Source organism: Wyeomyia smithii, chromosome 3 (genome assembly GCF_029784165.1).
Source record: "Wyeomyia smithii strain HCP4-BCI-WySm-NY-G18 chromosome 3, ASM2978416v1, whole genome shotgun sequence".
NCBI lineage: Eukaryota > Metazoa > Arthropoda > Insecta > Diptera > Culicidae > Wyeomyia > Wyeomyia smithii.
Genome location: NC_073696.1, coordinates 120,872,562 through 120,933,509, shown reverse-complemented (window position 1 = coordinate 120,933,509; position 60,948 = coordinate 120,872,562). Strand labels below are relative to the sequence as shown.

At 40.0% G+C, this 60,948-nt stretch overlaps 3 protein-coding genes across 3 annotated transcripts; all 3 read left to right on the top strand.

Moving 5' to 3' along the window:
• The first annotated feature begins 453 nt into the window (after window positions 1-453).
• LOC129728522 (uncharacterized) lies at window positions 454-16,745 on the top strand. The gene is made up of 2 exons (XM_055686966.1): window positions 454-638; window positions 14,648-16,745. The coding sequence occupies exons 1-2, from the start codon at window positions 454-456 to the stop codon at window positions 16,743-16,745; spliced, it is 2,283 nt and encodes a 760-aa protein (XP_055542941.1).
• Window positions 16,746-16,913: 168 nt separating this feature from the next.
• Window positions 16,914-20,039, top strand: LOC129728521 (uncharacterized). Its single transcript, XM_055686965.1, has 3 exons — window positions 16,914-17,078; window positions 17,615-18,199; window positions 18,294-20,039. Exons 1-3 carry the CDS (start codon window positions 16,914-16,916, stop codon window positions 20,037-20,039), a joined length of 2,496 nt encoding a protein of 831 aa, XP_055542940.1.
• Window positions 20,040-22,617: 2,578 nt separating this feature from the next.
• LOC129732155 (cardiomyopathy-associated protein 5-like) lies at window positions 22,618-25,090 on the top strand. Its single transcript, XM_055692715.1, has 3 exons — window positions 22,618-22,728; window positions 22,798-24,250; window positions 24,311-25,090. Exons 1-2 carry the CDS (start codon window positions 22,723-22,725, stop codon window positions 24,031-24,033), a joined length of 1,242 nt encoding a protein of 413 aa, XP_055548690.1. The 5' UTR covers window positions 22,618-22,722; the 3' UTR covers window positions 24,034-24,250; window positions 24,311-25,090.
• Window positions 25,091-60,948: the final 35,858 nt, after the last annotated feature.

Below are 60,948 nucleotides of genomic sequence, written 5' to 3'. Positions count from 1 at the left end.
AGTATCTGCTAGCAGGAGGAAACGAGCGCGATAGGGCTCGCATAGGCAGTATCGTAGTGATTGACGGAGTCGAGTTCGAGGTGGTTGACGAATTTGTTTGCGTCGGATCTTTGGTAACGTCAGACAATAACTGCAGCAAAGAAATCCGTAGACGTATTGTAGCTGGAAGTCGTGCCTACTACGGACTCCACAAGACGTTGAGGTCTGATAAACTCCGCCCCCGTACCAAGTGCACCATGTACAAGACGCTTGTAAGACCAGTAGTCCTCTACGGGCACGAGACATGGGCAATGCTCGAGGAGGACTTGCAAGCACTGGCCGTTTTCGAACGACGTGTGCTTAGGACTATCTTTGACGGAGTATGTGAGGATGGCGTATGGAGGCGAAGGATGAACCACGAGCTGGCGCAACTTTACGGTGAACCCAGTACGATGGGCGGGTCATGTTGTAAGAATGCCGGACAACAATTCCGCAAAAATGCTGTCCGTCTCGAATCCGGCCGGCAGAAGACGTAGAGGTGCACAACGAGCTAGGTGGTTAAACCAAGTGAAGCAAGATCTTGGAAGTGTGAAACTCTCAAGAAACTGGAGGCAAGCTTGTGACGCAGGTGGAATACTGAACGATGTTTTACCAGGAAGGTAAGTAAGTATGGTTCAAAAGTAATGTAAAGAAAAGTTATCCAGAAGTTGTTAAAACTCACTCATTTTTCTCAGAAATGGCTGAACCGATTTCCACAAAATTGGTGTCAAAGAAAGGTCTAGTTGCCCCATAGGTTGCTATTGAATTTCATTGTAATCGGACTATAATTTTTACCGTTATGCATAAACATGTGAAATGTCGTTATACAAAGAAACATATTCCAAAGACTGCTTGAATTCACTTACTTTTCTCAGAGATGGCTAAGCCGATTATCACGAGATCAATTGCATGTAAAAAGTTTAGTGGCCATATGGGATGCTTTTGAATTTAATTTTCATCGTGCTTTTATTTTGGGCACTGTGTGTTTTGCCCGGTGATGGCAGGATCGGTTTCGGCATTGTCAGTGTCAAAACCTAAATTAATCCACCTAGCGGTCAGACTCAGCCTTTCTCATTCAAACTTATTATATGTAAAAATAGATTTACATGAATGCTTAAATCCAATAAAAGTATATTCACTCTTTGGGTTCCAAAATATTGATGTTGTAATTGAAGTATAAAATATGAAATTTGACGTAATGTAAGTGCGTAAGAAATAGCGAAATGAAAGAAATGATTCTTAATTTCGAACAATTTAGTCACGCGTGCTACTGGGAACGTTCAAAAAGTACGATACCACATTTAAATCATGTTGAGGCCATATATATTGATCAAAGCAGGTATAGTGTTGAATAGTCTTTGAATTTCTTTTCTTTCCAAAACTTTTGAACAGCATATTGAAATGTTATGAAGTTTGTTGTTTTTTAAGTTTGAGAGATGACTCGTTTGTATGACACTAGTTATGTTTAAATAAGTCGTGTAATACTTGAGATAATACACTTTCGTTGTTTTAACAATTCAATTCATAACGATTGCTTAGGTTTGATTACAATCAAATGAAAAAGGAACGTATAGGGCAGCCAAACTTTGAAACCACGTGTTCGTAATTCATAATTCATCATACATAGTTCATAATTCATCAGGTAACCCTTAACTAGCTCGTTCATCTGATATCAATATTGTTCAAATCGGTTGTATAGTTTCTAAGATAATGAAATAAAATTCAATTGGGTGTAATGAGGCAGCTAAACCTTTCATTTGACACTAATTTTGTGGGAATCGGTTCAACCATCTCTGAGAAAAGTGAGTGAGTCCAAGTAGTCTTCGGAATATGTTTGTTTTCATAGCTGGATTTCACATTTTCAAACTTAACAGGCAAAGTAATAATCCGTTTGCAAAAAAATCAATAGTGTCTTATGAGGCAACAAGACCTGCCATATGACACTGATTTTATGAAAATCGGTCCAGCCATCTCTGAGAAACATAAGTGAGATTAAATAGTCTCCAGAACACGTTTCTTTCCATAACTTTTGAACCACATGTTCAATCTTCATAGAATTTGAAAGTTAAGGGTTTTTTAGATAGCCCGTAATTTGAAACAAATTTTGTTCAAATCGGTTGTGTTGTTTCTGAGATATTGATGTTTCGTGATTTTTACATTTTGATACATAACCTCTAAACTAGAAATCAGATTGGAATAAAATTCATTAGGGTCTGAAAGGGCAACTAAACCTTTCATTTACAATTAATTTCATTGAAATCGGTTCAGCCATCTCTGAGAAAATCGAGTGAGATTGGGAGAGCATTACACACACACATACACACACATATACAGAAAATGCTCAGCCCGTCGAACTGAGTCGAGTAATATACGACGTTCGGCCCTTTTGAGCACTTTTATACCTTTAGTTTTTGCAGTGATTGCAAAAAGTGTAATGATAGAAATGACTTTTTATTTCAACTTCAATTCTGAGCAAGGCCACAAACATTGAAATAGTACAATATCAAAGTTGAGACCCCTAATTTCATCGTAGCTATAGTTTTAAACAGTCTGCGGGTTACGTTTCTTTCTATAACTTTCAAACCACATATTTAAACATTATAAAATCCATTGTTTAAGGATTTAAAAGCCCATTAATTTGAATTCAACTATGTTCATAGCTTCTGAGATGTAAGAGCGATTTTCAAATTCTGACGCAGCGCCAAAACTAAAAGTTTGATTACAATGAAATTATATAGCAACCTATGCGGCAAATAGACCCTTCATTTGACATCAAGATAGGAAGAATCGGTCAGACCATTTCTGAGAAAAGTGAGTGCGAGAAAAAAGGTGCACATACACACGTACACACCCACACGCAAACATATACACCTATACATGCATACATGCAGAAAATGCTCGATTCGTCGAGTAGTATATGGCATTCATCCATTTGGATCACTTTTCTAGCTTTTAATTAGCCAGTGATCGTTAGGAGAAAGTCAATATGTTTACTTTCATTATGTGATATACATTTTTATAAACAACGGACAAAGTTACAATCCGATTACAATGAAATTCAATAGCAACCTATGGGGCAACTAGACTTTTCATTTGACACTAATTCTGTGAAAATCGCTTCAGCCATCTCTGAGGGAAATGAGTGAGTTTAAACAACCTCAGAAAAACTTTTCTTTACATAACTTTTGAACCATATGTTCAATCATAACGAAATTTAAAAATTAAGGGTTTCAAAGACAGCCCAATCATTTGAAACCAGTTTTATTGGAATTGGTTATGTGGTTTCTGAGATATTGATATTTCGTGATTTTTACATTTTAAAACATAACCTCCAAACTAAAAATCCGATTACAATGTAATTCAATAGTAACCTATGGCGCAACTAGACCTTTCATTCGCAATTAATTTTATGAAAATCGGTCCAGCCATCTCTGAGAAAAGTGAGTGAGAAAAAAAAGTTGCACATACACACACACACATACACACATACACAAATACATACATACATACAGAAAATGCTCAGTTCGTCGAAAGAAGTCGAGTGGTATATGACATTCGGCCATTGGGACCACTTTTATACCTTTGGTTTTTTCAGTGATTGCTATACCTTTCTAGGAGAAAGGCAAAAAAGGTCTAGTCGTCCCAAGATTCCAAAATATTTTTTTACAATCAAACTTTTACTTTAACCATTATGTATCAAATTGCAAAAATAACGGAAGTCCCTTATCTCATACATAACATAACTTATTTGAACAAAATAGGTGTCATACGAACGGGTTGTCTCTAACAAGTAATTTATTTTATATTAACTTATTAGGAAATATGTGAAAAATAAGTTAGTTATTTATGTGAAAAACTGTTCAAAACCAGCTGCTCAGATAAAAATATGTGGCCTCAGCACCACTTTTATTAAAATTGATTGTTCTCGGCGTTGCTAGGAATTAAATTATTCAAAATTAGAAATCTTTTTGCCTTTCTCCTAGAAAGGTATAGCAATCACTGGAAAACCCAAAGGTATAAAAGTGGTCCCAATGGCCGAATGTCATATACCACTCGACTTCTTTCGACGAACTGAGCATTTTCTGTATGTATGTATGTAAGTGTGTGTGTGTGTGTGTGTGTGTGTGTGTGTGTATGTGTGTGTGTGTATGTATGTGCAACTTTTTTTTCTCACTCACTTTTCTTAGAGATGGCTGGACCGATTTTCATAAAATTAATTGCAAATGAAAGGTCTAGTTGCGCCATAGGTTGCTATTGAATTTCATTGTAATCGGATTTTTAGTTTAGAGGTTATGTATCAAAATGTAAAAATCACGAAACATCAATATCTCAGAAACCACATAACCGATTTTAATAAAATTGGTTTCAAATGATCGGGCTGTCTCCAGAACCCTTAACTTTTAAATTTCGTAATGATTGAACATATGGTTCAAAAGTTATGTAAAGAAAAGTTATCCTGAGGTTGTTTAAACTCACTCATTTTTCTCAGAGATGGCTGAACCGATTTTCACAAAATTAGTGTCAAATGAAAGGTCTAGTTGCCCCATAGGTTGCTATTGAATTTCATTGCAATCGGATTGTAACTTTGTCCGTTGCTCATGAAAATGTGAAATCACATAATGAAAGTTAACATATTGACTTCCTCCTAACGATCACTGGCTAATTAAAAGGTAGAAAAGTGATCCAAATGGCCGAATGTCATATACTACTCGACTCAGTTAGACGAATCGAGTATTTTCTGCATATAAGCATGTATAGGTGTATATGTTTGTGTGTGGGTGTGTACGTGTGTATGTGCACCTTTTTTCGCACTCACTATTCTCAGAGATGGTCTGAACGAACAGATTTCAATGAAATTAATTGCAAATGAAAGGTCTAGTTGCCCTAGTTTAGAGGTTATGTATCAAAGTGTAAAAATCACGAAACATCAATATCTCAGAAACCACACATCTGATTTGATTAAAATTAGTTCCAAATGAACGGGCTACCATAAAAACCCTTAACTTTTGAATTTTATGAAGATTGAACATGTGGTTCAGGAGTTATGGAAAGAAACGTGTTCTGGAGACTATTTAATCTCACTCATGTTTCTCAGAGATGGCTGGCCCGATTTTTATAAAATTAGTGTCATATGAAAGGTCTTGTTGCCCCATAAGACCCTAATGATTTTTTTTCAAACGGATTATTACTTTGCCTGTTATGTTTAAAAATGTGAAATCCAGCTATGAAAAGAAACATATTCCAAGACAACTTACTTGGACTCACTCATATTTCTCAGAGATGGTTGACCCGATTCCCACAGGATTAGGATCAAATGAAAGGTCTACCTACCTCATAACTCCCTATTGAATTTTGCAGTAATCGGACTGTAACTTCGTCTGTAATGTATCGAAATGTGAAAATCACGAAACTTCATTATCTTAGAAACTACACAACCGATTTGAGCAATATTGATATCAGATGAACGGGCTAGTTAAGGGTTAACTGTTGAATTATGATTGAACACGTGGTTTCAAAGTTTGGCTGCCCCATACGTTACCTTTTCATTTGATTGTAATCAAGCTTAAGCAAGCGTTATGTTTTAATTTGTAAAACAACGAAAGTCTATTATCTCAAGTACTACACGACTTATTTGAACATAACTAGTGTCATACAAATGAGTCATCTTTAAAACGTACAAATAACAAACTTCATAACAATTTGATATGCTGTTTAAAAGTTTAAGAAAGAACAGAAATTCAAAGACTATTCAATACTTTACCTGCTTCGATCAATATATATGGCCTCAACATGATTCAAATGTGGTATCTATCTGAACGTTCCCGGCATCGCTCGTGATTAAATTGTTCGAAATTAAGAGTCATTGCTTTTATTTCGCTATTCCTTAAGTACTAACATTACGTCAAATTTTATATTCTATACTTTAATTACAACATCAATATTTTAGAACCCAAAGAGTGGATAAACATTTATTGGATTTAAGCATTCATGTAAATCTATTTTTACAAATAATAAGTTTGAATGAGAAAGGCTGAGTCTGACCGCTAGGTGGATTAATTTAGGTTTTTTTTTTCATTTTACTACCTCTGTAGCACAACTCATTTCAAGAATATTACGTCAACATTGTACTTTGATCATTTTGAAATTCATTTACTTGAAATACAGCATCAATATTCTTGGAACGCAAAGTGCGGTAATTTTTCATTGAATCGTATTTGGCAATTCTATGATGTATTCAAAAGACGGAAGGCACAATTTCGGATTTTAAAATGAAACCTGAGGTTGATTCCTAGCCTCTACCTGAAAAACAAACACTATCATAAAAAAAATCTCCTACTATATTCGAAACGTACTTATTCCAATGTATTTTGTATGTGTGTGTATCTGTACATGTTTGTATGTGGAATGTATGTTGCGTGTAAATGCATAGTTCAAAATGTTTGGTATAATTGTGCTGTTGGATACCAAATTTTGTTATTTAGGGTAAACTATGAATCCAGAAAAAATTATCAAAACGTAATTAATTTTTCGAAAATTTGAATTTATTTTTTGGCAAATTTGTTTCAACAAATATTAAAATGCGAATGAGAAAGGCTAGGTCTCATTGCTAGGTAGATTATTTCGTGTTTTTGTTTTCTAACAACACTGCTGAATTAAAGCAAAGTTTATTTGAACGATTTTGGCAAATTTTTATTTTCCTTCTGCCTTGCTAACGCTGTAGGATAGAGAAAACTTATTTACAGAACTACAACTTTTACAGGAAAACTCTTATGTACAGGGGTTTTTACAAAAATCAGTTTATTGGTTTAAATCCTTGAGATCAAATTTAACTATTGCTAGCATTGGGCGATACGACGGATAGTATCGATACTTCAGTATCGATACCCGAAGAGCCAAAAGTATCGAGATACTCAAAATATCGGTCAAAAAGTATCGATACCAGAAGTATCGATACTATAGCTGAGATCATTTTTTGAATTTTTGATAAATACATTTACTCAGGGTGGCCACTCTACCGGAAAAACGGGAAAAGCGGGAAAAAGCCGGGAATTTTAAATCACCGGGAAAAAAATACGGGAAAACCGGGAAATTAGGCTTCACGCCGGGAAAATCATCCTCCTTCATGTCTGCCGCTTTATTTGTTCAACAGTTTCTGAGGAAATGTCAACATGAGACCCTGTTTTTTTATGTTTACCTAACTGGCATGATTCTGCCGGATAGGGGAAAAGCTGGTTGTTGGTTTCAGTTAAAGTCGACAGCGGCTTCGCAGCAAGATCTGCGTCAAATAAAATTAGGCTTGATCAGGTGGATAAATTTACTGTTCCGTAACATTTCATTCTGTGTTGGACCTTTTGACTACTTGATTTTGTTGGGGAAAGACGCCACCTTGAAGAGCTATTTGTTAATGATTTCTCAGATTTTTTCTATATCAAAAACAAACAGTAGCTAAATAATTTTTTTTTCAAATTGTTTATTCAGAGTGTCAGTTGAATTTATTTTACGGACCATGAGAAAATTTCTTATACATTACATTGACCCCAGCTCGAAAATTTTAAAGTCCCAGGATCGAAGTTTTTCGAAAAAAAAAAATTGTTTTGAACTAACAGATCTCAACGTTTTATGCATTTTACAAAATGCATCTTGACAGTTTCATGTGCATTTTTTTCATTGGTCACTCTGAGGCTCTTCTTCCCAAAGTCCGCTTGAAGTTTTGCCTGAGGACATTTTTCTAGAAGACAAAAACTCTATGCCCCAACTCTTGAATTTATCCCACGCATTTCATTGGCATCCTGATACATCGCTGTGCAGCTGGTACGGGATCATCGCTAAGCTCCTGATAGCGAATATGGGACCATAGCTAAGTCCTTGTTGGGCTAGATGAACTTAAAAGTTGAAATGATAATCATACATCTCTAGTTCAACAGTAATTTGCCTATGATCCGATGGGCGGATGGAATCTTTTGCCTGACGGAAACATGGTTCCCTTGAATTAACTGGTTAACCAGCAAATTGATTTATGCTTTGCTGAATGAACAGCAAATTGTCATAGCTGACAACCAGCAAGTTGTATTTTGTTTTACCGAAAATGCAGCAAACGACCTGTCACTTTTATGCAATTGAGCATTACTGAATAATTAGCAAATTTCATTTTGCTGAACAGACTGCTGGAAGCACAGCACACAAAAAATCAGCAAAATGTTGGTGGTTTCCAGCAATGAAAATTTGATGTGCCGACTTTTTGTTGTTTTTCTGGTATCTATCCGCATTCTCTAGAGCAGCATGAATCAAATGACTTCACAAACAAATACATACAGGTAATGCAGAAATTCTGAGCTTTGGCAAACAAATGAACAGGCCCAATGGGCTGTGAAGCTCCCGTCTTATTTGTATAAATTATTGACACACTTCCATATTAATTGATGAGGAAGTTGATGACATAAAAAAGTTAGATATGTCAGCGAAAATAAGATAGTGAAGTCTACCGCTGAATTTTTCTAACTAATAAATATTGCAATTTTTTTTTCACTTGTACTCTAACTTGTGTCGACGGAAAGCATGAGTCAGGGGGCTCTTGTGGCTGTGAAACTCCATACATTTTCCATCTACCACTCATTGATTCTGGTACCAGCGTTTCTGGTACCCACTTTTTGGTTGGTTTGCCCTAAAACAAGTGAAATAGAGTAAACGTCCCAGTTTGTCGGTAGATTTATTCTCGAGTAAATGTCGTTTTAAATGAAAAAAAAAACAAGAGCTCAACATTTGTTTTCAGGACAATGTGCACTTTCATTGAATAAGATAAATTTTGTGAGCATTTGAAATGAAATATTACCGCCGTGATGAATTTATGATTGGTAGGCAAAATGTTGACGTTTATAGGCCCCTGGCATGAGTTAGTTTCCGCTTGCAAATATTCGATCTGAACAGTGTAACCAGAAAACATATATTTGTTTTTAAAACACAGTCAAATTTCGCTCGTTGGGCTATGTTTAGTTGGGCTACGTTTTAGTTGGGCTCCCGCTCGTTGGGTTATAGCCCAACTAAATCGAAGCCAAACATCATTTCTGATAACGTTGAATTTCGTTTGAGGGGTTTGTGGATGCATTTTAACGCAGAAAGTAGAATTAATTGAAATAAAAACAAATGAAGCTGAGTATAAATGTAAACAAACAATATTTTAATCAATTGTCAGAGAAACAATATAAGTTTTGTGCCTTAATAATGCAACGTAGAGCTATGCCTATTTTTGAAAGTATTTGAGAACACGTTATTATTGAGCACTCCTTTTTGGCTTTAAATGTGTGGCTTAAGTAAAACAAATTTCGAATTGGGCCCTATGCTGCGTTTGGCTCAGATTTTGACAGTTCGTTTGGCTCACAACATTCTCTCTATTTATTTCTCCATCTAAAGCCTGTAGTACACTCTTTGTCTAATGGTCAAATTTTTGACTTTCTGACATAATGGTCAAATTTATTTGACATCATGGTTGTTGTTTGCCCGTGTTTGCCTCATGTTAAAATTGGAGAGTGACAAATAATTATCTTCGACCAAATTTTTATCTGTCAAAAAGTGCCAAATATTTGACGCTTGGTCAAAGAGTGTAATACAGGCTTACGTTTTGCTAGTGCAAATAGACTTGTGCGATACTTATACTGACAGTGGCAGCTTTTCAGTGGTTCCAGCTCGTATCAACTAGCTGGCATCTCCATCCGATTTGCTTTGCTTTATCGCAGCCAACATCGCAGCGGCTCTACGATGTGTGGGCTCCACTGACGCTGACAGTGATCTCGTGTACACATTGAGATGTTAGCCCTTGTAACATGTCAGCTAGCTGGTCCGTATGCGTAAAAGAATATCGATACAAATATCGCGGTTTTCAGTATCGATACGGTCGAGTATCGGACGCTTGTGTATCGATCCAAAAAATCGAAATATCATCTCAAAAGTATCGATATTTCCAATACCGATACAATATCGCCCATTGCTAACTATTGCGCTACACCCCCACGCCCAACTGGTGGTTCATGATCTTTCAGTGTAGTCAAACCTTACGTACGCCACTGAGACAAGTTGAAGCCAATAATCATAAAAATACGTCTCTTGTACAAAAACCCTAGTAAATAAGTTTACATGATGATTAGTAAACAGGTTAACGGATGTAAAGATTTAAAGTTTACAAAAGATAAAAGTTACCGCCTCCTTGCCGACGCTCATGAAGCATAGCATTATTATTATTGTAGAAACATACCCGATACTAAAAAACTCTTATAGTATATAAATTTCCATGACAAATTGTTAAACATGCTATAAATTCCCTCCCTCCTTAAGTACACCGCAAAATCAATATCACAAAAATACACCTCGTATTTGAGTGACTCCCAGCTGGTCTCGAGGTACGATGCTGACCTAACAAGCCAGTTGTCGTAGGTTCGAGTCTCGGCTCGGGAGAGACTGTTAGTGTTAGTAGGATCGTAGCGCTGCACAGTGTTTTATTTTGCCGTTTTCGTGCGATTAATTAAATAGCGTTTCAAATATTGATTATAGTCATAATGTATGTTCGGAGAAGTTTCAAGATATTCAAAAATACATCTTTAGATGAAGGAAGACGAGTGATCAATCCACCTAAAAGCGAGATAGAAAATTTACTTTTTTATCAGATTGTGATAGACGCATGGTGTCTTCAACAAAATTTTAGGTGATCTCAAAACAATAAACTTTGCCGAAGACACCATGTTTCTATCTCTTATATATTACGAGCAACATAAAGTTTTCTATGAAGAAGTACTGAAAATCACAAATTTCGTTATAACTTTTTTCTCAGATTTTTCCAAATTTCCAAACCTCCTACAAAGTTATCGGTCATCCAAATACGCATGTTTATGCAGAACATTGTTATTTTTTATCTCCTAAAATAAAAAAGTTATTTGACATATTTCGATATTTTTGGGGATACTTTCACCTCAACCATCTCAAAATTACGCAATTTTACGCACGTGGCAGTTTCATACGATGAAATAACTATCTTCAGACTTTCAATTAAAGGTAGGGTGATTGATCGTGGTTCGCACCTGTTTCATCGTTTTTCATGGCACCCTAGGAATGAATGCAAGATTTTCTAAAATTGCAATACTTTTCAACTAAAATTTATATTGAATAGAAAGAGCAACTATAGACGAATAAATTTGTTGATTTTAAAAACACTTGATGTCTAGTGTATATTAATGGTATAAGTTTTAATGCAAGCGAAATTTTGATCCTGGTTCGCGTCATTTATGATCTTGGTTCGTCCTAATAAAAAAAGAAGTGCAGCATTGGAAATTGAAGAACTACACGTAATATCAGCGCTTTTTTGTGTCAAATGCAGTTATATTTTCTGTATATCTACCTAGCAGTGTGAAATAAACTTGCATATAATTAGTATATGTATTTCGACAATATAAATTTAGATTTTTTTTAACAGAAATTTACTCTAGGGGTTTCACACTTTTTTCTGTGCGGACTTCTCCATTGCGCCCAGAAATCGTTGATCTATCGTGAGATACGCCCGGATGTCTGCTTTATCCGCACTTCTATTATCAGCAATACCGCTATTGAGAAGTTGCATTCTCATCATTATTTTATTGATGCTGGTGTGTAAAGCCTGTATCAGACTAACCGTTGTAGCGGTTGACCGCTACCGTTCCGTTCTTTTTCGACCAATCAGAGCACAGCGGTCGACCGTCGCTTGTTGTTGTTGTTGCAAAAAAAAATTTTTTTTCTATTTCTGCCGCCGACCGTTCCCAACGGTTGCCGGCTGCTGTCATTGACATGGCGAAGGCAAACGAATCTCTTCACACCTACACAAGATCACATACAGAGACTTGACAAATGAAAATGTGTGCTTCTCTTTTTGGCACACACGACAGCCAGTCAAAACATTGATAGCACCGGCAACGCTGGTTGGCGATGTCAATTTTCGACCAACGCACACTGGCAAAAATGAATCCAAATTTCCACTAATTAAAAGCCGCTGGGCTGGATACCTTCAATATAGCATTTCTTATGTAAAATTGGTCAATAAATCGATAGAAAAAAAAAATAAAACCGATAGAAAAAATTTAAAAATAAAACAGTTTTGAATTTCGAAGGTGGCGCTAAACAATCTTGAGCTAAACATGCATGCATGCTTTGATAAGGTTACAAAAAATGGAGAAAATGTTAGAAATATATTAACTTAAAATTGAGTTTTTTCCTCATTAAGTTATATATTTAGTATTGTAAGCGTGGATGCAAATAGTAGCTTTTTTTCAAATTCAATTTATTCTTCTTCCCAGATTTCAAAAGAGGCGAGCAAAGATTTCGCGTCTTCCGGAAAAGTTTTAATGTCCGCTTCTCGCCATCCACGTGCTTCTGTGATAACAGGATCTGATGAAACGAGCAACCAATGCATAAGATCCTCGTTAGCGCTTTTGCGGGATATCTTCCTAGTATAATATTCTCGATAGCTGAAGATAAAAAAATATACATTTACAGAGAAATGGAAATCAAACTGAAATATTCACCGCTTCCATTCTTTGTTTTTAGCCTCCTGAGCCTGTTCAGAAAAATGCCCTATGGGGACCAAAAAGTGCTTCATTACTGCCGAACTATGATTGATCTACAGAAATTACTGGTAACTCTCGGCGAAGTACTAAGTGCTTGAATTATTGACAAAGGTTTACCTGTAACTGTAGCTAATGACTCCGCCATTTTTCAATGCTTACAAATGTATCCGAGAGTATTTCTTGACTTCTGTTCAGCTAACGATAACTGTAACCTCTCAGCACAGAGAGTACGATTGAATTTTTTTGCAGTATAAAGCATGCAACAGCCTACTATTCTGCAATTACTATTTAGTTTGCCCAGATATTTTTAAAGACTACTGCGCTGAGTATTTTTAAAACTACATACTACTATAAATCAATCGAAAAAGCTGCTTACATACTCTTACATACCAAAGTGTGTACCTTTAATTAAAAGTCTGAAGATAGTTATTTCATCGTATGAATCTGCCACGTGCGTAAAATAGCGTAATTTTGAAATGGTTGAGATCCCTAAAAATATCGAAATATGTCAAATAACTTTTTTATTTTAGAAGATAAAAAATAACAATGTTCTGCATAAACATGCGTATTTGGATGACTAATAACTTTGTAGAAGATTTGGAAATTCGGAAAAATCTGAGAAAGAAGTTATAACGAAAATTGTTATTTTCAGTACTTCTGCATAGAAAACATTATGTTGCTCGTAATATATAAGAGATAGAAACATGATGTCTTCGGCAAAGTTTATTGTTTTGAGATCACCTAAAATTTTGTCGAAGACACCATGCGTCTATCTCAATCTGATAAAAAAAGTAAATTTTCTATCACACTTTTAGGTGGATTGATAACTCATCTTCCTTCACTTAAAGATGTAATTTTGAATATCTTGAAACTTCTCCGAACACACATTATGGCTATAATCAACATTCGAAACGCTATTTAATTAATCGCACGAAAACGGCCAAATAGAACACTGTGCGCTGGCCCCGCAATTGTCCTGTACACTTAACAGTTGGATGCGAAGTCTGTGTATAGTAAACAGAAGGTTTAGTTCCGAATCGGAATGTAGCACCAAGGCTTTGAATTTATTTGAGTAACTCCCATTGTTGAAAAGAAAAAGGGCTATCTTTTGAGTGTGCGAAAAAATCCAATAAATGTGTTTCATCGACGAGCGCTAAAAGCTATAATTTTCAATTATTCTTTCGTTTTCTAATTATTCTACTTTCTTTTCTATCTTTTTCTATCACCTATTCCCGGTATTATTTCCTTTCAACAGATAACTGTAAGTTCGATTTATAATTTAATTGACTTCGCCCATCCCCCCTGATCCCGATAACACCACTAAGATCAGAAAATTATTAAATGACCTAATAGCGTCGCAGAAAAACACCAATAATCTCTATACCTATATAAATTTGTTAGCTCTATACCTATGCTAATTCGTTATTTGTTATCGGAGAAGAAGTTTTTGAGTTTATTGAGTACAGAATTTCAAATACAACTAGTTTTTCTGGCCATTTCTGTATTTTAAAAGCTTTTTTGTTTTTTTTGTATTTTAAAAGCTTTTTTTTCTACGCTCCAACAAGGTCGTTTTTGTTTTGATAATATGAAACATACTATTTTTAGGTTTAGATAGGATATGTTGCGTAACCCGCAAGAATTACTGTATCAGCCTCAAATGTGTTACGTCATGATCAACATCGCATCAGAAATTTCGCGAACATTCGATCACGAGAACATTCGAGCGTCACCACGGAAACAAAACACTGAAGTAAACAAATGAGTGAAAAAGGGAGAAGCGAAAACAATGGAAACGATTTGATGTAAACAACATCCTTTTGTTTGGAGTTCTAGAAGATTCGCAAAAAGGACCATCCGTGCTATAAAAGGGACCCGATCGACGCCAATTAATTCAGTATTTTTCAAAAGTGTTACAAGCGACAAGAACTGCGAAAGCATAAGTAAAGTGTTATTAGAAGCTAGTGAAAGTTGAGTAGTTGTGATTACAGTGCAATAAAGTTAACAGTGTTAAAATTAGTTCCTGTTTAACTTTCCGAATCCGAAATAAGAACGACCAACCGAGTTCCTTCACCGTACAACCGCTACGATTCCCGACACCCAAAGGTCTTCCGATCCCAACGAACACCCGTTCAGCCGAGGAAATCCGACGAATCTGACATCTTCAGGGGATTTCCAGATGATGAGGTTCAGCATACCGTGAAAATGAATCAACCCGCAGCTGCTGATAAGCAAACTACGAAGCAACTTTCACTTTCCCGACAACGTGATCAAGTTATGTCGAAACTGGTTCGCATCTACAACGCCGTTAAGGACATCGAGCTTGGCTTGCCGCTACTCAAGTTTGAAGCCAAGAAGTTGGAAGCCGTGTACGCAGAGTTTTCTGGTTTTCATAGCCAAATCATTGCTATAATACCAGAAGAACAAATCGCAGCGCAGGAAGCAGCATATGTACGATTCGAAAAACTCTACGATTGGACATCCGCTCAAGTCGAGTCACTCATCATCAAGCAAGAAAATACCAAGCCGTCGCAAGTCATTCTGCAGCAGCAACCGTTGAAGGCTCCGATTCCTGTCTTTGATGGTGATTACACAAATTGGCCCAAATTCAAAGCCATTTTTATGGATGTGATGGCACAATCCCGCGATTCCGACGCTGTAAAGCTGTACCACCTAGACAAAGCATTGACAGGAGCGGCTGCAGGAATATTAGATGCGAAGGTTATCAACGAGGGAAACTACGAGCTAGCATGGAAGATTCTCACCGAAAGGTTTGAAAACACGAGAGTGATTGTAGAGACGCACATCCAAGGATTACTGTCATTTAAAAGGATGACGTCCGAATCCAGCAAGGAACTACGGAATCTTCTTGATGTATGCACCAAGAATGTGCAAAGCTTGGAGTATCTTTGCCAGCAATTAATTGGTGTATCCGAACTGATCGTAGTATACCTACTAACAGCAGCGTTCGACAAATCAACCCGTAAGCATTGGGAGCAGTCATTTAAGCCTGGTGAGTTGCCAACATACAAGGAGACAGTGGAATTTATGAAATCGCATTGTCAAGTGTTGGAGCGATGCGAAACTGCCAATCAAATTCCGACCACGAAAGTGACTTCCGCGCTAAAGCAGTCATCACCAACTTCAAAGTTTATCGTTAATCGAGCTCATGCTGCGACTTCAAGCGAGACCTCGCCGTCAGAAAAATGTGACTTTTGCAGTGGTACACATCTTAACTACCAATGCAATAAGTTTGGCACCATTTCGAGTAAAGAAAAGATGGAAAAGATACGCGCCGCAGGGATTTGCTTCAACTGTCTGCGGAAAGGACATCAATCCAGAAACTGCCCATCATTGAAAAGTTGTCGTAAGTGCCAGAAGCGACACCACACGCAGTTGCATGAAGACAGCGTAGCTTCTAAGCATGAGATTTCACCCTCGCCCATCACTGCTTCTGTTCCGAAGGAAGAGCCTCCTCAGCTAGCTACATCAGTTCCGATGCCAACCAAATCCAGTGAACCTCCAGTGCTCACAGCCTATACGGGTAGCCGTAACCGAGTTTCTCAAATGGTACTACTCCAAACCGCACTAGTAAATGTAATTGATAAGGAACAACAACTGCATCCATGCCGCATTCTCCTAGACTCAGGATTTCAAGTTAATTTCATCACAGAAAGAATGGCTAACATTCTCAACATCGAACGCCAACCCATCAACGTACCAATAGCAGGAATAAACAACCTACGAATGACAGCTCGTGAGAAGGTGATAATTGAGTTTCAATCCCGCTGCAGTGATTTCCGCGCCAAGTTAGAATGTTTGAATACAACCAAGATGACTGGTGTCATCTCTTCAAAAAACATCGACGTCGCGAACTTAAACATTCCGAAAGGAGTTCAGTTAGCTGATCCTACGTTCTTTCGACCTAGTAACATAGATATGCTAATCGGAGCAGCAATGTTCTTCGACCTCATCAAAGCAGACTACATAACGATTGGAGCCAATTTACCAGTGCTACGAGACTCACATTTGGGATGGCTGGTTGCTGGCACAATTCAGTCAGACACCACTGCCGATGATTGCCAGTATTCGCAAGTGGCATCGATTCAGACCTTGAATGATCCGATGCAGAAGTTTTGGCAATTTTAAGAGGTCCCAACTACAACTTTCTACTCAGTTGAAGAACAACAATGTGAGGATCATTCCACAGCCACGCACTTTCGTGACGAAAGCGGACGGTTTGTAGTTAGACTTCCATTCAAGGATAATGTTTCCGGTCTAGACAACTGCAGAACGCTAGCATTGAAACGTTTCCACATGCTAGAAAGCCGACTCCAGCGCAATCCAGATTTGAAGGCTCAATACGTGAATTTCATCCAAGAGTATCAGAGGCTCGGTCACTGCCGAGAAGTCAACGAGACCAACGACGATCTAAACCGACGAGGATATTACATGCCTCATCACGCAGTTCTACAACCAAGTGTAGAGTTGTTTTCGACGCAAGTGCGAAGTCATCCGAAGCCAACTTATCACTCAATGACGTATTACTTGTTGGACCAGTCGTGCAAAGCGACCTGTATGCCAGCATGTTACGATTCCGAATGCATGAATATGTGTTCGCGGATATTACTAAAATGTACCGTCAAATTCGAATGCATACGGACGACACCCATTATCAAAGGATATTTTGGAGAGAATCGCCAACCGAAGATTTGAAGGTTCTAGAATTGACAACGGTCACTTACGGAACAGCTTCTGCCCCTTAACAAGCCACTCGAAGCTTGCTTCAATTAGCCAATGATGAAGCCGAAACGTTTCCCATAGCAGCAAGAATCGTCAAAAACGACTTTTATATCGACGACGTTTTGACTGGCACAAATTCATTAAATGAAGCATTAGAAGCGCAACGTCAGCTCAAAGCACTGTTACAAAAGGGAGGTTTTCCAATCCACAAATGGTGCTCCAATTCGAAAGCATTTTTAGATCATATTCCGACTGAGGAACAAGAAATTTTGCAGCCATTGGAGGATAACAACATCAACCAGGTGATAAAGATCCTCGGTTTGTTATGGGACCCTACAACAGATGAACTGTTTCTCGCTGGAAGCATGGATTTATTCAGAGACGCCAGCTTACAGTGGACAAAAAGACGCATTTACTCCGAGGTAGCAAGGCTATTCGACCCACTTGGATTATATTCACCAACCATTGTTCTCGCCAAGCTGTTGGTACAGCAGTTGTGGCGCATCAAGCAAGATTGGGATGATCCCATAAACCAGCAAATCGCTCATCAATGGAACAAGCTACGACAACACCTACATCATTTGAAGCAGTGTTCGATTCCACGGCAAGTAACCCTTAGAGAAGCCGTACGATACGAACTCCATGGTTTTGCAGATGCTTCAGCGGTGGCATATGGAGCATGTCTGTACGTCAGGAATATTTTTCCCGACAACACAGCGACATGCCGATTGCTGACAAGCAAGTCAAAAGTTGCTCCTCTGGACGACTTATCGATTCCGCGCAAAGAGTTGTGTGCTGCTCAACTATTAGCCCGTTTGCTCGACAAAGTGATATCAACCATCAACGTAAACTTTAAGCTAGTAACTTTGTGGTCCGACAGCCAAATTGTTTTGGCATGGTTGAAAAAAAACACCCAAGCCAATTAGAGTCATCGTACGCAATCGTGTAACGCAGATAAGTAAATTAACACAAAATTACGAGTGGAGACATGTTCCGTCCCAGCTAAACCCAGCAGATATTATCTCGAGAGGTCAACTGCCATTCACTCTTACAGAGAATAGAGTATGGTGGAATGGTTCCGACTTTCTCAACGAATCGATCATCACCATGGAACCATGCGAAGAAGTTTCCGATTCTGAACTACCCGAATTAAAACCTGCGATCATATCAACGATTGTAATCATCGAGCTACAGTTACCAGTTTTCGAGAGGTACAGTTCCTTCCGCAAGCTACAAAGAGTCATTGCATGGATTCTTCGCTTCGTGAACAATTCGAGGAAGCAGAAAACCAATCGTATACTTGAAAAACGACTAAACACCGACGAACTGCGTCAATCAATGCTAGTAATAGTGCGAGTAATTCAACACATCGAATTAGGAGATGAAATTCAGCGTCTACAATCGAACCGACCATGTAAACGAATTGGATCACTTAACCCCATCTACGCCAACGACGTCTTACGAGTGGGTGGACGCCTTAACAACGCGCATATTCCTGACGAATCTAAACATCAGCTTATTTTGCCGCATACCAACTCTGTTACTAAGCTGCTTATCCGGACGATGCATATTGAGCAGCTCCATGCTGGTCCCACAGGATTGCTAGCAGCAATTTGTCAACGTTTCTGGCTGACTAATGCACGGGCGACAGTACGAAATGTAACCAGATCGTGTGTAAAGTGTTTCAAAGTGAATCCGTCCAACGAAATACAACTAATGGGTCAGTTACCAAAGCAAAGAGTTACTCCTTCGCCAATATTCAGCATCGTGGGAGTAGACTACGCTGGACCTATCATAGTAAAGCAAGGCACCTATCGACCAAAAACAATCAAGGCATACATTGCTGTGTTTGTATGTCTTTCAACTAAGGCTATCCATTTGGAGTTAGTCTCCGACTTGACAACAGAGGCCTCCATCGCGACACTACAAAGATTTGTCAGTCGAAGAGGAATTCCAACTGAAATCCATTCCGACAACGCAACAAATTTTCATGGGGCCAAACATGAACTACATCACCTCTATGAATTGTTTCGCCAAGAAACCGAAATCGATCGCATCGTCCAGTTTTGTCAAACGAAGGAAATAAAGTGGAACTTTATTCCGCCAGACGCTCCAGAGTTTGGAGGACTTTGGGAAGCAGCCGTAAAATCGACGAAGACGCACCTGAAACGAGTTATTGGAAACGCAGTGCTTACATTCGAGGAAATGACTACAACCTTATGCGAAATCGAAGCAATTTTGAATTCTCGTCCATTGTTTGCTGTATCAAATCATCCTGCTGATCCTGAGGTAATCACTCCGGCACATTTCCTGATTGGACGTCCTATGAATGCGATTCCAGAACCATCATGTAACGAGGTCAAAATCAACCGACTCTCCCGCTGGCAACATTGTCAGCTTATGCGTGAACATTTCTGGCGAGTGTGGTCAAAAGACTACCTCATGAGTTTGCAACCTCGAAAGAAAAATTGGATGACGATTGATAACGTGAGACCAGGTATGGTGGTTCTACTACACGACAAGACTCGGCCCCCATTAATTCGGAAACTAGGCCGTGTGACAGCTGTACATCCCGGTCCAGATGGTTTAGTTCGAGCTGTGGACATCCTAAGCGAAGGAAGCGTCTACAGACGTCCCATCACGAAGCTATCAATTCTACCCATAGAAGATAATCAACGCTTACGCAAAAAATCAGCATAATATTTGAACTTAACGTTGCAACCCGGCAGGAGTATGTTGCGTAACCCGCAAGAATTACTGTATCAACCTCAAATGTGTAGGGTTACCATTTCGTCGGAGGTAAAAATCAGGACAATTTTTTTCCTGCAAAAATTTATTCTAAGCTATTGTTATTTTTTGAGGTATCAATAAATAAAACACGTAATTTGAGATTTGCGTTTCAAAATACGCCAAAAGCCGCATATTTAACGTATTTCTCGAACGATTCAATTTTGCAACTTTGATTTATTTGGCGTTAGTAGATACCTTAAAAAATGCAACACTAGTAAACTGTTGGAAATAAACTCAATTGTCAAAAAACGTTTAACGATTTCAACGACTAGACAATTTCTCTCATTAAGATTCAACCAAAGAAAAAAATCGTTCGAAATAAGTTCGTTTCTTCCTGGAGTCAAGATGAAAGTACTGAGCAATTTTCTCCCTTTTTGAATATCCGGCATCATTCAGAAAAATCAGGACAAATGCTAAAATATGAAAAATAAATCAGGACGCTCCAAATGGTTCTCAAAATCAGGACATGTCCTGCTAAATCAGGACGGATGGTATCCCTACAAATGTGTTACGTCATGATCAACATCGCATCAGAAATTTCGCGAACATTCGATCACGAGAACATTCGAGCGTCACCACGAAAACAAAACACTGTAGTAAACAAATGAGTGAAAAAGGGAGAAGCGAAAACAATAGAAACGATTTGATGTAAACAACATCCTTTTGTTTGGAGTTCTAGAAGATTCGCAAAAAGAACCATCCGTGCTATAAAAGGGACCCGATCGACGCCAATTAATTCAGTATTTTTCAAAAGTGTTCACAAGCGACAAGAACTGCGAAAGCATAAGTAAACTGTTATCAGAAGCTAGTGAAGGTTGAGTAGTTGTGATTACAGTGCAATAAAGTTAACAGTGTTAAAATTAGTTCCTGTTTAACTTTCCGAATCCGAAATAAGTACGACCAACCGAGTTCCTCTTCCGTACAACCGCTACGATTCCCGACACCCAAAGGTCTTCCGATACAGTCCACCGAAATCGAATTCCGATCCGAACAGGATATATTCACGAAACATTGAAAAAAAATATCAATGTTACTCCATTTTACGGTATTCATTGCTCTCAAAACTTACGATAAACATTTTTTTAATGCAATTTATAGCCCAAAAACAATTGCTGTATTGTTTATTTTCAATTTCAATACATCTAAAAAAGTTACATGATATTGAGGTAAAAGTTACGTTATATCGAAGTGTCTTATATCAAGGTATGCCTTATATATATATATATATATATATATATATATATATATATATATATATATATATATATATATATATATATATATATATATATATATATATATATATATATATATATATATATATATATTATTTTACGTTTTTTCTTTGTTCCCAAAGTAACTTGTCAAAAATACCTTTTTCCAAATATATCATTTTATTTATGATATCGCATTTTAATTAATAATTTTTCATGTTAGGTTTTCTGAGCTCTAGTTTTATACAATATATTGATATTCTATGCATAGTTTAATAAAATTTCGAATAAATATAGAGCGATTTTCGGAGAGAAAAACATTCTAGTGACAGGCAGAGTACAATTGATCACATCGTATACCCTAGTAGCCACTAACAATAATAAGCTTTTGTAACAACAATGTTTCTTATAGTGCTGAAAACAACTTACTCTTTCTGTACAACTTATACCCCTACCTTTGTACGAGTATGTGGCGGGACCACCATCATCATCTGTAAAGTCCCTGCAGTGATCTATTTACACCCATAACAGAACCTTCAATAAAATTGTTTTGCTTCATGCATTCAACAGAAATGAGAATGAAAAATCAAACAATTGCTTAGTTACACTTCCAAATGCTCGAGAGATTTGTTGGATCTAGATAAGGCCATGAATCATCGTTTTACGATATTAGACTCACTTGAACTCTATAATGTAGAATCAAACGACAGCAGATATCATAAAACGAATTGAATCAATTGAATTTTGGAAATTTCACAACTGAATCAAAATATTACCCGTAAAACGGTTCTACGTGAAACGGACCAAAGCTCAAGCGAGAGTCAAACCTGCGATTACAGAGTGTTCACATTTTCGTTGAAACCCCGCCGATATGTGATTTAATTCGATAACTTTGAGCCGCAACATAGAAAGGAAAATACACTATTCATAAGTTTTGGTCACCTCTTTCCAGCAAGCACGCAGCAAACGGTGTGATAAAACTGTACATCACATTACACGTCGCATACCCCGGCATCAGAAACCACTCCACCGACTCTATGAAACTCTGCCGGAGGCCCAGTAATTTATCAGCGATAATAACATAGTCGTGCCTGCTCGGGTTTGAACCAGTGGCCCTGAAGCGCGACCCGAGTCTTATTTTTGGTTTTATTTTTTTGATTTTTTTTTCGTCTAGCCAATAAACTCTTTCACCCAAGCTAGTGATATCTATCAGCGCGTCACCTAAAATGCCAACGGAAATAGCGCTCTTAGCAAAGTGATCGGGATGAAGAAATGGCTACACTATAAATGCTTACTGACAGCCACAGAGAAGCATCATTCAATTTCGATCGTTCACCGGATTAGGTCGTATAGCCACAATAAGTGTAACCGGGAGCAGTATGAAGGTTTGTTTCATATAAAATGTTTTTTTTAGAAGCTGAGTTAATACGAGTTGAAATTTTGTTTATCCGCAGAGCTTTGTAATTCTATCCATGGCTATTGCCATCGCACTGGGCGCGGCTATCGACAAGCCGCAGAAGGAAGTGGACGCCAAACAGGATGATGCCGTTGTGGCAGAATCAAGAGTACACGAAAAGCGTGGACTTAGCGAACATCGTTATTCTTATGGACACCACATGGAAATGTACAGCGATTTTAAACCTTCCTATGGGCACAGTGCTGATGATAGTGAAGAGCAGGTAAAATATTTCTACCCAACTCATAAGGAACACAGTTGGACGAATGGCAAGACTACCTATCTTACTAAAAAGGTTCCATACAAAGTGGAAGTTGAGAAACATACCATCATTGAGAAGAAGGTACCAGTTCATGTAGACCGTCCAGTGCCTTATGCAGTTGAAGTCGAACGCAAGGTTCCAGTTTACGTCGAAAAACGAGTCCCCGTACATGTTGATCGCCCAGTTCCATATGAAGTGAAGGTCCCATACCCAGTCGAGGTTGAGAAAAAATATCCAGTGTATGTTGAGAAAAAGGTCCACATTGATCGTCCAGTCCCATACCGCGTCGAAGTGGAAAAGAAAGTTCCAGTCGTCGTAGAAAAGAAGGTCCCAGTGCACGTCGACCGCTTTGTAGCCGTTCCAGTGGAAGTGAAAGTCCCAGTACTCCACAAGGTTCAAGTTGAAGTCCCTAAGCCATATACTGTCCAAATCCCGAAACCTTATCCGGTGTACGTCGAAAAGGAAATTATCAAACATATCGAGCGGCCGGTGCATGTAGAAGTGGAGAAGAAGGTTCCTGTTCCAGTTGTTCACAGAGTTGAAGTTCCGAAGCCGTATGCCATCTACGTGCAACGACCGGTTCTTACTGAGAAGCAACAGCACGATGACCATCACCATCACAGTGAACACGACCACAAGGACGAACCCGTGGCACTGAAAGTAACCGGATTCGTGTCGGAACCGCTTCACCATGACAATCATGATGAAGAGTACCACCACCAACGCCAAGAACAACAACATCACGCTCATCATGTTGCTGAACACCTAGCTCAGCACAAGGATGAGCACGATGCTAACGAAGACTATCACCATCATCAGACTCAACACCATCAGCATCAGCATGATCGTTATGAGCATCAGCAGGCTGCAGAACACCACCATCAAGAGCAGCAGCAACATCACAATGATGCCGAACATCAGCACGAGGAGCATCATCACATTCCGCACTACAAGCGTGAGTCTAAACAGTGAGATCGTTGATTCGTTGAACCAGAACAATCGAACCTATAACTACTTCTCTAGTCTATATCTCTGTGTTCGTAATGCCCGAATGTTTGACACAGAATGATCCTGTTAAATATATATGTTGTTATTTAGTATAATTATACATTTATGAAAGTATGTGTTGTGATAGGTAATTTGATTCCTAACAGAATAATGATGACATCCGATCCAGTGCTCCGATGATGTAATTTAAAAATGAAGTACTCATAATCAACAATTATTAATATGATGTCTTCCTTTTTAGGCAAACACTAGCGCTTCGCGTCAAGAACATTCTTCCCCTGTAAAAGCGAATTTCTTTATTCGCAGAGCCCACCAGGAGCTATCTGGCATCTCTTTCTTGCATCGTAATTCGCGATATCGCTTCTCTATTCCTGCATAGATTTCCGCTGACTCCGTGGATGTGGATGAAAGAAATTCGCTATAAGGCAATTCACACGGGTGACGTTTCACTGCTTGTACGTTTGTTGTTGTTTTTTTTTTTTTTCAAGTTGCAAAACCAAAACACAACCGAACACGAAATCTTTTAATGTCGGAAAACAAAATTTAAAGTAATATTTTATTGTTGTGTTGTGTTGTGTTGATCACTATCTCGTAGATTGCTTTATTGCCCGAATTATTTTGCACTATTTCTCACGTTTTAAATTGGCGTAAGACGCAAACCGTAATAAACGGTTTTTTCAAGAATCTTTTCTTTTGTAATGATCGATAAGATTATTTAACTCAAGTTTTAAGTGTAGGGCGACAGAGTAGTTGACCCAAAACAAAAGATACTTTAGAATTAGGCTCTTTTTATTATTTAGAAGTAACGGGCTCATTTGCGAATTATTCTGTTAACAGGCGGCAGTAAAGAGCGGATCAACATTGTTTTCAAAATACAGATGAAACTATAAAAAATTAGAGATACTCAGAGAGAGAGATAAGCGATGAAAAAACCGCCAATTTGGTAATTAGGTTTCACATGTCAGAGGTGCCAGATCTCTTCTCAGAGCGCTATGTTGACTAACTTTTTCATTCGACTCGTATAACTGATGGTGACGGTAAAAGTCCTGAGGAATAATAAAGTGCATCACAAAAACCGGGATGTTTATGTTTAATTTTATATACCTTCACCATAATTGATCAATATTTTGCTGACCATACGAAGGGTTTGTGAATCACCAGTTAAAAATCACTGTGATAACGCAATTTTGGAGCATTTTCAATACATTGTTTAGCAATAGAACATGAAAAACGTGTGAAAATAAGTATATCCTTTTATGTACCTAATTGTAATACCTCTCAATGTGTTACCTTTCTTATTCGTTTGGCTCAGGTTTTGACATATTCGTTTGGCTCACAACATTCTCTCCGCATATCTCTCCCTCTGATTATTGCTATAAAAATAAAAATAAGGCCAGCTCTATAGAGATAAGTGTCTTTGAATCTACGCACACTAAGAAACGTGTAAACCCGTGTAAAGTTGCTTTTGTTCCTCCAAACTGTAAATCATCGCATCTCGTTGCTTCGACTTTTATCACTTTTTAACATTTTTGGTCGATTATGTTCAGCAGCTTCTTCCGATTTCTGATTACGAATGAAAATATTCATTCAGAAACAAGTTTGAAACATATAATGAGTGTTCAACTGAATGTTTGTCCAGCTGCTAAAAACATAGCATTGCAAACAAAAAGCTATTTATAAATATTTTCCCCAACTAGTGGCACTAATACATTCTTACGTAAAAAGGTCTATGGGCCAATCTCTTTGGGTGCCGTACACAAATTACGTAACGCTAAAAATCTACATATCAGACACCTCCCCCCCCCCCATGGAAAAATGAGTAACGTTCCATACGACCCCCTCCCTGAATTAACGTTATGCAGGACAACTTGACCCCCTCCAAATTTACAGTTTCGAGCAAACATTACAGTTGCGTAGCTGTCTCAACTACTCCCATTCCCCCTATGTAACAATAAGTAACGCAGACTCAACCACCCTGCCACTCCCCCTTCATGCGTTACGTAATTTGTGTACGACGCCTTGTCAGAATGCTTTTATGCTCATATCAAAAGATTTGAAGGAAAAACCGCAAATTTCAAGCAGAAATGCACAAATTCAATGCAGTATTGTAAAGATACTATGAGATAGGTTTATTCTTCATCGATTTTTGGTGTTAATGTTGTTCATTTCCTTTTATATTACGATCTGAAAATGTACTTGCAAATTTTTATTTTTGCCTTTCTCCTAGAAAGGGACTGTGTATGTGCAACTTTTCAATCTCACTCGATTTTCCCAGAGATGGCTGAACTGATTTTCATCAAATTATTCTCACATGAAAGGTCTAGTTGCTCCATAAAACATTACTAAATTTTATTGTAATCGGATTTTGAGTTTGTACGTTATTTATCAAAATGTGAAAATTACTAGAGTTTATTGTCTCAGAAACTACACATCCGATATTAACAAAATTGGTTTTAAATGAACGGGCTGTTTAAAAACCCTTAACTTTTGAATTTTATAAATATTGAACATGTGATTCAAAAGTTATAGAAAGAAACGTGTTCTGGAGATTATTTAATCTCACTCATGTTTCTCAGAGATGGCTGGACCGATTTTCATAAAATCAGTGTCATATGGAAGGTCTAGTTGCCCCATAAGACCCTGTTGATTTTTTTTGCAATCGGACTTTGACTTTGTCTGTTATGTTTGGAAATGTGAAATCCAGCTTTGAAAAGAAACATATTCCGAAGACTACTCAAACTCCTTCACCTTTTTAAAAGATGGCTGAACTGATTTCCACAGAATTAGTGTCAAATGAAAGGTCTTGCTACCTCATAATGCCCTATGGAATTTTACTGTAATCGTACTGTAACTTCGTCTGTAATGTATCAAAATGTAAAAATCATGGAACTTCATTATCACATAAATTACACAACCGATTTGAACAATACTAATATCTCAGGAACGGGATATTTAAGGGTTAACTGATGATTTATTATGATTGAACATCTGGTTCAGAAGTTGTGAAAAAAGTCATATTTGAAATAGAAAAAAAATTCTACTATGAATAATCGAATCCAAAATAATATTTAAGCGAATGATATATAATCAAGTCCAACCTTAATATGAGTACAGTGACGTTTGGATCATACCACGATCAAAAAAAAATTTCGCGTCATATATTTGAAACATATTCATTTCGTGTTATTTGCATGTGTTATGTGTTTGTTCATGTGTTGATGTTATGTTTTAAATGTTTGGTATAGTTTCACTGTTGACTACCAACAATTCGTTATTTATAGTTATAGATAAATTGAAGTGTTCGTGTAAATCTATTTAAACAAATAATAAGTTTGTATGAGAAAGACTAGGTCTCACTGCTAGATAGATTAATTTAGGTTTTTGTTCTTCTGTCACATTTATTATCGCTAAGCACTTGTATTCTTCGGTTTACTGTTGCTGAATATCGGCTTTATGTGTTGAAACATTCATATCCATTGATTCCGTGAATGCTTCGGTTAGGATAAGGTCTATTGAATTCTCGGTATGATGTTAATATAACTTTATATTTACAAAGTTATTAATATGACTTTATATTGCCGGTTTTAAATGACAACGCAAAATGCATCATTCCATAGAGCGTAATGAAAAAAATAAGAACAGATCTGATATTTTCCCGAAGTATCCAATATGTAAAACGCGGTTCGGTACTACGGTTTCGGTTGTGTTTTGGTGGCATGTTGGGTACTACTCAAGATTTTAAACTTGAATTAAACATAAATTTTCAAAATTCAAACATAAGTTTTTTCTACACGGTAAACTTTAAAAGTTTGAGGGAAAAATTCTGCCTTTTGTAACAAATTTGTTACTTAAAAAGTAATAACATTTATCCAAGTCAAACATTTTTCCGAGTCAAGTAACAACACATACTATCGTATGTTTTGCTCATGTTCCGAAGATTCACTTGTCACTTCAAAAGCAATACGAAAAATTCTCCTTCTTGTAACAAATCTCTATTAAAAAAAAAAGCAATAAAATAATCTCCACTCAAGAAACAACACATACAGGGTGTTCAATAAGTTCGAATACACTTTATAAATCAAGCGTATGGTCGTGGGTTAGAATTCGAACTAGATTCGAAGTAGAAATTTGATGTCAAAAAAGACTTTAAGCATGGGTTTATTCTCAGGCTCCCCACCAGTTACTCTTCTTTTACGCTGAAATCTATAATACCTTTGCGTGACTTCCTCTTAACAAAAAAAAATCCCTCTCATCAATAAAACTGGCCAACAAGAACGCACGACGAAACTTCTCCAGGGAATTAAAATTGGTGATATTTGGCAGGAGGAACGAGGCTCGGTACAGAAGTGAGCGCGTAAAAGGGGAAGGGTAGCATGCGTCAGGGGCCGTTCAATAATTACGTAAGCAAATAGGGGGGGGAGGGTGGTTGTGCAATTTTCTTACGCTATCTCACAAGGGAGGGAGGGGGGTGAATTGATTATCTAACTTAAGTAAAACATTGTTAATGCAGTTGTTCAAATAACCATGTTCATGAAAATGTGGACGGTAAAATTCATAAAAAAAATTACGGAAGGACGATTAACGCGAATTAAGGACAGAAGAGGAAACAAAGTATTGTGCTTGCTTCAGGATGATAAAACTAAAATAAAAATTTATATATGCTGGCAGTAAGAGCTTACTTGGGGGGAGGGGGTATCGAAAAATCTTACGATGTCTTACAAGGGAGAGAGGGGGGTTTGAAACAGTGGAAAAATATGCTCACGTAATTATTGAATGGCCCCTTATGCGTTGAACTGTTCGAAGCTAGATTTCGAAAAATGATCTGAATGGTAAGGTAAACACAATGCTCACCTAATTTTTTGAACGTATCTTATAGTATTTCTCAGCTTTCCAATTGTGGTGTCAAGTTTAAAATCGGTGGTTGCGAATTTGCCTAAAAACACATTTTTCTGATAAAATCAAAGATGGCGGCGAGATCCGAGATGGCGACCCATTATTTTCTGCTTCAAACGAAAGCTCTATCATTTCTCTTTAAAATGATGTGCTGGTTAAAAGGGGTTCAATGTCAAATTCAAGAGAAATAAATCAATTAAAAGATTAAGAATTGCTCAAAATTAATCTCTTCTTAAAACCGTTTAACCGCTTTGTACCTGAGAGGTCCATTAATATGAACCAAGGTGGTTTTTTTTTTCATTTTTTCACTACTTCCAATCATTCAAACATGAAAATATCTTTTTTTAAAGACCTCACGTCACCAGTGGGACGGTCTCAGCGACCGGGACCAGAACCGGGAGCAGAATCACTAAGAACACGAAAGGCAAAATCACATATGGCTCAATCATCAAAAGCACAAGATTACTCTGTTCGTAAATATGTTTCATACCGCCTCTAGTTTTATTTCTAGTGAATCTGCCTTTCGTGGCCTTCAAAATTCTTCCTTTCATGATTCTGCCTTTCGTACTTCGTCCTTTTGTGATTCTGCTTTTTGTGGCAAATCCAGATTATTCTAGTTGATAGAGCTAAACTTTTGTAGGTACTTTCCGATACATAGTTCTACAAACAAACTGTCTTCATGCAACGAACTGTCGCTCTACTGATATCATTCTCGCACCTATACGAGCATAAGATTAGACTTTATACTGGTTGGTGCAAATTTTATACTTCTTGTAATTATTTAATGTGGTTTTCTCTCCATCCTAATTTATGTTGATACTAAATTTAATTGGTGTCTGCCGAGTCGTAATATTAATGTACGTTGTGCTTCATGGGTTGTCCCGTTCACTGCTCAGCAGTTCTGTTATTTATGCTTTTCTCCTTATACCTATCTACCAACCGAAACATAGCTTTTCATATTATTCAGTGCAGTCGAAGATGTTTTCTGGGAAGACATACGGCTTACTCTTATGACACCAAACATGTATGCGGTTGGAATCATATTACTCGTCGTTGAACGGTTACTCTTTGTGTACAGGATGTAAGCCGTACGTATCTGTTGGAAGTGCACCTTTTAACATCAGGTTCCAGAATACTGTATCAATTTTGGTTCTAACGAGAAAATTTCAAAACATATAAAATAATTGATTAACGCTTATAGTAATTAACAAATTAAACCAGTAGGGCTGAGTTTCTTTTTAAAAATCGAAAAGAAACTCACTGAATTTACGAAAACACCCAGCAATTTGCCTATCAGTTCACTCGGATGACTTTCCTAGCATTTGATCGTGGTTGATGGAGCAAAAAAGCTGGCTAAGACTGAAAGGGATAAAGGTATTAATTTGGGAAAGTAGTGTGCTGTAGCAATTGCTGGAGTTTCTACCGTTATTCCTGTGGGGTGACTAGACTGTGGAATTTCCTTCCTTTGTGAGCTACATACCTTTCATAAAATGGGCGGTGGGGTAACTTCAGGTAGCATCCGAAAGTGAATTTCTATTGCAATATGGCAAGCAGGGAAAACTAATTGAGCGAAACCGAGAAGAAGTGTTGTAAATTATTATATTAATGGCAATTAAAAATTTCAAGCTTAGTCTTTTTTACTATGTATATTTCTAGCTACCTTCCCGTGTGTTAGTGAAGCAAGACTCATTGTCATAAAGGTAGCTCTTCCTTACCAGAGTGGAAAAAGTCAGGTTGTTCTAAAATTAATGTGGTGTGATAAACATGCAGTTTATCTCGAAAGGAAAGTTGGAGAAGTCGTTTATAACTGCCCCATTGCAACTGATATTTGGAACGTTACACCAGACAAAAATTAGCCACTCGAATTCACATTCGAAATATATACCTTTGAAACTGTTCAATTTTTGCAGGGATCTCAAAAACTCATTTATTTTCATTTTTCAATTCAGATAATTTCCCAATAGCCTTCCCTTCAAAACTTTTCTCCTACTCTTACCAAAAATGCAAATGCAAAAATGATAAATTTCTAGAGCTAATATTGGTTGCACTGCAAAAAAAAAAAAAAACAAATATTTCTGCTTTGTCGCTAGAACATCTACATGATTCTAATTGTACTGGTCAATACATTAGCTTGTACAATTGTAGTTAATTTCAGTGAAGCTTCAGAAGCCAGCGCGAAGCGCACCGGGTCTGACTCGAACTAACGAGCAAAAGCCGCAAACTCATCAACAAAATTAACACTTGGCGTAACTGAATTCATAAGGCCTTAGAAACGTTGTCATGTGCACTCATCAACGACATTATTGACCCATTTATTTATTGATGCGTTTGCTTATTTACCGATTTATTTATCTTCAGTATTCTCATGCAGTCTACATTCCTCACATTTCAACTTGATTTATAATAATTGAGCTATTAAGTTCAGTATAAATATGCTTCCATGCTAATAACAATACTAATAATGTTAATAGAGTCACACTTGCAACACTTCCTAATGATAACGACGCGTTCCGACCATCGGTAGAACAGGTGGTGGCACCAAAGTCTCTTCTCAGGTGCGTGATATCCTCCGTCCGTCGATGTTAGTGATCAGCTTTGAGACGGGAACTGAGGCTGTGCTAGCAATGGTCGGTGAGTGTTGAAGTGCTGCGGAGATAGTTTTGACCGGGAGTACGGCCCAGCTGCTGAGGCACGTTTCACATCTCGGAACTACTCTAACCGAAGCCGGTAGAATGGGGCTGGAACATCACCTAACCTTACTATCCTGTCCTGAGCTAAAATGTATTGATAGGCGTAGCCATTATTGGAATGATGGCGTAAATCTCTACGTTTTGCCAGTTCATCTCCATGCACCGACGACGGTGTGCAGCAAGCGACTGTGATCGATAGCAGAAGCACCGACATCAGCAATGGAACGATGTGCTAAAACCGATAGAGAAATTGCACATTGTTTAACAGGCTACGAATGGTTAATTTCGCAACACTTACCATCATGGCTGGACTGGCTGCTGCCACTGCACTGTACCTACTTTGCAGGGAAAATTGCTTTTGTGTTATTTTGCTGTTAGTGCTGTTGAACGGACTGGACGAGTGATGGTTGATCCGAGAGGATAAACTGTGTTTATACAATTGAAGAGGCACAACTCAAGTTGATCACTGTCCGCACTTGACCAATGAACTGATTTGATTTGGCAAGACAAATTAGCTGCAAATTGGTCCATGGATGTTGAACTGCTTTACCAACCATCAAGCAACAATGTGTAAAGCCAATCTCGATTACATTTACCTGCAAATGAAATTGCTACGAATAGCTGATTGCAGGTACGGTTGAATAATTTTAATGCACACAGTTTTAGTTATCTAGATAGATGAACATTAGGATGTGAAAAAACTGTTTCGGAAATATTTCTATGCATTAGTTGAAAAAGTAATTAGCTCTCTAGTGCCCAAGATATATTTCAGACGGATTTCGAAAAAATCACTATAGAGCTTTTTGAACATTTTTAAGTATTGATTGAAGCTTTTTAGAGGTGAGACTGAGGACCGTCTAAAGGCGACACTGGGCACTAAAGGGTTAAGTTGAATAGTACATTACTAAAGGCTTTAAATTTTTTTAAAAAATCCTAAAGTGAGCTACTCTAATAAAAACTCGTAATGTCACAAATATCTGTTTGTAAAAATTGAAAGAGGTTCTGGCAGCACGGCTGACTCTAGTGCCCGTTTGAATTATTCGCTCAATCAAAATTCGTATCAATGTACACACTTACACACTTAATCTATCTCGGCAAACTTCCCAAGAGCTGATTTAGCTCGGCGAAGTTTTTGACGAATGTCAGCAATATATTTCGACGAACATTCAGCAAATATATTGATTTACCGTAAACCAGCAAGTATTGACGTTTCGTTTGCCGAAGTTCTTGAAAATTCTGCCGAGAACTTGTAGAACATTTCGCTGAGTTTATCAGCTGTTGAGTTCTCGGTAATAAAACCTAAGTGTGTAGATTTTATTGCCGAGAACTCAACAGCTGATAAATTCAGCGAACTGTTTTACAAGTTTTCGGTAGCATTTTCATGAGCTTCGGCAGGCGAGATGTCATTACTTGCTGGTTCACGGTAAATCGATATATTTGCTGAATGTTCGTCGAAATATATTGCTGATATTTGTTGAAAAGTTCGCCGAGCTCGATCAGCTGTTGGGAAGTTTGCCGAGATGAATAAAGTGTGTATCTTGTCATCGATTTCTTCGTTGAAATTAGTGTGTTTTGTGTAGGTAGTTTTACTGCAGGCTGTGGAGGCGCTGGAATATTCAACGAATTTGTGCTAGTTCAGTAGGATAAGTACAAATTATTCTTATGATTTGTGATGTGTTGACACATGTACCCACGAGAGATAGTTTTTAGATTGGTACAATGACTAATCATTCAAGTTCGTCTGACAGCATATACTTCTTATTTACTTCACTATTTTTTCGCTTTGTCAACCCGCTGTAAAGCGGAAAAAAAGATCATAGCTTTTTAACCATTCCTGTCAATTGTGGTGCCCTTAGCTATCTCTGAAGTGGGTAAACCCATCTGAGATTTAAATTAAATTTTCTCGTAACCAAACGTAGAACCCAGTGAGCAATTACTCTACGGCCTTTTGACGCTTTTGCATCCTTGCTAAGAGCACCCAAATTCACAGGATTGATAAATTAGTTATAATCTTCCATATTTTCCAGTTTTGGCTTTGCATTTTATGATTTATCTAGTTCATTGACAAATTTTGCAATGAATAAACTAACCGACATCATTCGCTTCCCTGCTATCGTTGCGAAAGGAAGCATTCGAAAACAGGTCCGTTATTTTTGCTCGCTCGAACAAACAATACTGTTTGGTGTGCATACAGTACGCTTGTGTTTTTCGGTCTCGTTGCTGATAGACAATAGGCGTACGTCCAGCAGCCAGTGCAAATCCCCGCGCCGCCGGGCGCCGGATACCCCTTGCGGCACAGAAGATTTTGTGCACTGTGTCCAGACTGTACGCGTGCTACTGGTGTTTTCGGTACCGTCACTGTGACTGTGACAAGAAAGAAATTCAGTAGTCGCTGCGCATTCCCCGCGCCGCCGGGAGTCGGCTATCTTCTAGCGGTGTACGAGAGTGTACATTGTGTACAGACGCTGCCGTAGGAAATTCCTCGCACCACCAACCGCTGATTCAGCTGGAGGAGACTAATTGCGATTCCTACCAAGCAACCTACTGGATTAATCCAACTAGCAGCCAGGAGGGCACGCAGGCAAAAATACAAAAAGTCTGGTGAAGTATTAACATTTGTTCTTGTTTTGAAAAATTGTTTTTACATTTTACAACAATTATTTGATTCCTTATATACGCATATATATATATATATATATATATATATATATATATATATATATATATATATATATATATATATATATATATATATATATATATATATATATATATATATATATATATATATATATATATATATATATTAGGCAGAGCTGTATGCCACCACGGGTCGGTAATTGGCGATCACCGAAGGCCACGGAAGTGCTCACTGCTAGCAAGCAGTCCCGGACCATCAGCGGGAGCTAGCCTAGGTCGTGGCGAGATTCAGGCACTGGGCCGCTGAATTCTCGCAAAAGCCACACTGGCCGGAAGCAGCTCCGACGGAGCGAGTAGTGCCGCTCCCACCACCCAAATGCACTATACCGCCCATTGGGACTGATGCCAGTAATGTTCCCAATTACGGCAACTGGTCGCATCACTATAGGATACGAGTCGGATTTCGTTTTCGTACCATGATTTTGGGCTGGCACCTGCGCCGAGCTCCCTTAGTAATGTCGTGTGATAACGGCTTGAAACGGCGAGATTACAACCGGTGCAGGGGTCTCCGTCCCGTAAAACCTGGCAGGCCTTCCAGTACGTTCCGAGTCCATTGCCTGGTGGGAACCAGGCAGGAGTAGGATCAGATGTCTTTTCCTGACTTGCGCCGGTCGGGGGTGTCATAGTTGCCCATAAGGCGCTATGGCAGCCGCCCCTAGCCATGGCCTCACTGCTCCGGCATAGACTACCTTGGGACCATTTAGGCGACTACTCCATTATGGATAAGGATAGCGGCTGGTAGGGGGACCCAATAAACAAGAATGCAGAAAAACAAAACTCTGGAGATGGGGGCAGATGGGTTGGAAAACCCATTTGCGCGAGGTGGCATCCAGCGGTCTCCGCCTAGAAAAGTGGAGACGGATGCAGTGAAGGTCGCCTGCGAAGACGGTAAAGGCAGTACGCCTACCGGATCTACGCAAGACATCGCGGTGGCTGGTCCACAGCTATTAAAGGCGGTCGGAAGACAGCGGGACACGCTACCGAGGGTAGTGGCCCTGTCTGAGCAGCTCGATGCTATAATCGAGTTTGCGAAAAGTCGCAGCAATACGACGAAGTACTTGAAGCAGGCCCTCTACATGCTTCGGTCCTCCGTCGATGCTGCGAAAAAGGAGCACGCCGAGCTCGAAATGAAAGCTGCGGCTGCGGAGAAAGAGGAGACGAAGGTGACCGAGCTGGCGACGAAGTCGGTCCAAACGGACGCTAGCACGTTTGCGGCGGTTTGCGCGGCAGGGCCAGCTGCCAAACGAACGCGACAGTCCCCGGGAGAGACGGCCCCCGGGGGCACCAAGAAGCGTTTAATCGCAAACAGCCCTCAGACCGGTGTAGGAGTGGCGCAAGCAACGCCCACGGTGGCAGCCAAGGAGCAGAAGGCTCCCGGTAACCCGTGGGTAACGGTTCCGGGAAGGAGTAGGAACCAAAAAGTGGTGGCCAAAAAACCGCATCCGGTTACAAATCCTGCGACGAAGAAAGTTAAAAATAAGGGCGACGCACTCATCCTTAAGACAGAAGAGTCAAAGTACTCGGAAGTCCTTAAGGCAATGAGAGGCGATGCGAAGCTCAAAGATCTGGGGGCAGATGTGCGTAGCATCCGCCGATCCCGCAAGGGAGAAATGATCGTTGAGCTCCGCAAAGAAGCCAGAAACAAGGGCCCAGCCTATCGGGCATTGGCCCAAGAGGCGCTTGGAGATAGAGTGCAGGTTCGGGCACTCACGTCGCAGGTAACCCTACAACTTAAATACCTGGACGAAGTCACCGAGGCATGCGAAGTCGTGGATGCCCTCAAGGAGCAGTGCGAAGTGGTTGTGGCACCAGAGGCAGTTCGACTGCGCAAAGGCCCAGTAGAAACCCAGACCGCCACTGTCAGGCTTTCGTCAGTAGACGCAAACCAGGCGCTAAAGGTAGCGAGGCTCAAAGTGGGCTGGTCAATGTGCCCACTCAGCATCTACCAGCCGCCGGAGGTCTGCTTTCGATGCTTCGAGCAAGGACACAAGTCCTTTAGCTGCAAGGGGCCTGACAGGAGCTCCCTATGCAGGCGGTGTGGTGCTGCAGGCCACAAAAGCAAAGACTGCGGAGAGCCCCCGAAGTGCTTGGCGTGCGCCGGGAAGCGTGACGCAAAGCACATAATGGGAGGCCCGAGGTGCACGGCCGGTAAGCCGACTAGCAAGCCACGGGCGTGAGAGTGACACAGCTAAATTTGAACCACTGCTTCGCGGCTCAGCAACTGCTATACCAAGCAGTCACTGAGTCGTTGTCGGACATCGCCATAATCTCGGACCCCTACCGAATTCCTTCCGGAAACGGTAACTGGATTTCGGACGGGTCCGGTATGGCGGCAATATGGACGACGAGCAGGTTCCCGGTTCAAGAGATAGTGTCAACTTCAAACGAAGGATACGCGGTTGCCAAGGTGAACGGAGTGTACTACTGCAGCTGCTATGCTCCGCCTCGTTGGTCTACCGAGCAGTTCGCAAGGATGATCGACCGAGCCACCGGGGAGCTGATCGGTCTATCACCGTTGGTAGTGGCGGGCGACTTCAACGCATGGGCAACTGAGTGGGGAAGTCGACGCACAAACCAGAGAGGCCGGATCTTGTTGGAGGCTTTGGCGAAGCTCAACATAGATCTGGCCAACGTCGGCTTGAAGAGCACCTTCAGTAGAAACGGCGCGGAGTCGATCATCGATGTGACATTCTGTAGTCCAGGATTGATCACGAACTGGAGGGTAGACGATGGCTACACTCATAGCGACCATCTGGCGGTCTGTTATAGCGTAGACTGTAAAACGAGACCGCATGTGGCGAGTAGAATTAACACTCCAGCTCCTCGCGGGTGGAGGATATCACACTTCAACGAAGAGGTATTTGCGGAAGCAATTAGACTAGAACACGAGGCAAGCAGAATTCGTAACCCGAGCGCTGATCAACTTGTTGCCATACTTTCGCGGGCGTGCGACGCCACTATGCCTAGGAACCGCCAGCCTAGGCATGGAAGGCCACCAGTCTACTGGTGGACCGACGCGATAGCGGACCTCCGCAGAGCGTGTCTTCAAGCGAGAAGAAGGATTCAACGTGCGCGAACCGACGAAGAAAGGGAAGATCGTCGAGGGGAATTCAGTTCCGCAAGAGCGGCGCTTAAGAGAGCAATAAAAGCTAGTAAACGTGCGTGCTTCGAAAGACTGTGCGCTAGTGCCAACACTAACCCGTGGGGTAACGCCTATAGGATGGTGATGGCCAAGACTAAGGGTGCGATGGCGCCCGCAGAAAAATCACCAGCGATGCTTGAGCGGATCATAGAGGGACTCTTTCCACGCCACGACAAATCCTTGGCCTCCGGCTGGCGAGTCACTTCACCGACGTTCCAGTATCTCAAACTCAGACCAGAGGTGGTCGGCCAACCTGCCGAACACCCAATATATGAGTGACGGCGTTAGCCGTGCCGAGGCAGAGGAGGCGGAAACGGTTACGAATGAGGAACTCATCGCGATCGCCAACTCCCTGAAGGTGAGCAAGGCACCGGGATTGGATGGGATTCCGAATCTGGCTGTGAAGAAGGCCATCAAAGAGGCCCCCAGACTATTTCGGGAAGTCATGCAGAAGTGCCTGGATGACTGTACATTCCCAGACAGATGGAAGCGACAGAAGCTGGTCTTATTGCCGAAGACAGGGAAACCACCTGGTGACCCGTCGGCATACAGACCGATATGTCTGCTCGATACGGCGGGTAAGGTGCTCGAGAAGGTTATTCTCAATAGACTGGTTAGGTACACCGAATGTGCAAACGGTCTGTCGAGTAACCAGTTCGGCTTCCGAAAAGGCAAGTCTACGGTGGATGCTATTCTGTCCGTCACCAAAACAGCAGAGGTAGCACTCCAGCGTAAAAGATGGGGCATTCGCTATTGCGCAATCGTCACGTTGGACGTGAAAAATGCGTTCAATAGTGTTAGCTGGGATTCCATAGCCCACTCGCTTCGGAAACTAGACATTCCGGTGTCTTTGTACAGGATTCTGGAAAATTATTTCCAGAATCGTGTGCTAGTTTACAGCACAGACGAGGGTCAAAAATGTGTCCCAATTACCGCAGGGGTTCCACAAGGTTCCATCCTGGGCCCGGTACTGTGGAATATCATGTACGATGAAGTGCTGAAACTAAAGCTCCCCCAAGGGGTTGTGATCGTTGGATTTGCGGACGACATCACACTTGAGGTCTACGGCGAGTCGATCGAGGAGGTTGAGTTGACGGCTTCGCACTCTATAAGCGTCGTCGAGGACTGGATGCGCTCCAAAAAACTGGAGCTGGCGCATCATAAGACGGAGATTTCAGTTGTCAATAACCGCAAGTCGAAGCAACAGGCGTTGATCAGTGTCGGGAATTGCACCATCGCCTCTAAGCGCTCCCTGAAGCTGCTGGGGGTGATGATCGATGACAAGCTCGCCTTCGGGAGCCATGTCGAATATGCCTGCAAGAAGGCTTCAATGGCTATTGCAGCATTATCTCGCATGATGTCCAATAGCTCAGCAGTGTACGGCAGCAAGCGGAAACTTCTAGCTAGCGTGACTTCGTCCATACTGAGATATGGCGGGCCAGTGTGGTCCAAAGCACTAGGTACTAGTAAACATCGGAGTAAGTTGGAAAGTACCTACAGGCTCATGTGCCTGAGGGTTGCGAGCGCGTATCGAACTGTGTCATACGACGCAATCTGCGTCCTGTCCGGCATGTTGCCTATCAGCATAGCCATTAAGGAGGACGTAGAATGCTTCGATCAACGTGACACAAGGGGCATACGAGGTACCAGAAGATCATTCTCGATGATCAGATGGCAGCAGGAGTGGTCCAATTCCGCGAAGGGTAGATGGACGCATCGACTTATTCCGGATGTATCCGGATGGGTCGGGAGGCGCCATGGAGAAGTGAACTTCCATCTGACACAGATTCTGTCAGGCCATGGTTGCTTTAGGCAGTATCTACACAGATTCGGGCATGCGGGGTCCCCCATGTGTCCCGAGTGCGCGGATGCGGAAGAGACTGCTGAGCATGTCTTCTTCGTGTGCCCTCGTTTTGTGCATGCGCGGAGCGACATGATGGTAGTGAGCGGGCCAGACACCACTCCGGACAACCTAGTTCGGAGGATGTGTAAAGACCCAAACATTTGGAGGGCGGTTTGTACAGCCGCCTCTCAAATAGTTTTAGAATTGCAAAACAGGCGACAGGTTGACCACCGACACGCCAGTGTTAGCTAACGGCCAGTCTCCAGGTTAGTTAGCTAAGTTAGCAAAAAGACCTAAAGAACCAAGAGGGTGCACAGAGCACAAAAGCCGCTCCCCGAAGCAATACCTAGCGGTGGTCCCGGGGAGTATTATGGGCTGGAGACTGAAGGGGTTTTAGTGGGTCCGGTCACTGATTCAAACCAACCCCACACTCCCTGAGGTTGGTCACCTCAGGGGTTTGGATGCAAATTTCCCCTTCACCTGAAACAAAAAAAAAAAAAAAAAAATATATATATATATATATATATATATATATATATATATATATATAAATATACATATATATATATATATATATATATATATATATATATATATATATATATATATATATATAAATATATATATATATATATATATATATATATATATATATATATATATATATATATATATATATATATATATATATATATATATATATATATATATATATATATATATAAATATATATATATATATATATATATATATATATATATATATATATATATATATATATATATATATATATATATATATATATATATATATATATATATATATAAATATATATATATATATATATATATATATATATATATATATATATGTTGCGTGCGGTAGAGCTAAACGCTCCCGCAAAAAATGGACGACATGCAGGTGCAACTATTCCTGGATGTTGAAACAAATGGGGAAGAGATTGAGGTCTCCCCCATCAATTCCCCTCTACCTTCCCCTGTACCACCCCCTTCACCTAGCCCTGTATCAAGGGTACCGGAAGTACGGGTAAAAGCTTACCCAGATGCCGCAAAAGGTCCGTTCGTAGTTTTCTTCAGGCCTATAAAGTAGAGATGGTCGGGTGTGGGAAATTTGTTACCCGTACCCGACCCGTACCCGACTCATCGAGAATTTTCAAACCCGTACCCGACCCGAACCCGTAGACGGGTTTGTTTGAAATACCCGTACCCGACCCGAACCCGAAAAAGTTTGTTTTCAACTACCCGTACCCGACCCGTACCCGAAAGAAAAATACCCCGAAATTGCCGGTACCCGACCCGTCCTGGATTTTTTTTTTTTTTTAAATACCTGATTACCTCGTACATTTTATGCACTGATTGTCGTATGTGGTTTCTCGAGATGATGGCCGGAGTTGGGCTAGACCCGAGTGTTCATGTGAACGAACGTTAATGAACCAGAGTTCCAGGCGATGTATTGGTGCTCCAGCGTAGCATCTGTCACTGAGAACGTCCGCTCGTTTGATCATTTTTATCACGCAGCAAAATATCTATTCATAACAGTGTACGGATAATTTGGGTTCTGTTAGTCACCTCATATTGAAATTGATCAGGGATTTCAATTATTTATTTTGTATGCATACGTATGATTCATATAAACTGCTGAAAAATTTTATTTTGTTAATTCACCCTACTAGCACAACTCGGAGAATGGTGAGAAATGCATGTCTGGTAGAGTTTAAATTAAGCGACGAGTTTTATGTGCACATCGTAGCAATCAGGAATCTAAAATTCGGTATAACACAGATATTTCTGTACATGCGGCAGCCCTGGTCACAATGCAAATCTAGACCTGGGAGGGAGGAACGAATACTACACTAAAAAATTATCGAAACAAATGACACGCACATTCGTCGTTTTTTGATAGCGTGTAACTATTTTCCTGCTGTAACCCGAGTATGACTCGAACATCACGAATACTAAATGTGCAAATTCGTATGCAAAACACAGTTTTTTCGAGTCAGTTTATTCAGATTTTTGAGTTTATTTATATTTACGTAGACTTGCGCAGAGTTACAATAATTTTATAATTTCGTACCTCACTATTTTGTGAAACGAAAATCAAGACTCAACCGTGATGAAGTGTATAGTTCGGAACTGTTACCAAACGACAGTTTTTTTGATACCCGAGTAATAATTACGCAGGAGGTCTGCCGAAAAGAGTTTATTTGCAAACATTGCTTACACGTTTAAACAACAAAAATGCTTTTAAAAAAATCGGCAAACTTTCAAAACTCGTAGCTTACCAAAGGACAGAAATATTATTTTACGAACTAATTTCATTTTTTGTCATATTGACTTACATTTTAAGTTTAGTAAAGCGGGCAATGTATTTAGTTTCGCTGGAATGCGAAGATGAACGGGAATAGAAGGTTTGACTAGAATTAGAAAAAGTTTTTCCTCGTCCAGACGGGACTCGACTCGACGGGACGGAGATTGCGGGTTCGAGTCCCGTCTGGACGAGGAAAAATTTTTTCTAATTCTAGTCACACCTTCTATTCCCGTTCATCTTCGCATTCCCGCGAAACTACATACATTGCCCGCTTTACTAAACAGAAATATTATGTTTCAGAAAATATTGTTAATTTCATTGCTTGTGTGGATGTAATTTTTTCATTTTTAATTGTTTATTTATTTCGTCAAGCAAATGTAGACTACATAAATATTTCATTACAGTTATTATTTATAGTGTTTACAATGTTCTTGTTACGAGCTAAATATTTCTAGTGGATTTCAGACAGTTTTTAATTTTTTTTGACGTTGTTATGCTAATGGTTTTACAATGTAGATTATACTGACACATCATTCGGTTTATGGGACCATTTTTTGCATAATTAGTTCTGCAATTTTTTTCTAAAAAAAGTTTTCTCGTTCTAAGATGCCGTGAAGGTGTATTAAAGCTGAGTTGTGATAATAATACAGATGAGTCTATACGAATTGAAATAATGTCATTGACGAAGAATAGCATTGCAAATTCGTGGCGTTATTTGAGTGTTTGCAGATTAATGAGCATGCAACGTGCTTCGTACGATGACAGAGGAAATGCAGTCCAATTCAAGTTGCGAAGCGCATAAAGAAGGAATTGTTTTTGGACTGATCTATATGAGATTACAATATTCTACAATAGGTCTAACATATGTAATATACAATAGTTTGATAGTATACGGGTCTTGAAAATTGTGGCTGAACCGCTTAGCAAAGCCCATCATACTATTTGCTTTACTCATGATGAAGTTATAGTATCATAATAAGTATTTTTCGAATAAGTCCACGGTCGAGCAAAATGCAATCATTCTTCTATAGCAGCGGTTCTCAACCTTTTTTCGTCCGCGTACCCCTTAGCGATATTTTTCATTTCGATTGTACCCCCTCGCTTGAAATGCTCTCGTAGAGTGGAATAGAGTAGTGATAGATCATATTGTGGTAGTCTACTTCAGGTTTCAAATTGAACTATGATTTGTTTGCTTGTTACAGTCATGTTTTAAGAGTAAGATTGAACAACATTTGAAGTATTTTAAAGAAAAATTGCTTTGTCCGCCATTACTGATTTTTCTTTCGCGTACCCCCTGAAGGCTCTCGAGTACCCCCAGGGGTACGCGTACCACAGGTTGAGAATCGCTGTTCTATAGAAATCAATGATACCGTTACCGATGCAACTTCGTGCTGCTTCGTATCCGTTTCTCCCTCCCACACCAAGACTATGTTAAAACACCTAGACTAGAAAAGTTAATCATTAAATTCTCATAATGCACGCAAATCGAATTACCCGTACCCGACACGTACCCGACCAGTTGAGAATTTTTCAAACCCGTACCCGACCCGAATCCTTGGTTTTTAAATTACCCGTACCCGACCCGAACCCGAAAAATATTTTATGGCGTTACCCGAAACCCGACCCGAACCCGTCGGGTACGGGTCGGGTACGGGTATCGGGTAAAAATACCCGTACCCGACCATCTCTACTATAAAGAAGCCTTTAAATATAATTCAAATCGGCAAGGACCTGGCAAAATAGTTTTCGGACGTAACCGAAATTACAAAGGTTAGACCGAACAAACTGCGAGTTGTCGTGAGTAGCTTGAAGCAAGCAAACGCAATTGCTAGCTACGAGCTCTTCAGGAGAGAGTACCGCGTGTACATCCCTGCCAAGGACGTGGAGATCGACGGTGTGGTTACCGAAGGAAGCCTCACGGTCGATGACATTTTGCGTCACGGGGTTGGCTGCTTCAAGAACCCCCTGATTCAAGATGTAAAGATACTGGATGTCAAGCAATTGCATTCAGTATCCATCGAAGAAGGGAAGAAGAAATTCTTCCCTTCGGATTCCTTCCGTGTAAAATTCGCCGGATCCGCACTGCCGAACTACATCTCTTTGGACAGGGTTCGTCTGCCTGTACGCCTGTTCGTACCGCGGGTCATGCATTGCCAAAACTGCAAGCAGTTAGGTCATACAGCCACCTACTGCTGCAACAAGGCACGCTGCAGCAAGTGCGGAGGCAATCATGCTGAGACCGCTTGCAGTGAGGATACTGAAAAGTGTTTTTACTGCGAGGGAACTCGGCATGACCTTTCGGCGTGTCCCGCGTACAAACAGCGCGAGGGAAAAATTAAGCGTTCCCTTAAGGAACGATCGAAGCGCTCTTTTGCAGAAATGCTTAAGAGGGCTGAGCCACCCTCGACAGGAAACATCTTTTTCTTTTTGCCAACAGATGAGGGTACATCTGACGATCCCGTCGAAGGGTGTTCTTATGCCATGCCAGAAGGATCAAGGAAGAGAAGAATGATCAACTCTCCTAATCTTTCTCGCAACGGTCGCAAGATAACCTCTAGCGGAATGACCAATAAGCTAACACAAAAAGGAAGCGAAGCAAGTACCTCCCGGTTTTAATTTCAATTCCAACCAGGAGTACCCACCAAAACCCCCTCGTGCACCCATTTCTCGATCAGAAGATAAAAAAGAAACAGGGTTCATAAAATTTTCTGATATTGTGGACTGGATATTTAAAACATTTAACATACCAGATCCCCTACAAAATATTCTTCTTGCCCTTCTTCCTACAGTGAAAACCTTTTTGAAGCAACTAGCGGCAACTTGGCCCCTCATTTAAGCTATCATATCTTTCGATGACTAATACGGCGAAAGAGGTTAGGAATTTTATCACTGTATTACAGTGGAATTGCAGAAGTATCATCCCCAAGTTCGATCTATTTTCTCATTTGATAAATACATACAATTGTGACGCATTTGCGCTCTGTGAAACCTTTCTCAATTCAAACGATCAACTCAATTTCCACGATTTTAACATAATTCGTCGAGATCGAGACTCACACGGTGGAGGGGTACTTTTAGGGATCAAAAAGTGCTATTCTTTTTTCAGAATCGACCTCCCCTCGGTCTCGAATATTGAAGTCGTTGCCATTCAAACGAATGTGAATGGAAAAGACTTTTGCCTTGCTTCGATATATATTCCTCCATCCGTGCGGATTGAACAGAGGCAACTTTCTGATATAGTAGAATTGCTTCCCGCGCCTTTTTTGATATTGGGAGATTTTAATTCTCACTGTTCGCTATGGGGGTCACTGTACGACGACAACCGATCTTCTTTAATCTGTAACTTGATCGACGACTTCAATATGACACTTTTGAATACTGGGGAAGCGACACGTGTACCAAATCCTCCAGCACGTGAAAGCGTGCTTGACCTATCCCTTTCCTCGACATCACTAGCGTTAGATTGCCAGTGGAAAGTAATCAATGATCCTCACGGTAGTGATCATCTTCCAATCGTTATTTCAATTGCTAATGGTTCAACTCCCCCGGATCCAATCAATATTTCATACGACCTTACACGTAATATTGATTGGAAGTCTTATGAGACGATTATTGCGGAATCCATCGAGTCTTACGAGGAACTTCCTCCGGAGGAAGAATACGCGCTCCTTTCTGGCTTGATCATCGACACCGCGACTCAAGCTCAGACGAAACCGATACATCGATGAGCACCCTTTGGGATACCGCCAGGCGTATGCGGAACCGTGACGTTTCGAATGAGAGTGAGGAGTATTCAGATCGCTGGATACTTGATTTTGCCAAAAAGGTCTGTCCGGACTCTGTACCGGAACAGAAAACCTTTCGCGACGCGTTTTTAGTAACTACGGAAGAGCCTCCATTTTCGATGTTGGAATTTTCAATGGCTTTACTGTCGTGCAACAATAAGGCTCCAGGGTTAGATAGAATAAAATTCAACCTGTTGAAGAATCTACCCGACTCTGCAAAAAGACGCTTGTTGAATTTGTTCAACAAGTTTCTTGAGCTAAATATTATTACGCACGACTGGAGGGAGGTGAAAGTTATTGCTATTCGGAAACCTGGGAAACCTGCCTCTGATCACAATTCATATAGGCCGATTGCGATGCTCTCTTGCCTCCAGAAATTAATGGAGAAAATAATCCTCTCACGGTTAGACAAATGGGTCGAAACAAACGGTTTACTTTCTGATACTCAATTTGGCTTTCGCCGGGGCAAAGGGACGAACGATTGCCTAGCGTTGCTTTCTACTGAAATTCAACTCGCATTTGCTCGAAAAGAGCAAATGGCTTCTGCGTTCTTGGATATTAAGGGGGCTTTTGACTCTGTCTCTGTAGAAGTTTTAAGCGCGAAACTTCATTCGCAGGGACTTTCACTAGATCTGAATAACTTTTTGCTCAATTTGTTGTCAGAAAAGCATATGTATTTCTCACATGGCGATTCGACAGCTTCCCGAATTAGTTACATGGGCCTTCCCCAGGGCTCATGTTTAAGTCCTCTCTTATATAATTTTTACGTCAATGACATCGATGAATGTCTTGCAAATTCATGCACGCTAAGGCAACTTGCAGACGATAGCGTTGTATCCGTTACTGGTAGCGAGGCTAGCGATCTGCAAGGACCATTGCAAGATACCTTAGACAATTTGTCTGAATGGGCTCTTAAGCTGGGTATCGCATTCTCTCTGGAGAAAACTGAGCTGGTCGTTTTTTCTAGAAAGCATAACCCAGCTCAGCTGCAGCTCCTACTAACGGGTAAAACGATCTCTCAGGTTTTAGTCGCTCGGGGTCTGGTTCGACTATAAATGCACCTGGGCTTGTCATATTAGATATCTAACAGGAAAATGCCAACAGAGGATTAATTTTCTTCGTACGATTGCCGGAACCTGGTGGGGTGCCCACCCAGGAGACCTTCTAAGGCTTTACCAAACAACGATATTGTCTGTAATTGAGTACGGGTGTTTCTGCTTCCGCTCCGCAGCAAATACACATTTGATCAAACTGGAGCGAATACAATATCGTTGTTTGCGTATTGCCTTAGGCTGCATGCAGTCGACCCATACGATGAGTCTTGAAGTGCTAGCGGGTATTCTTCCGTTGAAACATCGCTTTTGGAATCTCTCTTACCGGTTGCTAATTCGATGCACAGTTATGAACCCATTAGTAATTGAAAACTTCGAGAGGTTGGTCGACCTTCAATCTCAATCCAGATTTATGTCTTTATATTTTGACTATATGGCTCAAGATATAAACCCTTCTTTATACGTTTCCTCCAATGTCGCACTTTTAGATACTTCTAATAATGCTATATTCTTCTACACCACCATGATAGAAGACATTATTGGTATCCCGGATCAAATGCGGCCGCAAGAGATCCCTAAGATTTTTTCCAATAAGTTCAAACATGTTAGTTGTGATAAAAGGTTTTTCACTGACGGATCTAATCTAGATGAGTCCACTGGCTTCGGTGTTTTCCACGAAAATTTTACCGCCTCCTACAAACTCGATGCTCCTGCTTCCGTGTACGTCGCAGAACTCGCTGCTATTCAGTACTCTCTTGGGATCATCGAAACCCTGCCCATAGACCACTACTTCATCTTCACAGACAGTCTCAGTGCCATTGAGGCTCTGCGATCGATGAAGACTGTGAAGCACACCCCGTATTTCCTGGGGAAAATACGGCGGTTTTTGAGTGCTTTAACAGATAAAAATTACCGGGTTACCTTAGCGTGGGTCCCTTCTCATTGTTCCATTCCGGGCAATGAAAAGGCTGACGCTTTACCTAAGGTGGGTGCTATTGATGGCGATATTTATGCAAGACCAATTGCTTATGATGAGTTTTATAGCATTTTGCATCAGAGAACACTCAACAGTTGGCAATCATCATTGAACTCAGATGAACTGGGACGGTGGCTACATTCCATTTTTCCCAAGGTATCGACGAAAGCATGGTTCAAGGGGTTGGATGTAGGTCGGGACTTCGTTCGCGTGATGTCCAGACTTATGTCCAATCACTACACGTTAAACACGCATCTCTTTCGTATAGGGCTTGTAGACAGTAATCACTGCGTTTGTGGCGATGGCTACCATGACATCGAGCATGTTGTTTGGTCGTGTACCGAATACTGTGGTGTTAGGTCCGAGCTTATAGATTCCCTTCGGGCCCGAGGAAAACAACCGAACGTACCCGTTAGAGACATTCTGGGAAGCGGTGATCTCCAGTACATGACACAGCTATACGGGTTTATAAAAATGCTGGAATTAAAATTTGATTTTTCTTCATCTATTTGTTAGATTACAATTCCCGTCATAAACTGAATGAGAATGATACACCATGCTGGAGACACTAAAACGAAGACTCGGCATCTTCATGTTCACGCAGACACCTCAGACCAAAACTGCTTTAAAAAAAATGTACTTGGCTCAGTTATACATAAATTGTATCGTGCCGTGTCAAATAAACTATTTTAAACTAAAACTAAACTAACCGACAAACTTTATTTTGCTTGTGACCGTATTGGCATTTTTGGGCATTCTGGGCTTCAAACGGTGAGTTAGCAACCTGGAAGGAGTGTCAAATTTAGCTCCGGCCCTCACAAATTCCTATCTCACACCTCCACGAGTTGTACGATCACACTACCAGCTGAAACATAGACACAACCGGTTAGTGTTGCCTTTTTTTTTCAGGTGGCGGGGGAATCTGCGAACAGACACATGAGAAGAGAACTCAGGGTGTGGGGATGAGACTAGGGGAGAGATGCTGGGGTAGATACGCTCCCCCAAACACCTACTGGTCCCTGTCCCGGCCCACTGAAACCCCTCCAGTCTCCAGCCCTTCCCGGAACTACGGTTAAGTATTACGTCGGGGAGTGGCTTTTGTGCGTGATGCACCCTCTTTACTCTTATATCCTCCTAGCTAACTACCTAGAGAGTGGTAGTAGGTACCACTGGCGTGTTGGTGGTTGACCCGCCACACACGTTGTAGCTCCAGGACAATTTTGGAGGCGGCCTGTCCTTGATGGCGATGCTGATAGGCAGCATGCCGGACAAGACACAGATTGCATCATATGACACCGTACGATACGCACTCGCAACTCTCAGGCACATGAGCCTGTAGGTACTTTTCAGTTTACCGCGGTAACTGTTAGTACCTAGCGCTTTGGACCACACTGGCCCAGCATACCTAAGTATGGACAAAACCACGCAGGCAAGAAGTCTTCGCTTGCTGCCATAAACCGCTGAGCTATTTGACATCATATGAGATAGTGCTGCAATAGCCGATGAGGCTCTCTTACAGGCATAGCCGACGTGACAAAAGTCTGCTCTTCCAGTAATAAAAAAAATATTAAGAACTGAAAGAACAAAAAACAAAAAAAAATCTTCAGACGATTAATAGTTCAAAATTCCAAATAAACCAAGTTAAAAATAAACTATATAAAATAAAATATAAACAATATAAATAAATATATAGAATAAACATAAACAACAGTTATAAAAAAAATTAAAAAAAGCATAAGAAACGATACTCTATAGTCGTGGTAATATAGGAAATGACACATAATCGTCATGAAACAAAATTTATAAGATTTTTTTTCTCTTCCCACACACAAAAAACAACAATTCCTTTTTATTATTACAAATTTATTCCTTAAGACTTTCATCTCAAGACCGTAACAATATAGATATTTTTAAAAAATAAATTTTTTTCAACTTTAAGGTGGACTTGTTAAGAAAATATTTACAAATGTATTTTGAATAAATAAAGCCCAAAACAAAAGTCAAATTGGAAACTTTAATCCAACAAAAATATATTTTATGAGCAAGTATTATCGCATTTCTGGCTCCTACAATATAACATTAGGTAGAAAACAACTAATTACAATTAAGTCGAAATGAATTTTTACCTTTTAATAAAAACTAAATAAAAAAAAAACAACAACCAACTCATTGTAAACTCAAATTCAAGTAGCACCACGAGACCATTAAGAAATGCGTACCGCATTCCTTCTTTTAGGGGGATGGTGTAAGCACTTCATCCTTTTATCATTATCCTTCTTATTAACATATCTCCCACCACGCATGCAATCCTATCCTTCCTAGAATCACGGGTATTGCGCGTACCCAAAAAGTCATTCATCACTAGGTCATAAATTGCAAGGCCACAGTGACACCCTTTTTATATTTTGTTTCCAATGCTTTCCGGATTCCGCATGGGCAATTGCTTTGCATACGCTGCGTTGCCCATTCCAAACATTTGGTCAACACATTGTTGACTGTTAGTTATTTTGAAAACAGCGTGATGGGATTGGGTCTAGCATGTAAGACTAGGTAGTAAGTTATTTGGTAAGGAAAATAGAATCATTATCGTTTAGACCAGCCAACTGCTTAGTTCTTCCAAATAGAATTATCCGAACTTGCCATGAATGAAAAAGTACAAAAGTGACCAAACTCCCGAACGTGAGCTTATCGTCAACCATAACCCTTCAGAGATCGCTTTGGGGTGATGGTGCAGTCTCCGACTCTGACCACCGCCTGTTGCTCCGATTTCCGGTTGTTCACAACCGTAACCTCCGCCTTATGATGCTCTAGCTCCAGTTTCCTGGAGCGCATCCAATCCTCGACCTTGCGTATACAGTGCGCGGCCGTCAACTCGACCTCCTCGATAGACTCGCCGTAAACCTCCAGCGTTATGTCGTCTGCAAAGCCGACCATCACAACCCCTATAGGGAACTTGAGTCTCAACATCCCATCGTACATGACATTCCATAACACCGGACCCAGGATGGAACCTTACGGAACTCCTGCGGTAATTGGGATGCACTTCTGACCCTCCTCCGTGTTGTAAACAAGTACTCGATTCTGGAAGTAATTTTCCAGAATCCTGTACAGCGACACCGGTACATGGATGCTCCTGAGCGCGAGCGCTATGGAGTCCCAACTGGCGCTATTGAACGCATTCTTCACGTCGAGCATGACGATTGCGCAATAGCGTAAGCCCCTTCTCTTGCGCTGGAGTGCTACCTCCGCTGTCTTGGTGACGGAGGAGATGGCATCCAGCGTGGACCTGCCTTTCCGAAAGCCGAACCGGTTACTTGCAAGACCGTGTGCACCCTCTGTGTACCTCACCATTCTGTTGAGGATAATCCTCTCAAGCACCTTGCCTGCGGTATCCAGCATAACTGCCCTGAACAGCCCAGGGGCCGTTTTTATCGCCAGCCTGATTGCCAGGTTAGGGATACCATCCGGTCCCGGTCCCTTGCTCACATTTAGGGATTTGGCGATCGCGATGAGTTCCTCATTCGTAACCCTTGCCCCCTTCTCAGCCTCGACACGGCTGTCGTCGCTCACGGATTGGATGTTCGGCTGGCTAACCGACCATCCCGGGTCTGTGTCTGAAATACTGTAACGTCGGACGTGAGACTCGACCGCCGGAGGCCAAGGGCTTAGCTCGTGGCGCGGAAAGAGTCCCTCGATGATACGCTCCAGCATCGCTAGTGATTGCTCTGCAGGCGCCAGCGCGCCTTTAGTCTTGGCCATTACGATCCTGTAGGCGTCACCCCACGGATTCGTGTTGGCACTCACACATAGCCTATCGAAGCAGGCCCTCTTGCTGGCCTTAATCGCACTCTTAAGCATCGATCTTGCAGAACCGAATGCTGTGCGGCGCTCTGCCCTCCCTTCTTCGTTTCGCGCACGCTGCATCCTCCGTCTTGCACGGAGGCACGCACTGCTATCGCGTCCGACTACCAGTTAACCGGTGGCTTCCCATTCGTAGGTTGGCGAGTCCTAGGCATGGTAGCGTCGCACGCCCGTGATAGCATGGCAACTAGTTGGTCAGCAGTCGGGCGGAGCCAACTGCCCCCATCGCGCTGCCTTCTCATTGCCTCTTCGAATACCTCGGCATCGAAGTGCGATGTCTTCCATCCGCGAACGGTCGGAGTGTTGGCCGGTTGGTGTTGCCTGGGAAATGTTGTCCGACAATAACTGAGTGAGAATCCCACCACATACCTAAACAAAGGTTTGAGCTGGACGATTTATCTATAGATAATTAATGTAGATACAATTTAAATCTGTTATACAAAAAAACGAACTGATTTCATTTCCAGATATTAACTTCTTCAAGAACTGTTTACTTGATTCACATCGGTAAAGACGTGAATAGCTATAGAGGTACACATAACTAGCACAGGGTTTTTATGACCTTCAGCCAGACTAACCACAGCTACTTCATGTTTTATCTCTAAGCGTACAAATAATAATTTTAGTTTCATTTGTAAAAGAATCCATATACAGTCCCTCTGCAATTATGGGTCAGTCAACATGTTGTCTGAATGTTCAAAAATGGATATAAAACCGGAAAAATTATCAACTACGAATGTTTTACTATCTATCTCTGTGTCCTGATGTTTACTTTCGATCAATAATTAGTTTCACTGCAGTTAATGCGTGTAAATCGGTTGGGAAAAAAAATATCACTTACATAGCCAAAGACACAATTATGGGTCACTTTTGGCATTCAAAATCATTCAGACTATGAAATCATCAAAATACATAATGCAAGTTATTTTATTGTTATAAAAGCTTGATAATAAGTTATTTTATTCAGTCTTGTCGCATAATCATGTAAAAGTAATAAAAATAGCCAAAATATGGACTGACCCACAATTGTGTATCGCAAGATGTAACAATCCTACAATTATGGGTCACTTCATTTATTTCACCGAGCAGAATTATAGTTTTTAGTGACATTTTAAACTTTAAATCTTTTCAATCGTATGAATGAACTTACAAGTGCGTTACAAAAAATACCACCGCTAATGGAAATTGTTCAGTTTCGTGAGAATAGACGTATTTGCGTGAAAGTGACCCATAATTGTGGCTGACCCATAACTGTGGAGGGACTGTATATCTGACTTCCGCGCGCGAGGCTCAAATTTATGTAATCACTTTCTATTATGTTTTCAAGCTACAACAACATAAAGGAAAAGAAGTCCATCATCACCACCGTGACGAACACAATAGTTTTGTTATGACATGTTAAAATTAATCTAATATGAAATTTTACATAAAAGTTTACAACAAAATCAGATCCTTCTATAAAAATATTCGTCATTCACAGGCTTCAATAAAACAATCAATAACTAAATAGGTTCCAAAAGTAAATAGTTCATCTAAAAGAAATCCGTTGTTTTAACGTTTTAAGATAAACTCTCGTCATACATAAAAAAACTATTGAATTTCGTTATGTACAACAGAAACTTTCACGTCTGAAATACATTGTCTATTGAACTCTGCAAGTGTTAGACGTTTAACATATCTTGGCATCGAATTAAAAAAATTATACTTACTTACTTTATTGGCCGACGGACCGTTACCGGTCTAGGTCCAAACGAATTGAAGAGGTTCAGCTTCTTCTATCTTGGGCAGCCGTTCTCCTGTCACCTCGTACACCAGCAAATCATGCATCTTCTTCCATCGCGCATAACCACCGAGTGCAAAGCCTACCACGAAGTTGATGGCCTCTTCCTGGTTCTCTGCTGAGGATAGTTTTGGCGGCTTTCTGGCTACATGTCCAGCCCACTGGAGCTTGCCACGCTTTATTACCTTCACTATATCAGCATATAGTGAATATACTTGGTACAACTCGTGATTCATGCGCCTGCGCCACACTCTATCTTCTAATTTACCGCCAAGTGTCGATCGCAGGAATTTACCCTTAAAAACTTCGAGCACTCATCGATCAACTTCCCTCAGCGTCCATGGTTCATATCCGTAAAGGGCCACTGGGAGTATCAGCGTCCTATACAGCGCTAGTTTTGTACGTGTTTGCAAACTACGGGACCTTAGCTGGTTACGTAGTCCGTAGAAGGCCCTGTTTGCAGCTGCAAAAGAATTTCGGCGGGATACCATCCTTCCCAGCGGCGGTCTTGCCGTTTTTCAGCTCCCTAATCGCCGTTTTGATCTCACCTGTGTTGGTGGCTCCACAGCTTGCTCGTCGCTCATAATCCTCATCCTGTTCATCATCCTTCGCTCCTCCTGCCCCTCACCATTAAACAGCGCCTGAAAGTGCTTCTTCCACCTGGCTGCAACCGTCGACCTATTCGTAAGCAGGTTTCCGTTCTTGCCATCACACATGACTGGCGCAAAGAAATTTCTACTTCGGACTCTGTTGACTGTTCTATAAAAACCCCGCGCATCGTTCCTAGCAAGAATGTCTTGTGCGCTGGTGAGCACCTGCTCCTCGTGCTCGCGCTTCTTCCGGGCATGTCGTCAGGATGTCGGATAGAAGCCCAGTCACAATGGTTCTGAATAACGACTAGTGCTGGAACTTTCCGGATAAAAATATCCGGATATCCGGCATCGTATATCCGAGAAATATCCAAAATCCGGATCAACCGGATATTACCCGACAGGATATCCGGATTTTCGGAAAGTTGGATATCCGGATTTTGTATCCGAACATTGTTTAAAGAGAATTATGTAAATAATTACTTAAGGGGTTATATACCTTTTTAGTTTTCAAAAAACCGAAAATATTTTTATTGTAATATCTTCAAATACAACATCTTGAGAACATTTTCACAAATTTTCATAAAGATCTGAGCAATAGGAAGAAAGTTAGAGCGATTTGCAGCGCGCCTCGCCACGGCCGCATAAGCTTAACTTGAAACTTTACACGCGATTATCTCGGAATAGTGTTTTCCGAAAAATGACTTTGCCGTGATCCTGATTGCGGGAAAACTACTGAACCGATTTCCTTCATCTTTTTTTTTTAAATTTTCGTTATTAAATTCGCCGGTCCTTGAACGATCGCTTTTCGAAACATACAGTTACATTTTGCCGCAAAAAATTTTTTAATGCAATTTTTAGCGCTCAAAACGTGCATTTTTTGGGAAAAACGTACCCATTTGCACTAAAAACAAAATACTCATAAAAGCGATCGTTCAAGGACCCGGCACACTTCTAAACTAATGAAATAATATGAGTTTTTTTATTTCGGTTGACCCGCTGAGTCTCTATCAGGATCACCGCAAGCTTCTGCAAAAAAATAGCGTTTCGGGGAAACGGCCATTTCTCCAGTAATAATTGGTATATCTCAAAATCAAATGTATTTTTTTGTTGTTGATAAACTGTACTTTCAGAAAAATACCCCTTTGATGCAATGAAAATGGTGCTATGCACTTAAAAATAGATTCAAACTTCCCTCATTTTTCTCGACCAAAAAGGTATATAACCCCTTAAGAGGGGATGGAGGATTGTGAAAAAAGCCATTTTTCGTGTTACGTTTTATTAGACGGAGTTTTAAAAGACAGAAAAAAATTACGGATATCCGGATAGTAAAAATCCGGATACCCGAATATCCGACTATTCGATGATCCGTATCCGGATATCCGAGTATCCGGATAGTATTCGTTGACCCATCCGTGATTCGAGCTTCGGATAACCGGATCTCGAGTATATCCGGTTAAAAGTCCCAGCACTAATAACGACCCAATAGAAAGGTCGCGGTGTCGTGGCGCGCAACGTGCACGGTGGATCGACCAACTTAAGAGAGATCTCCGCAGCCTACGCAGCCTGCAAAAGAAGCTCTTAGATACGGCAAATGCCACACAGGCCTTGCACAGTGGTACGAGAGCTCAAAAACGTGAACCTAATTCATTTGCTCTCCAAATAATGGTTTTATTGACATACTATCTTCGGAAGATATTTAGTATATAAAATGGCTCAAATCATGACAAAAAGTTTTAATTCGAAACTCAACCGCTAGTGGCGCTGCAAAATCTAACTTTTTAGTCTTACACTTTAGAGAAATAGTGTCTTCAGCAAAGTTATAGATAAAGTTTTTACAAAAAACTTTGTCGAAGACACTTTTCTTCTAACTCTTTTTGTTTTGGATGTATAACATTTCTTATTAGACTTGTCTTTAAAATTAGTTTTTTTCGAATATACAAAAACCTGTAACATTTAGAAGGTTATAATGTTCTACATACATTTGTATATCATTGAAACACACAACTTTGTAGAAGACACAAAATAGATAGCTTCCACACAAACCGAGTTAGTGCAAATAAATGTTAAAAGAGCATATTTTTTTGTACACACCTAGAGCACAAAATAGCAAAAACTAGCAAACGAAACCTGCATAGAATGAAATATTATCATAATCACTCTACGAAATCACTTTGAACGTTTGTCCCTTCCAGTATCTTTATTGCCTAAGTTTTGTTTAAAAAACAGCCTTACTAAACTTTTTCGGTGACAATACACGTCAAAACGTTGGCCAGATTACTGATCACTGCATACCTTTTCCAAAATAAAAATGTTGTATCATCTATTGCATTGTTCTAATAATTAAATTATATTTTTATGTATCAATTTAGCTAAAATAAATGTATAATAAAAAATAAAGTTGAAAAATCATCCCCATCAGAATTAGCATTATCCTCTTAATAATATCTAGCCTGTATTTTCCATCACCGCAGATCTCATTAGGTGGCTTGTCTCGCAAATTGCTTATAACTAGATCTATTGATTCCAGAAAACGGTATTAATGCTCACCTTCGTCGTATAGGACTCACAGAGGATCACCTTTGCACCTGTGGCGAGGGTTACCACGATAATGAACATGTTGTTTGGTCATGTCCGTTATATCGTGAAGCTAGATCCAATTTAGAAAATTCTCTTAAAGCTCGGAATAAACAACCAAATGTCCCTGTTCGTGATGTCTTAGCAATTTTAGATTTCCCATATATGCGTCTTGATGTTCCTATTTAGTACACTTTTGTTTTCATTTCAGATTCTATTTACGCGCTTAACCAGGAATAAGACGTTCCCGAAAATATATTTGGCTCTTGAAGCTGCAGGAACCATACTTATAAAGATTGTGTTTTATGATTTATAACTTATTTATAATTGTATTATTGTATATGAAAAGATGAGAGGGTTTTTATGCCTGTTTGAGGAGAAATATTTATTAATTTTACTCAAGCAGGTTTTTCCCTACTCCAATAATTATTTCGGCCCCGTTATGCTCTCTGCGATTGGGCCTTTATCTTATTGCATTTAATTAGAATAAAAAAAAAAAAAAGAAAACGGTATAGTAAATCAACATTTACGGCTGTTCTAGAAAACTTTTTTATGTGGTCTAATCTGTATCTATGAAGGTAATAATTATTTTGCGTTTTCAAATATTTAGATATAGATTTACAGTACTAAAAAAAGATCGATACAGTGAGATCGATTCTTTGCGTGAGTTTGTCCAATGCTATTACTAGTTAAAGTTTATGACATATTCGCCCTACAATTGCACTATGAACTGTCTTTATTATAGAGTTATTATGATAATATTTCATTCTATGCAGGTTTCGTCTGCTAGTTTTTTGCATTTTTGTGTTCTTGGTGTGTACAAAAAAATGATGCTTTTTTAACATTTTTTGGCAATAACTCGGTTTGTGTGGAAGCTATCTATTTTGTGTCTTCTACAAAGTTGTGTGTTTTGATAATATACAAATATATGTAGAACATTAGAACCTTCTAAACGTTACAGTTGTATACATATTCGAAAAAAACTAATTTTAAAGACAAGTCTAATAAGAAATATTATATATCCAAAACAAAAAGAGTTAGAAGAAAAGTGTCTTCGACAATGTTTTTTGTAAGAACTTTATCTATAACTTTGCTGAAGACACCATTTCTCTAAAGTGTAGGACTAAAAAGTTAAATTTTGCAGCGCCACTGGCGGTTGAGTTTCGAACTAAAACTTTTTGTCATGATTTGAGCCTTTTTATAATCTAAATATCTTCGGAAGATAGTATGTCAATTAAACCGTTATTTGGAGAGCAAATGAATTAATTTCACGTTTTTGAGCTCTCGCACCACTGTGCCTTGGTCTGATTGGTAATGGTAATGTACTGTTTGGCATTTTTTGATAAACTTGGAACTCTGGTTTCATATGTATATATGCAATTTTTTTAATTCAAAGTCTTTGAATGCATGGATCTTTTTCCAGTTTTTATATTAAGTAGGCGATTTAGCTTATTCATCATTTCAGCGAAAACTTCCAGGCGCGTTCTAGTTCAGTTTCGTAAAGGGCAATTGAATAGAGACTCCGCACGCGCTATTATGTTTGTGCCCGGTGCAACAGCATAAAAATTCAATAACTACGAGATGTTACAGTGAATTATTCAGTGGGTCTCATGGCGGTCCTCTGCTTAGAGACTACATCCGCATTATTTTTTTTTCTACCTGTCCCTCGAACGAGTGATTTGTCATGTCACGGGAATTTCAATTTTTACTTCTCGATGCAAGTGCCGAATGTTCGCATAAATCGTACGTTTGTTGTACAAGGTTTGGCTTGCGTTCGACGGAGCTATTTAACAATTCGTGAAAAGGTGAGAAAAAATGTACATGGATTGGAAAGCGTGGTTCTATCCTTGATGGATGATTAGCGATTGTATAGGCAGCAGAAATTAATTAGATATTGCTTGCATACCAATACTTGCTTGTGACGCGGTTCCAAATTTAATGTGGCCGGTTGCTCAAAGGCCGTGAAATAAGTATAACGTGCGCGCGGTTGATGAATAAATATTGCACCATCAACCGTGGTGGATCCTGATCGGTACTTTCCTACCAACACTACTCCCTTCCTTTGATGCTTGTGGTGGAGGCAAAGGATTTTACCAATGTTATTACGTTTCATACGTTCATTTTCTTCTGATTTTTTTTTTTACTTTCACACATTTTTTTACACGCAATTTTTCACGCCTCGATTGCAGATTTCAAATCATAGATGCACCTCGGTCACTTCCAAACTTCTTGCTTTATTATACTAATACTAATATTCACTTACGTCATAGTAATTAAATCATTTGTAATTGTAGGCTCAGACAATTTCACTTGTTTTGTTATAGGCAATTGGAAGCAACATTATCTTATAAGTTAGTGCCTTTTTTCTTCTACAAAATTTATTATGAATCAGGTTTCAACAATTAGGCCAAAATTTATAAAACAGCACTACGTCCACCTTGCTAAATAATAGGCGATCCATTTCCAGACATCCGAAATAATTGCCATTCCAAAAGGAATTAATTTTTATGAAGATATTCAAACGATTTTAAAATCGTTTGTTTTTCTTTCAGCTACAAACCATTGTACCTACGAGCAGGATTGTAAACACCAATGAAAAAAAAACAACCGTACAACTTCACTAAGCGAAATCTTCCGACAGTTCCAGCGCGGCACCGCATAGGTTGGCAAGATTGCGCTAGATATGTCGGAAGGTAGAAACGCTAGTACCGGGGTCTGCAATATAATGTTTACGCTGCCGCAGCAAGCAAACAATCCATAAAGATATATCATTGGAGCGGAATTGCTTCGCCGGGCGCTATCAGTCGTTTCCTATCAGTCTGTAGACTTAATTCATTATCCTTTAATTGGAATTCCAGCAAGCCAAACAGCCAATGGTGCCGGATCTGGTCGGAGGTCGAAGAAAGGTTCGCTTATGTTTCGTACACCCGGCTTCGGGCGGTGCGGAATCCGGCAGGCTTTGTAAGCGGGTGTGGCGAGTGGCCATCGAAGTTATGCTGGGCCGGTTTGTTACGTGGTGGAATACCGGGGGAAAGACTTTGTGTTGCTATTAGAATCGGGTAAACCGGGCTCTGGAAATCTTGAACGAATTATTTGATATTTAAAAAAAAAGTAGAAGTAAATCATATTGTTTTCAGAAAAATTGTGAATTTCTATTTAACGACACTTTTGATTACGTGCATCGATGTAAGGTAACGAAATTTCAAATGTATTTTCTTGTAAACTAAAATAGCTGACTAATAATTATCCCACAAAACTTTCACTAACGTTGCCTCGTAAATAAATAGATTTCAAAACAAGCAGAACAAGCTCCGCATACATCTTTGTTCAACGATTCGGTAGATTTGCAAATTGGTACATACCTTGCAAAGTACAAAACCGAGAACTAATCGAAAACTAAAGTCTCACTGGCTCCTCTAGCGTTGGAGTGCTTCAGCAGCTTACGAAATTTTTGGTACTAACGACCGAGCTGCGTCGAAAACGGATTCGAAGGCAATAAATAAATTGAGAAACTCCTCCCTCCTGGATATCGGGGGGTGAAAAGCGACGCTACGGGTAGTAAGAGCATCTTATATTCCAATTTCACAAGCATGAATTAAAATAACGAGCTGCAGAAAGCGATCGCCCCGTCCTTGTATCTCGCAGGTGTACCTACTAGTCGGAAGGTGTACCGCACGAACGAATGTTATAACGCTGCATTTCAGCCCCCACGGGGAATCTTATCTCGATGAAGATATGCTAATACCCACTCAAGATGTGCTCGAGCCAAATGAAATACGTGATTTTTGCATGAAAACGTTCTTCATCCAAACCCATCGAAGTGAAGCACGGGATTGCACTAACCGTGCCGAGAGCGTATCTAGAACTGGGAAGCAACCGATATTAGGCCCTTCACATCGATTGGTGGAGTTACACGGTTGCACTATAAATTCTTTTTACAAGTATATAGAAGAAAGTTTTATCAAGCGTCATCATATCTTTTGTATAAATGACACAAATTTTCTTTACTCTGTTTGATAAGAAATAGGTTCAATTTATTCGAATTACTTAAAATGGATTACTTCATATATTGCATTTATTTTGCAATTTGGATAAAAATGAACTTTTTCTCGCAAAAAAATGAATTAAGAGATGAATTATGTTTTCTTTTATCGAAAATCTTGACGTATAGGAAACAGCATGGCACAATTGTAACACAAATACTGAATAGTAAAGAACCATAAAGTAGGAGGTTGTATCCAAGGCACTCAAGTCTATGACCACATGTTCAAATCAAGAAACCTTTCGTTAAATAAACGCTGGAAGTCTATTGTACGAGAATAATACTACACTTCAAAGTAATATCGCACTACTTGGAGTAGGAGACAATTTGCTCGTTTTGTGCGGAGCTGAAAAACGAAATATATGTCTGTGATCGGGAACCTTCACGTGGTTGTGAAAAATTTCATATTCATCAACCTATTTCAAAAAAGCAATATCCCAAATCATCCCGATGGCATCAATCCCCGTACTTCTCACATGCTAAGCGAGCGTTCTCAACATGAGTTTCATCCAGGATGATAGGAAAGGTTTCTTTACTGCTGTACTAAATGTTGCCAGCTAAACACGAATGAGAACAATAGCGAAAGAACATTTAAAGACTAAAAATGCAGCGATGCAATA

Coding starts and splice junctions, on each gene's coding strand:
- LOC129728522 (XM_055686966.1), top strand. CDS start 454: ATGCCGGACAACAATTCCGCAAAAATGCTGTCCGTCTCGAATCCGGCC. Junction 639..14,647: donor AACGATGTTTTACCAGGAAG/GTAAGTAAGTAT, acceptor ATCCGAAATAAG/AACGACCAACCGAGTTCCTT.
- LOC129728521 (XM_055686965.1), top strand. CDS start 16,914: ATGCTAGAAAGCCGACTCCAGCGCAATCCAGATTTGAAGGCTCAATAC. Junction 17,079..17,614: donor ACGCAGTTCTACAACCAAGT/GTAGAGTTGTTT, acceptor GAAATTTTGCAG/CCATTGGAGGATAACAACAT. Junction 18,200..18,293: donor TCAACGTAAACTTTAAGCTA/GTAACTTTGTGG, acceptor CGTGTAACGCAG/ATAAGTAAATTAACACAAAA.